The following is a 72089-nucleotide window of genomic DNA, read 5'->3' on the forward strand; positions in this document are numbered from 1 at the left end:
GCCGATTCCGAAGAATGCCTGGATTCCTCATACGATTTAGGAAATTCAAGGTGTTTAGTTAACCGTCCCCGTTTCATACGATAAATCCGAACTTCATATGAGAAAACGAGTTCTTGCAGTTTTAAAGTCGTAAAGTTCCAACGGTGCCTCCGATCGAAGTGAGACGAGAGCAAATTTGATCAAATTTCGGGGAAGAAGCTTTGCGGACGGGACAAGGACATCACGATCGTTCCTTCTAGGCCATCCGCCGAACTGGACTAGTCCAGCTCGACGGATGGCCGAGCTGGTCACTTGGTCCATCCAGCTCGGCGGATGGTCGAGCTGGTTGTGTGGTCGATCCAGCTCGGCCATCCGCCGAACTGGACTGGTCCAGCTTGGCGGATGGCCAAGCTGGTCGCGTGGTCGATCCAGCTCGGCCATCTGTTAAGCCGGATTGGATCAGTTCGTCGAACGGATGAGCTGGACTATTTGTTTTTAGTTTTGGGGCCCATCTTTCTTTGAAACTTATGCTCGGGAACTTTTGTTGAGAGTGTGTCGAGAAAGCCTCCGTGAGGAAAGGTGATTTTAGACGCTGATTTCGAGATAACCGTTTTTGACCCCAACATGGAATAACCTTTCTCGAAGACTTATCGTGTGAATCCTTTTCAGAGTTTTTACGAAACTCGATTTAGGTTTTTCTCGTTTCTCTTCTTCTTTGAATTTCATCTTTCTTTTTCAAAGAGGATATTTTCCGGGAGATTTCCGATATTGATTCCGTCGTGACCGACTTTGACCCCAACATCTATTTTAAAAATAATTAGCCTAATGAAACATAAAGTATGTAAAATTAGTCTAATGAAACATAGTTACCATTTTTTTGGTCTAAAAAACAATTTTCCCATTGTTTGTTTGTGCATCAATGTTATATGTACGACGAGTTTGGTCATGAATTTACTTCACCTCACTTTATATTTGAAAGAAACTAAATTTATGATTATTTATTTATTTAAAAGATATAAAAGTTATTGTTTATATTCGACCAGAAATATTTATTTCAGTTAATAGCTAGTAATAACACAAAATAATAAAAATAAAATATTATTTGGTTGCGTTAGTATAACTGCACTATCTTTTTTTTTTAACGCTGATTTATTATGATCTTACAATTATGATATAGGAAATATTACATAGACGATTCGACAACCGACAATACTACCTGCCTTATGAAGACCTACACCTAACTGCATCACCTGAGCCGTCCTATGAAGATCCACGCCTGGCCAGATTTACTTGCACCATGTTGAAGATCTCTTGCAAGCCTTTCTTTAGTCTGCATAATTGTTTAATAAACCGCTCTCTCCGAGACTTGAAACCTGGATTTCCTGTAATCTGCAATAAATTGCATAGTCTGGGATTTGAACCCCAGACCTGGGTGTAGAAGACTTTAAACCTTAACCAATAGGATACACTGCTTCCACAATATAACTGCACTATCTAAAATGCAAAAAACAATTGATAAATTTCTAAATAAGTATGTGTATTTTTTTTGATTAAATGTTTTATTTACCAAATATTGTCATTTTCAATTATCATTTATCATCAATTTACTTACTATAATGTAAAGTATATAAATAAGATTACTATTTACATTAATAACCATTTCTAATAATTTCATATAAATGAAAATTAATTAATATAAAATTTACAAATGTAGAAAACTTCTATAATTGATAATTTTACAATATTCAAATATAATTATTAGTTGAAAATTATTTATGACACCTAATATCAAAAATACATAAATTACTTTTTTTTTTGTCAAATATCAATAAATCGAAAAAACAATAGGCACGCGGATCCAAATCTATAATTCAAAGGTGAGGATTAAACCGGTACAAAACCATTTATGAGGTTCAGTGCTGGCAGTGAATTAAATTATTGAAACGTTGAGGGCTGATCTGAGGAAAAGGAAAAACCTAGAAAAAATCCAAATCGAGAGCCTAATTGATTACGCGGATTCGAGGAGATGTACCAATGGAGGAAATTCGAATTCTTCGAGGAGAAATACGGAGGCAAGATACCTGAAGACGTGACGGGGGAGATACAATGCTGTTCAAGTGGCCGTGGCAAAGTCGTCATCGGCTCCAGTGACGGATCCGTCAGCTTCCTCGATCGTGGTATCAAGTTCGATTCCGGTTTCCAAGCTCACTCTTCCTCCGTCCTCTTCCTTCAACATCTCAAGGTTTCGCTCCATCTTCGATCGATTCCGTAATTTTACATTTCTATTTTGCCTTTTAATGTTTTGTGATTATCATCATAGCAAAGGAACTTCCTGGTGACCGTGGGAGAAGATGAACAGATATCGACGCAGCAGTCAGGGATGTGCCTGAAGGTATTTGACCTCGACAAAGCGCAGGAGGAAAGCACGAGCTCCTCGGCTCCCGAATGCATTGGTATCTTAAGAATATTCACCAATCAGTTTCCTGAAGCGAAGGTGGTAGAAGATTAATCTTTCTTTTTAATGCGATAACATATATGATTTGATGTTGATACCATGTGCCATTGCAGATTACTTCTTTTCTTGTCCTGGAGGAAGTTCCACCAATCTTGCTCATAGCCATTGGCTTAGATAATGGCTGTGTTTATTGTGTCAAAGGAGACATTGCACGAGAGCGTATCACCAGGTTTAAGCTTCAAGTAGACGGAGTTTCAGACAAAAGACAAACCCCTATCACAGGCTTGGGCTTCAGGTTGGATGGTCTGTCGCTTCTGTTGTTTGCTGTAACTCCAGACTCGGTGAACTCGTTTGCTATGCAAGCGCAGCCTCCTAGACTGCAGACGTTGGATCATATTGGGAGCAGTGTCAATACTGTTACAATGAGTGACCGTTCGGTATACACTTCTACTTGAATTTTTCTTTTGTTATTTTCTTCTAGGAGTTTGATTTTCATGTTGTGTTCTGCAGGAACTGATTGTTGGTCGACCTGAAGCTGTTTATTTCTATGAAGTTGATGGACGTGGTCCTTGCTGGGCTTTTGAAGGAGAGAAGAAGTTCATGGGCTGGTTCCGTGGCTACCTTCTATGTGTTATAGCTGATCCTAAAACTGGGACGAACGTTTTCAATGTCTACGACCTCAGGAATCGGCTGATAGCGTATAGTCTGGTCGTCGATAAAGTCTCCAACATGCTCTGCGAGTGGGGAAATGTAATTCTTATAACGGCTGACAAATCATTGTTATGCGTTGCGGAGAAAGATATGGAAAGCAAGTTGGATATGCTGTTCAAGAAAAACCTCTACACTGTGGCGATCAATCTTGTCCAGAGTCAACATGCTGATGCTGCTGCTACTGCCAATGTGATGAGGAAGTATGGAGATCACTTATATGGCAAACAAGATTATGACGAAGCTATGTCTCAGTACATCAACACGATTGGCCATCTTGAACCATCGTTTGTGATACAGAAGTTTCTGGATGCACAGAGGATCTACAATCTTACTAATTACCTTGAGAAATTGCATGAGAAGGGTCTAGCATCAAAAGACCACACGACTCTTTTGCTAAACTGTTACACTAAACTGAAGGATGTAGAAAAGCTGAACACGTTCATTAGGAAGGAAGATGGAATCGGCGAGCTCAAGTTCGATGTGGAAACAGCCATCAGGGTCTGTCGCGCAGCTAACTACCACGAGCATGCGATGTATGTTGCGAAAAAGGCAGGAAAACATGAGTGGTATTTGAAAATTTTGCTTGAGGATCTTGGAAACTACGACGAAGCGTTGCAATATATTTCGAGTCTTGAACCAAGTCAAGCTGGAGTAACAATAAAAGAGTATGGTAAGATCCTTATAGAGCACAAGCCAAAGGAGGCGATTGATATACTAATGCGGCTTTGCACTGAGCAAGGAACTTCAAATGGTGTTTACCTGTCCATGTTGCCGTCACCTGTAGACTTCATCAATGTGTTTGTTCAGCATCCACATTCGCTGATGGATTTTCTCGAGAGATATGCTGAAATAGTCAAGGATTCACCTGCTCAAGCAGAAATCAACAACACGCTGTTGGAGTTATACTTGTCCAAGGACTTGAACTTTCCATCAATCTCTCTATCAGAAAATGGTGTAGATCAGAATTTCACAGATCAGTCAGTAGCAGCTGCGATGTCCAAAACTGGTTCTGGAAAGAAGGAAATTGCTGATTCAAATGATACAATAGAAAAGGATTGTGTGGAAAGACAGCAAAAGGGACTTGAGTTGCTTAAACTGGGTTGGCCATCAGACCAAGAGCAACCACTTTATGATGTTGACCTTGCAATAATTCTCTGTGAGATGAATTCGTTCAAAGAAGGACTTCTGTATCTGTACGAAAAGATGAAACTTTACAAGGAGGTTATTGCTTGCTACATGCAGAATCATGATCACGAAGGACTGATAGCTTGCTGCAAAAAGTTAGGTGATTCTGGCAAGGGTGGGGATCCGTCTCTTTGGGCAGATCTTCTCAAGTATTTTGGTGAAATCGGAGAGGACTGTACTAAAGAGGTGAAAGAGGTTCTTACTTACATTGAACGAGATGATATTTTACCTCCTATCATTGTTCTTCAGACCCTAGCGAAGAATCCATGCCTCACACTCTCTGTGGTCAAAGACTACATCGCACGGAAACTTGAACAAGAATCGAAGATAATTGAAGAGGATCGGCGAGCTGTTGAGAAGTATCAGGTTGGTAGTTTCATCATCAATACAGGTTTCTATTTGTTTCTACTAGAAAAATTGCAGACCCTAACTATTGCATTTGAATGGTGCAGGAAACGACAAAAAACATGAGAAAAGAGATTGAGGACCTTAGGACAAATGCCAGAATATTTCAACTAAGCAAGTGCACTGCTTGCACTTTCACATTGGATATCCCTGCAGTCCATTTTATGTGTATGCACTCATTCCATCAACGTTGCCTTGGTGACAACGAAACAGAATGTCCCGAGTGTGCTCCCGAGTACAGATCCGTGGTAGAAATAAAGAGAAGTTTGGAGCAGAACTCGAAAGACCAAGCTCTGTTCTTCCAGCAGGTAAAGAGCTCGAAAGACGGGTTTTCTGTAATTGCAGAGTATTTTGGGAAAGGAATCATCAGCAAAACTAGTGACTGAACAACTCATTCTCTTCGTGTCTGATGGTAACCACTCAACTCTATTACAGTTAATTTAGAAAATTCAATTACAAATCAACGATACTGGGCAGATATATATTTTCTTATTTATTGATGTCTTTTCAGGGAGGGCGGGTCAAGACATAAACCGTGTGACCTCTGTGTATTTCTTTTGTTTTGTTTGGACATCTGTGTTCCTGTGATTGTGAGGTATCCGTTGAAGCTCGAATCCTGTTACTTTTAAGGCTAAAATATAGTGTACAATGAGCAGGTAATGCCGATATGACTGTTCTTATTTTGCATTTCTGATTATCTGTGTAAGAGTGGGTTGCTTGGGATGTATCAACAGTTGAATAAATTTTTCTATGTTTTGAACTCCTAACATTTTGTTTGCTTTGCATTCGATCCAGTGGTTGAAGAAATTTGCGAGCTATTGCATGCTATCCACAAAAACTGTTGTCTTGTAATGAAAGATTTTCTATTATACTTCCTTTTGTTTTTGGGCAAATACTATGGATAACACCTAATTGATGACAAAAATAGCATGTAAGGAATTTTTCGGTCGAATTCATTGAACACCCGAGTATCGAACCACTAGTCATTGTCAACTTCATCAGGGATTAAGACGACGTTGTAGAGGAGGTCGAAGTACAGCCAGGAGAAAGATCGGAACAATCTGACTACGGCTGTGATACGCCATGGCTGGAAACGATTCGAGTCTACATCATCGACGGAAAATTACCTTCCGAAAAATGGACAGCCTGCAAAATCCGAACTCAGGCCGTGCGTTATGTAATAGTTGACGGAAAAATTTACAAATGGAAATTTTCCGGACCACTCATAACGTGTTTGGAAGGAGAAAAGACGAGAAAAGTCATGGAAGAAGTCCATTCTGGATCATGCGGAAACCATTCCGGTGGAAGGTCACTTGCAGTGAAAATCAAACGCCACCGATACTATTGGCCAACGATGATCGGAGATTGTGAGAAATTCGCACAAAATGCAAAAAATGCCAAAGGCATGCCACGACAATCCGACAACCAGCATAAGTTTTTTCTTCCATCATGTTACCATATCCTTTAATGCTCTGGGACATGGATATCGTTGGTCCCCTCCATAACTCGAAACAGAAGCGTTTCCTTTTCGTCCTCACCGACTTCTTCTCAAAATGGATAGAGACAGAATCGTACGCAAGTATAAAAGACGTCCAAGTTGAAAACTTTGTATGAAAAAACATCATCTGCAGAGACATGGGGTTCCCTACGAGATCGTAACAGGTAACGGATCTCAGTTCATATATACCCAGTTTGAAGAATTTTGCGAGAAATGGTAGATACGATTGAATAAATCGATCCTCCGATATCCGCAATGTAACGGCCAAGCCGAGACAATCAATATGACCGTCCTTGACAGGCTCAAGAAACGCCTAGATGCAAAAAAAGCCAGGTTGGCAGAGGAGCTCGAAGGAGTACTCTGGTCGCACCGCACGACCCCAAGACGGGCAACGGGGGAAACACCCTTCGCCCTAGTATATGGGACAAAGTGCATGATCCCCGCAGAAGTCGAGTTCCCGGGCGTAAGAAGAAAACTACTACCCGAACGGGAAGAACTCAACAACGCGATGCTGCTGGACGATCTCGACTTAATCAACGAATGCCGAGATCGAGCGCTTATCAGAATCTAAAACTACCAACACACGGCTGCAAAATACTATAATTCCAACGTGCAGAATCGTAGATTCAACGAAGGAGATTTAGTTCTGCGCAAAGTCTTCCAAAATACCGCTGAGCAAAACGCGGAAAAATTTGGAGCAAACTGGGAAGAACCCTACAAGATCATAAAAGTCGTTCGACCGGGTTCCTACGAGATATCCAACATGCAAGGCGTAAAAATTCCAAGAACTTGGAATGCAATGCATCTCAAAAAATACTATCACTAAACAGATCGCTTCACAACTACTGAACTACGAGACGACTTGATTTCCGAAAGGGGTATGCAGGCAGTTTGTCGAAAGACAAATTCAGTTGTCCCCCTGTAATACCCCTTTAAAAAAGGCTCAGAATAGTATCGACGGGAAGTGGAGTCATCAAAATTTGATTACAATTTAATGATATGGTGCAATGTCATTAAATGTAAGTTAATAGTTTACTTGGATAATTAAGCAGTTTTGTTAAGTGACCAATGAAGTTGAGGTTTTGGTCACCAAATTTTCATGCTTAAAAGAAAAGAGAAGACGAGAGATATTATATATTTCTTATGGTTTTGAGGCATTTAACGTGTCTCAAAGGAAGGAAGAGTAAATCATATACAGCCTGGCTTTGTCATCACCACGTGGTTAAAGAGGAGAAGAGAAGTGAGATACGTGGCTTATCAAGAAAGAAAAGAAATAAACAATGTGCTTACTCAGGTTTATGTTGATCACGTGGCCATTTTGGTGAGGAAGCAAATGACTTAGTCATTGCCTTGAAAACATGGTCAAAGATGGGAAGAAGAGTGTGATACTTGTCACCACCTTATACATCTTGGTTGACTATATATAAAGTGAAGCAAAGTCTCTCCACTTTCTCACAATCAGAAAGTCACCAAGAGAGAGAAGGAAACAAAGAAGGGGAGAGAAGAGAAATAAAAGAAAATAAGGAAAAGAAAAAGAGAAAAAGAAAATAAATAAATTTAGAGAATTGTTTGGAGAAGCAAGACGTATTAATTTACGAGATTTCGGGAATATCAGTACGGAATCAAGACGAAGGTTTGGAGTGGTTAAGAAAGGTTTGATCAACTTTCGGAATCAGAAAGTCAAGCCACATCGGTTAATCACTTTGAGTCACGGTTAATTGTTTGTTAACGAATTTTTAATGCAGGTTCCTGATATCGAAGACGGCTTCCGAGCTAGGATAGCCGGACCGGTCTAGGTGTCAGTTTGTGGATCCGAGGCTTAATACGATGTCTGGGCTAAGTGGATAGCAAGACAAGTATAAGCACCCGGATTATTGTGATTGTGTGATTATTATATGTTGTTATAGTGTGTACCTCGTGTTGGTACTGTTGTGTGAGAACCTCGTGGTGGTTCTAGTAGTAGTTTGCAGGTCATTGCTTCCTCAAATAGTACCACTAAGCCGGTCGTGGTCCGGAAAGTGGTGGGCTCGGTTTAACTTGGCTTGATCACCAAGGCCGAGTGTCACACATGGATGTGACAGCCCCCGGCGAGTCCGATAGAGGACCGGGGCACGGCGATTCCGATTGAGGACCGTGACCGGGCAATTCCCGAGCGTCTACGCCTGTGTGTTGTAATAATGAAGGGATTACCGGTGTCCCTTATGTGGAGGAAGAATGATTCTGTTCGGCCCTAGGAGTATATATATATATGGTTGATTGATGCGACACTCCTAAGGAGTGTTTTGATTTATTATGGTTTAATGGTTTATTGCTTAAATCGGTCATGCTTTATTATCTTGATTATTGATTGTTAAACTATCCGTCTTGCTTGTGTTTGAGGTTGGGTTTAGAATGACGGGTAGTTGTATATGCTAGATAGGGAACCCTGGCTCACTGAGTGAAACTAGTTCACTCATTCCTCACATCCTTTTGCAGGTGACCAGTAGAAAGGGCCGTAGCACTCGTGGAACTGTAGGAGCTGGTGTAGATTGGACATCTTTTGTTAAAGACTCGTTTTCAAGATATATGAATGTATGTTTTACTTTCGACTGCGTCCATGGACCCTATGTATAATATTTTGGGCTTGCAAACTTTATGTTTTATATATATATATGAAATAAAGTATGTTTTATATTTGTGACGTGTTGAATCTGATATTAGGTTAGTCCAACCTAACACAACTCTATGACTCGGTACGGGTTGCAAAGCCTCAAGCCGAAGATTAGAGGAAATGAGTTTTGAATGGATATTCTGGGTTACAGAATTATGTTTTGCGACTTGGAAAGTCTATTCTAAACTCGTTGTGACACTTCCGAACTTGGCAGAAGAAGGTCGTTCGGGCATGTTCTTGTTTGATTGTTGCCCGCTTGACTGACTGATGTCTAAAACGGTTCAGGGGTGTTACAGAGGTGGTATCAGAGCATGGTTTAGATCATGCGGTCAATCACGTACTTCCCCTGTTTTATCGAGTCAAATGTGTCGCAAAAGATGTATTAGGAAACCAGCAGAGTTTCGCTCTAATTAGTATTCTAAATAGGAATTCCCTGTTTGTGGATTGCAGACGGCCATGAGAGGAAGGAGTGATGGGAGACATGATTGGATGCTGGGTATAGACAGAGTCCCAAGAAGAAGGGGACTGGGATATGAATCCGAGGGGAGATTGCAAACACTGGTGCACACCAACTAAGGATCCAGTGAAGAAAATGTAGGAAGAAACGATAATCTGTTTGGATATGATCAAGATATACCACAAGAAAAAAACTTTCCAACAAACCGTACTATAAGAGAAAGACCAGAAACAGGTGATAGCGAGTCAAGTGTCCAAGAACCAAGACCAATAAGGCGGAACAGCCCGATTGAACCAGAAGTTCATGATCAACCACAACAAGGAGTAGGAATGGAGCACACTCTGAAGATGCTTCATGACGTGATAGCGAGGTCACTGCAACAACTTCAGGTGCAACCACAGCCACTTATGCCACCACAACCTACAGTGGCTACACCAATGTTACCATTGATAACTGCCATGAAGAATATGAAGACACCAGATTTTGAAGGAGGGACAGATCCATTTGACACCGACCAGTGGCTTCGAATTATGGAGAAAAACTTTGAGACCCTGATTTGTTCCGAAGAGTCTAAGAAGAAGATGGCAGTGTATTACTTAGACAAAGACGCAGCAGAATGGTGGGAGAGTAGAGATCGCCAAGTGGGAGATCAGGTCACCACTTGGGCAGCATTAAAAAAATAATTTGAACGCAAGTATTTCACCCCGAAGTCCAAGCGAAGGCTTCAACACCAGTTTGCAAACTTGGTACAAGGAGATAAGACGGTTAGAGAATATGAATCTGAGTTCATGCGGCTGCGACAACACGTTCTACGAAGACAAGATGATGAGGAGACCATGATATCCAACTTTCTGTTTGGTCTAAAACCAGAGTTAGAAAATATACTGGCAGTCGGAAACTACAGGAGTCTCACCGAGCTAGCGGAAAAGGCTATGAATGTGGATATCGGATTAGAAGCTGAGAAGGCGGCAAGTAAGAAATCCAAGCAGCATCAAGAAGGAAAGTATGGTGGAAGCCATAAATCATTTTAGGGTAAAGATAAGAAAAAGGAATCGGGAGGGCCAAGTCGACGATCTCTGTTCACAGGAAAATGCTTTTACTGTGGCAAGATAGGCCATAAGTCAAATGAATGCTTCGGAAAGAAACCTGGATCCTTTCAGTCAAACTCCTACAATCCTACATGTTTCACGTGTGGAAAGAAAGGGCACATCTCTACCCAGTGCAGCGTCAATCGTCCTATCCCAGCTACGTCAATCACTGTCCATCCTCCTCCAGCTCCACCTGCAATCGCACCAGCGCCAAAAAGGCAAGTTATAGGAGGTAGAGTTTACGCTTTAGAACTAGAGGATACTAAACCTCCAGGCTCATCTAAGAGTCCCATCTTAGGTATTTGGGTTCTTTAACCTTACTAGTTTGACTTTGTGTTGTGTGATTGCTTGTGATGGATTGGTTAATTTCTATTGGATAATTATTATATTGTTGATATATGTTGATGTTGTGGCAGGAACTTTACATGTTGCGGGGCGTCCCACACATGTATTGTTCGACTCCAGGGCAACTCATAGTTTTGTGACCCCTGAGGTAGCTGCCGAGTTTGTGGGTTCATTTGTGATTGACAGGATGGATGTGGCTGTAATGACTCCCGGAGATCAAACCCTCCAATCAAGAGAATGCATTAGAAGAGTTCCGTTAGTCATTTGCGAGAAGATGTTTTTGGCAGATTTGTTGGTGGTGCCCTTAAAGGAATATGAGGTTATTCTAGGCATGGATTGGTTATCAGGCTATCGGGCTCACTTAGATTGTGGAAAATGTCGTATTTTGTTCAAGGAGAACGGGCAACAACAAATAGTGTTTTACTGGATCAGTCCAAGCAAGTTTGTGTCTTTAGTAGCTGCCTTGAGAGTGGAAGATTTGCTTAAGGATGGAGAAGCGTATTTGGTAACAGTAACTGCTAGTGAAGGACCCGCTAGTAATGGAGTTGAAATTACGGATATTGCAGTAGTACAAGAATTTGAGGATGTGTTCTCAGTGTTGAAAGAGTTACCTCCACCTCGAAGTAACCCTTTCACAATTAACTTGGAACCTGGAGCTAAGCCGATAGCAAAGGCTCCTTACCGCATGGCACCCGCAGAGTTAGCAGAGTTGAAGAAACAACTTGAAAATTTAATGGAGAAAGGTTTCATAAGACCTAGCTCTTCACCATGGGGAGCTCCGGTCTTATTTGTCAAGAAGAAAGATTGTAGCATGCGACTTTGCATTGATTATCGAGGAATCAACAATATCACCATCAAAGATAAGTATCCTCTTCCGAGGATAGACGAGTTGTTGGATCAGCTAAGGGGAGCAAGTTGGTTTTCGAAGATCAACTTGGCGTCGGGCTATCAACAGATTCCAATTTCAAAAGGTGATGTCATGAAAACTGCGTTTAGAACTCGTTATGGACAATACGAATTCGTAGTAATGCCTTTTGGCCTTACTAACGCACCGGCGGCCTTCATGAGATTGATGAATGAAGTCTTTCACGATTATCTCGACAAGTTCGTGATAATCTTCATTGATGATATTTTAATATATTCCAAGACAGAGGTCGAGCACAAAGCACACTTGAAGCTAGTGTTGGAACGGTTAAGAAACCAGAAGCTGTATGCAAAGTTCAGCAAGTGCCCTTTCTGGAAAAGAGAGATCGGGTTCTTGGGGCACCGAGTGTCTGGAGAAGGAGTTTCCATAGATTCAGAAAAGGTGAAAGCCATCAAGGAATGGCAAACGCCATCAATGGTAACCGAGGTAAGAAGTTTTCTCGGGTTAGCCGGGTATTATCGAAAGTTCGTCAAGAACTTTTCTTCGATCGCTAAGCCCCTGACAAAGTTGACTAGAAAAGGAGTTCTGTTCATCTGGGGGAAAAGAATCGGAGGAAGCATTCAGAGACTGAAGGAAGCTTTGACCACAACACCGGTATTGGCATTACTTGAACAAGGTAAACCTTACACTGTGTACGCAGATGCTTCTAGGGTTGGGTTGGGTTGTGTGTTGATGCAGGAAGGGAAAGTAATTGCTTATGCATCAAGACAACTCAGGAAGCATGAAGAGAACTAGAAAAAGTTGACTAGAAAAGGAGTTCTGTTCATCTGGGGGAAAAGAATCGGAGGAAGCATTCAGAGACTGAAGGAAGCTTTGACCACAACACCGGTATTGGCATTACTTGAACAAGGTAAACCTTACACTGTGTACGCAGATGCTTCTAGGGTTGGGTTGGGTTGTGTGTTGATGCAGGAAGGGAAAGTAATTGCTTATGCATCAAGACAACTCAGGAAGCATGAAGAGAACTACCCAACACAAGATTTAGAAATGGCGGCAGTGGTGTTTGTGTTAAGGATTTGGAGATCTTACTTATATGGAGAAGTCGTGGAAGTATTCACAGATCATAAAAGTCTCAAGTATTTGTTCAAACAGCCTGATTTGAGCCTCCGACAAAGACGACGGATGGAGTTTGTGGCGGATTACGACCTGAAGACTCAATATCATCCGGGCAAAGCTAATGTTGTCGCAAATGCATTAAGTCGTAGAAAGTTGGCGTCCGATGTTGGAAAGGAAGTGGAAGCATTATCAAATGAACTTAAGTTGATGACAATATGGGCAATTGAAGGAGAACCAAGTGAGCCATTAGGCATGCATGTAGTAAACCAGGCGGGTTTACTCACACATATCAGATAGGAGCAACAACGTGATGAAAAGTTAAATAGAATTATTGAGGAAGTCAAAAGTCAAGAAGGTCCAAACCCAAGTGGCTATCATATGGCGCCAGATGGTACACTATTACTTAATGGGAGGATATCAGTACCACAAGGAGAAAGGCTACGAGATGAGATTTTGAAGTCGGCGCATCACTCGTTACTCAATATCCATCTCGGGAGTACGAAAATGTACCAAGATATCCAAAGGTATTATCATTGGCCAGGAATGAAGAAATCAGTGGCGCGATGGGTGGCCAGTACCTCAGTGGAAATGGGATTCCATATCCATGGACTTCATCACTGGGTTACCCCTGCCCGAGGAAGATTAAATAATGCAATAGGGGTGATTGTCGACAGACTGACGAAGGTGGCGCACTTGTTACCTATGAAGGAAACTGATAAGGTAGAAGTATTGGCAGAGATGTATGTGGACCAAATTGTGAGGTTGCATGGTGTGCCGACAGATATAGTCTCCGATTGAGATCCTAGATTCACCTCAAATTTTTGGAAGGCGTTACAAGAAGCAGTGGGAACTATGTTATTCATAAGCACCGCGTATTATCCAGAGACGGACGGCCAAACGAAAGAACCATTCGTACCATAGAGGATATGATGCGGATGTGTATATTGGATTGGGCGGGAAGCTGGGAAAAGCATTTACCATTAATTGAATTCTCCTACAACAACATCTTTCATTCTAGCATAGGTATGGCACCATATGAAGCGCTTTATGGGAGGCCATGCAAAACCCCTTTATGTTGTACCGAAGTTGGGGAAAGAAGAGAGTTTGGACCCAAAATTGTAGAAGAGACGATGAAAAAGTTGGAGATCATTCAAACCAATATGAAGAAAGCGCAGGATAGACAAAAGAAGTACGCTGATCAATCAAGGCGAGAAGTGGTGTTCAGTATTGGTGATTGGGTTTATCTAAAGGTGTCAGCTCAGAAAGGAAAAGATCGATTCGGGAAAGTCGGGAAACTAGCGGTAAGATTCATCGGGTCTTACCAGATTGAAGAACGAATCGGAGATGTTGCTTACCGTCTCAACCTGCATGAAGAGATGCGGATACATCTGATGTTTCACGTATCAATGCTACGGAAACATGTTCATGATCCCAAAGCTATTGAGATGGAGCAAATCGAAAACCTGTAAACAAATCTCACTTATCCAGAGGGACCAATCCGAATAGGTGAACGTCGAATACGAAAACTAAAGAATCGAGAGATTCCTCAAGTCCAAGTCTTCTGGAGTAAGCAAAACCATGTAATTGTGACCTGGGAGGATGAGTCAAGGTTTAAAGCATTCTATCCAGAGTTCTTTCATGAAGATATAGTGATGGAAGAAGGAGAATCATCGAAACCCTAAAGAATTTGGGGACAAATTTTTATAAGAGGAGGAGGATGTAATATCCCGTAAAAAAAAGGCTCGGAATAGTATCGACGGGAAGTGGAGTCATCGAAATTTGATTACAGTTTAATAATATGGTGCAATGTCATTAAATATAAGTCAATAGCTTACTTGGATAATTAAACAATTTTGTTAAATGACCAATGAAGTTTAGATTTTGATCATCAAATTTTCATGCTTAAAAAAAAAGAGAAGACGAGAGATATTATATATGTCTTATGGTTTTGAGGCATTTAACGTGTCTCAAAGGAAGGAGGAATGAATCATATACAGCCTGGATTTGTCATCACCACATGGTGAAAGAAGAGAAGAGAAGTGAGATATGTGGCTTATCAAGAAAGAAAGGAAATAAACAGTGTGCTTACTCAGGTTTATGTTGATCACGTGGCCAGTTTAGAGAGGAAGCAAATGACTTAGTCATTGCCTTGAAAATGTGGTCAAAGATGGGAAGAAAAGTGTGATACTTGTCACCACCTCATACATTGTGACTATATATAAAGTGAAGCAAAGTCTCTCCACTTTCTCACAATCAGAACGTCACCAAGAGAGAGAAGGAAACAAAGAAGAGGAGAGAAGAGAAATAAAAGAAAAGAAAAAGATAAAAAAAAGATAAAAAGAAAATAAATAAATTTAGAGAATTGTTTAGAGAAGCAAGACGTATTAAATTACGAGATTTCGGGAATATCAGTACGGAATCAAGATGAAGGTTTGGAGTGGTTAAGAAGGGTTTGGTCAATTTCCGGAATCAGAAAGTCAAGCCACATCGGTTAATCACTGTGAGTCACGATTAATTGTTTGTTAACAAATTTTTAATGCAGGTTCTTGACATCGAAAACGGCTTCCGAGCTAGGATAGCCGGACCGGTGTAGGTGTCAGTTTGTGGATCTCAGGCTTGAGACGATGTATGGGCTAAGTGGATAGCAAGACTAGTCTAAGCATCCGGATTATTGTGATTGTGTGATTATTATATGTTGTTATAGTGTGTACCTCGTGTTGGTACTGTTGTGTGAGAACCTCGTGGTGGTTCTAGTAGTAGTTTCCAGGTCATTGCTTCCTCAAATAGGAACTCTAAGCCGGTCGTGGTCCGGAAAGTGGAGGGCTCGGTTTAACTTGGCTTGATCACCAAGGCCGAGTGTCACACGTGGATGTTACAGCCCCCGGTGAGTCCGATAGAGGACCGGGGCACGGCAATTCCGATTGAGGATCGTGACCGGGCAATTCCCGAGCGCATACGCCTGTGTGTTGTAATAATGAAGGGATTGCCGGTGTCCCTTATGTGGAGGAAGAATGATTCTGTTCAGCCCTATGAGTATATATATTATATGGTTGATTGATGCGACACTCATAAAGAGTGTTTTGATTTATTATGGTTTAATGGTTTATTGCTTAAATTGGTCATGCTTTATTATCTTGATTATTGATTGTTTAACTATCCCTCTTGCTTGTGTTTGGGGTTGGGTTTAGAATGACAGGTAGTTGTATATGCTAGATAGGGAGCCTGGCTCACTGAGTGAAACTAATTCACTCACTCCTCACATCCTTTTGCAGGTGACCAGTAGAAAGGACCGTAGCACTCGCGGAACTGTAGGAGCTGGTGTAGATTGGACATCTTTTGCTAAAGACTCGTTTTCAAGATATATGAATGTATGTTTTACTTTCGACTGCGTCCATGGACCCTATGTATAATATTTTGGGCTTGCGAACTTTATATTTTATATATATGAAATAAAGTATGTTTTATATTCGTGACCTGTTGAATCTGATATTACGTTAGTCCAACCTAACAGAACTCTATGACTCGGTATGAGTTGCAAAGCCTCATGCCGAAGATTAGAGGAAACGAGTTTTTAATGGATATTCTGGGTTACAGAATTATGTTTTGCGACTTGGAAAGTCTATTCTAAACCCGTTGTGACACTTCCGGACTTGGCAGAGGAAGGTCGTTCGGGCGTGTTCTTATTTGATTGTTGCCTGGTTGACTGACTGATGTCTAAAACGGTTCGCGGGTGTTACACCCCCTCTCTAAAAAAAGGGGAAGCAGGTAAGTATACGTATACTCGTATACTCCCAAATTCAAAATATCTGACATAGCACTCAATATTTTTGAAACTTTTCCAACGCCACAATACAACAAAACCGCACGACCATTTTTGGTCCATAAATGATATGAGTCCTAAAAATCACAAAATTATCAGTCACTAGGGAAAAATGAACCTTTGGCATTGCGAGACGTCGCAAAAACGCCTAAGAAACCATTTCTCGCCAGACATCACATAGACTAAATCCTGGTCTCAAAAAAAAGGGAGCTATCATACGCATTAACATCTTCTTAAACATGTACTCTTCGCGAAGATCCAAACGGTAGTGTCTACCACCAAGTTCGTTGCTGATCACATCGAACTCCCAACGTCCTAAACAAACTAAGCCATCTTACAAAGATGACTCTCATACATCCGACACAAGGGTAATAGCGCTATAAAAGAAATCCGAAATTTTGGTCAGCACTTCCAGGATACTTAAAAATTGTCCTTGGAGAGATGCTTGATTCCAACCACACAAGTTATATAAGCCGAGAACCTATCGCGGACTTTAAATCGGTATGGAATCAAGTCGACACTGTAACGCGATATGTAAGTCGAATTAGTCATCGCACCTCCTAAAACCAGAAGTAAACATAAGTCTTGCCCTAAACCCATCACACTGGTCTTTAACATCTCAAGGTATGATATCAAAGATACGAGATCTTAAAGCATGCCTCTAAGCTTATATTCAACGTCCTCAGAAATCCCACGAAGTTAGGATTTTACCGAAAACTCTCGACGCGGATCACGAATCTAGCATCTCACCTCGGAGAAAGGTATGAGATGACAACTCATAATCTTCCTTCTACACCATCCAAATTACTCACATAAAAACGCAAACTGAATATCCATTCATAAAAGCCGCAATGCAGCGGGGATTCAAAGCCACAAGTGGCCAGTCCCAAAACATAAACATGGCCATACTTGGCCAGAAAAAAAAATACTAATCCATAACATAAAAAGGAAATCTCTCAAGGGAGATCGTAACCTTGATCGTCATCTGGAAACTAAACCTCCCCTTCACCCATCGCCTCGTCCAAGCTCGGGGCCGCACCGCCTCTGTTTTCCCTGACCACAGGATCTTGCCCCTCTGGGTCTTCTGAACACGTTGGAAGGAAACACTCGGACTTCAGGTCAGCCAAGATAAGGTCGAAACTCCCGTCCACGGCCCCCAGATCTCCCTTGCAAGCGGACAACGTGGCTTCCTCGATTTGTACGGACGAAGGGGTTTCACCCTGGAGTGCCTGAACCACAGCCATCCCACCATTGACAGTCGCCAGGGCCAAATCCATGCTGCGAATGCACTCGAGGGAGCCTAGAAAGTTGGAGATCTTCGCCAAACGGGTCTGCAACTCAACGCGGAGTGCATCCTTGGCCTCCTCAACCCCACGGTTCGTCGACCCTTCACCACTTTCAATCCGACGCTGAAGCCGACGTACCTTTGAGGACTTGGTCTTTCTGGCCTTTTTCTCCTTAAGAAAAGAACTCGCCGTCTTCCCGAGGTCCCTCTCGAGCTCCCCAATCTGAACCTCGAGCTTAGACACCTTTGTGGAATGAGAATCCTCGATAGCTTTCAGCATGAATTCAGACTCAGACAATTTGCCCTGCATCTCTGTCAGATCTCTCACAAGACGACTGACCTCGGAACTGCATTCGCTGATCATCCTATCAATCAGCAACACAAACTACGAGATGATGTAACAATTAATGTTGCAAAGAAAATCAAAGCTAAACAGAATCCAACACTCTAAGAATAAAACGCCAAAGTGAAGAACGAATATTTCCTCAAAATCCTGACGCCAGACTCAATCCTTCCTACAGCGAAGATTCCCCGTCATTGCCCCTGGTGCACCTCCTCTTCCGGTCCTTTGGTTTAACAACCGGAGTAGCACTAGGAGCACACAATATCAGGACAATCTCCTTTCTATCTGGAGGAGAAGACATCGACTCAGTGGCCTTTTCTTTGCCATCAACGAGAATCGGAGTCGTAGACGATCCAGATGGCTGAGTCGAAGCATCTGGCACGCACGAAACGCCCGTTTCGACTTGCGCTGCTGCGTCTTACAGAACCTGAACCTCGGGTTCATGAGTCGGAGTGACGACCAGAAGGGAAGAGGATGGAAGCTCAGTGTCAGCATGGACCGGTTCCTTCTCAGCTTTGCGGCGAGCTAGTTTCTCTCAGAAAGAAGGGAAGCCGGCGACACAAGCTGGTGCACTGTCGGAAGGAACCAGTCCTGGAACTTGGGAGGTGTCCTCACCCATCTCGGCATCGGAACCTCTCTTGTCACTTTGGGAGGAAGACATCTTGAAAGTTAAATTGAGGATATACGCTAGAGAAAATTTGGAAAGAGAGGAATGTGTGAAGGGAATGAAAGATAGGAGCTCACTACTTTTTGAAGTATGAGCTTAGGTTTTCGATTTATTATATATATATATTTCTTTGTCGATATTCTTCCGTGGAATTTTGAATGTAAACTCCGTCCAACTCACCTATCTTGCCTAATTGCCTAAACGCACGCTAGAATCTCAATGACAATCCACGATTTAAACGGGCTGGGGGCTAACTGTTGGGATCAAAAATGGAGACGATGAAGTTAACATCCAAATATCCGTAAAAATCAGCATGAACGCTTTTACGAAAAGTAATCTTCGTAAAGAAATCTTTACAAAGAACTTTGCGGAGAAATCTTGCACTAATCTCAATTGATTCATCGAAACTAAACACCCATAGTCCAAGAACACGTTCATAAAATGTCAGAAAAGGATCCAAACAAGGTTGCCACGTAGCGACTAGTCCGCGAACGAGCTGGTCGCTACGTAGCGACCAACCAAGCCATTCGGTCGGTCGCTACGTAGCGACCAACCAAGCCATTCGGTCGGTCGCTACGTAGCGACCAAGCCACTCGGTCGGTCGCTACGTAGCGACCGACCAAACCTTTCGTTCGGTCGCTACGTAACGACCAATCCAGCGCGGACCAGGTCGCTACGTAGCGACCAAACTGTCTCGGACATCGATCGATGGGTATGACTCAAATCTGTGCATTCTCGTCTATTCCTTAATGCTAGCTCCCATGTACCGTAGCCATATCACTTCTCACATCATTCCGATCAAAATTACCGTTGAAACTTTACGATAAAAACCGTGAGAACTTGTTTTTGTCGTAAAAAATTGTAACAAACATTTCATGTCGAAAGACGACCCAACGAGGTCTAAAATGCGACTACAAGCCCACTTACGATTCTTTAAGAATGAGATCGTAGATACTATGGCGGTTTATGTTTTATAAAAACAAATATAAATATAAGTTTCCGCAGAAAAAAATTTAAGTTTTCGCGGATAAACATGAAGATCGGAAAAAATAGAATATCTCCATTTTTCACTTTAGAAGGCTTAAGGGCAGGAAGGAAAAAGCTAAAACCGACCTTGGAGGAGTATATAAGGAGTCCTAGGTGAGAGGCACACGAAGAAAACTTTTTCAGAGCAAACTTAGCACTTAGAGCAATTTTAGGCAACTTTCCGTTTTTGTTATTCGAGCTGCGACTCAATTAGGTTTTGCAGTCTTAGGGTTTTAGAACTAGGAATCTTGTCGACAGCTCTCGTAGCCCAGGCTCTTACCTTGTTGTAACGCTCAAACGCGAATTCGGAATAAGATCTATTTTTCTCTCTTTTCGATTTCTTATTTTTCTCGTCTTTATTTCGTGTTCTGATTGCTTGGTGTGTGGTTTAGCAGGTATCTGGTACTCTGGAAAATTAGGGTTTTTCTAACTTTTCTTATTTAAACGGAAATCGACAGTGAGAATTTCGGTTCCTACAGGCTTCATGATGATCTCAAACGTGTGCTACATGTTCTAGAGAAAGAAACTTCGGGTTTTGATCTGAACAATTACTTGTCTTGCACAAATGATCCTGGTATTTTAATGTTTGTTTTGAGTGTCCAGGATAAACAGCATCAGTCTCCAAAAGGTGTCAAGAACAGAAGAAGAGATCATTCTTATCAGTTTGAGATTTGGAGATGCATGTACTCGAGGAAACCAACTTCAAAACTCCAAGGAAGTTTATGTCAAAAATCTTCCTTCATTGAATTTTACATGATTTTAAAATTATTTTTGTCTGATACATTTTCTTTTGTTTCAGGTAAAAAGGATTTGAGGTCAAATTATTTTGAAGAGGGAGGGAATGATGTGCCGCGGTCCGAGCACCGACCTGCCTGGATCATGGACACGCCCCAAGGTGGTGATCTTGTCAATCAGCTCGACCATACCGAGGTTTTACAATCAGATCGTGCTGAACTTACTGACCATGTCATCCCATCAGTTCATTCCGTCCATACCAACCATATGTTTCCATAGGATCGTGCTGATCAGACCGTCCGTACCATCCCATCCGATCACCCAGACCGTACCGCACGTGTTGTCCACCGTATCGACCCATGGACGTCCGTATTGGACCTCAGTATGAAACCACGACCTAGAGATGGAATTGATCGACCCATATCACTTCTTTGCCAACCAATTCAACATTCTAAGACTGATAGTCAAGCCAGATTCAACTTGGGACGAGACGAGTCCAAAGATGTTCACAGATTTCCTCTTAAGGCCCATTTTCGTGTGTACAGCGTGTTCTGAAAGCTGTACTGATGTCGTTGCTTCCATGTTCGATCCTTGAATGGGTTTCTCTCTTCCATGTTTCATTAAGGCATGGAAACTCAGCTGTCTGAAGACTTGTCTCACAGCAGTACACATCTTGGTCATGAAAATGAACCGGCGGGTCATGTGGAACGTCCGGCGTGTGTGTGGATCATCTCGCTTGTGTCCTTATCCTTCCCACCATGGACCAGCACGACCAGAGTGAATCTGGAGAGTAGGCGAATGGTTTCCTTGACCAGTCCACCTCAAAATCAGAGTCTTTGACTCCTTTATTACTTTCTAGTCAAATTTATCATTTTCTATGTCTTGTTTTCTTCATTTCTCTTTATTGTCTTTGACTACAAACTCTATAAGTATGTAATTTTTGTCTAGACAGATTGTTTTTCCCTTTGTTTTGAGTTGAAACTCTTTGTTCTTTGTAGAGGTTTTCTTTGTTTCTTGGTGAGTCATATCCAAGTAAACATTCCTCAAACTCGTTGGACTTGTGAGTCATATCAAGCAACGATTAGAGACCCTTCTTTTGGTGGACTTGTGAGTCATATCAAGCACCAACTGAAGTCAGGAATATTGGAGGCCTTCCGCAACCTTCGTGCAACCCTTCAATCCACCAGTTCTCCATCGGGGTTCATATCCAAACCGAACCAGAAGAGTGATCCGTTCCTAGGGTCCTTCAGCAAGGATTCTCCATCTTTCTGAAGACTTGGGTCACGTTTGGACCAGACTCGTTCGAGAAGAACACCCGGTCGTTCGCACCTACTGTTCCGCGTGCGTCCATCTCCTTACCGCCGTGCATACATCAAGCCCGGATGAACCTAGACAGTAGGCGAATGGTTTCCTTGACTAGTTCTCCTCAAAATCGCCAACTTTGACTCCTTTATGATTTTCTAGTCAAGTTTATCTTTTCTATGTCTTTTTTTTTCCACAATTCTCATTGTTGTCTTTGATTACAAAACTCTATAAGAATGTATCCCCTTCCATTTGAAATGATAATCAAGAAACTCTTTTTTTCTTTGTTTCTTGGTGAGTCATATCCAAGAAAACACTTTATCAAATCATTGGACTTGTGAGTCATATCAAGCAACGATGAGAGAACCTTCATTTGGATGTCTTGTGAGTCATATCAAGCACCATTGGAGTCGGAAATATCGGAGGCCTTCTGCAACCTTCGTGCGACCCTTCAATCCATCCAGTTCTCCATCCGGAGTTCATATACAATCCGTACTAGTAGAGTGATCCGTTCCTAGGGTCCTTCATGGTGTCACCTCATGCTGACACGGGCGGTGCCACCTCATGGCGACACGGGCGGTGCCGCCTCATGGCGACACGGGCGGTGCCGCCTCATGGCGACACGGGCGGTGCTGCCTCATGGCGACATGAGCGGTGGTGGTGGCGCCTCATGGCCACATGGAAGAGGAGTGGTCTTGCCTCATGGCGATACGGCCGGACGGTTGGTGGGTCATTCCCTTTGCTGATTGCTTCGTGTACTTTTGGAACCCGTTCATTTATTTTAACAGAGGTTTTCCGTAAACGTTTTCAGAAATTTGTTTTATGGAAAATTATCTCATAGATTATACTATGATGTTTTTCCGCGGAATCTATCCGAATTTTGTTGGCGTAAGGTTGTTTCATAAAATTTGTCATTTATCGCAAAATATTTCCATAAGAACGTTTTTTCAATATTTTCATGCTTGGATAGAAATTCCTTTTATTCCTTGTCCTAGATAAAATATATTAATTTCGTTCTTGTATCCGTATGCAAATTGGTTTGGCTTATGCCGTAATATTTCTTTGACATTTCCAGCTCATATTTGCTTAAGGCACAATTTCTCGGAGGATTTTAGCCATTGATTTTGCCATGACTGATTTTGACCCCAACAGTTAGCCCCCTGCTCGTAAGATTTTATGTGTAATTTCTTGAGAGGTAGTGATAGACGTGTTAGGTGGTTGGCTCACTCCTCTTTCCTCATAGGAATGGAATGTGATAAGAATGGGGCTGCACCTTATGAAGACTTCCTAAGTACCCTTGTTGAAGGGATCAAGCTTTCGTAGTTCCTCTTGGAGATAAAGTTTTTACGACCTTGTTTTCCAGTGAGACCTTTACGTATGTGTCGTGTGGATATTTTTGAGCATGTTGATTCCAATGGCATTTTATATTGGACCTTTGTCAGCCTCGATACTAGCCTTGTAGGCTGTTTGGATTTATGAAATCGTTGGTTATCTCCTTTTAAAAACGTACGGAGTAGCCATACGCGGAGATGAGAGAAAGAGTGTGAGTAGCATCTCATTTCTAACGCTCAGCGTATCATTTATACTTGTCGTTTTGTAAGATGAGAATACTTGTGGGAACCGAAATTCACACTGTCGATCTCCGTTTAAATTAGGAAAGTAGGAGAACCCTAGTTTCCCAGAGGTCCCGGATATCTGCTAATACCACACGCCAAGCAATCAGAACACGGGATAACAGCGATAAAGTATAAGGAATCGTAAAAAAAGAGCAAAGAGAAGTCTTATTCCGAATTTGCGTATAAGCGTTTACAACAAGGTATTAGCTTGGGCTCGAGAGCTGTTGGAGAGATTTCTAGTTCTAAAAACCCTAAGGCGGCTAAACCTAATTGAGTCGCATCTCGAAATAACTTAACGGAAAGTTGCCTAATTGCTCTAAGTGCTAAGTTTGCTGTGAAAAAAATTCTCTCCATGCCTCTCGCCTAGGACTCATTATACACTCGCTCCTAGGTCGGTTTATGATTTTCCCCTTCTTCCCTTAAGCCGTCATAGCCTAAAAATGGAGATATTCGATTTTCCCGATCTTCGTAATTATCTTCCAAAATTTCGTATTTATCCACGGAAACTTGACATTTATCTTTCCATGCAAACCAAGCGTAGACCGTCCTACGGTTTACGGGCTGTTGGTTAAGAAATCGTAAATTGGGCTTCGAGTCATGTCTTAGGTCCCTTTGGGCCGTCTATTGGCTCGAAGCGTTTATTACGGCTCCTTTCGATAAAAAACGAACTTACCGCAGTTTTTATCGTAAAGTTCGATTGATGATTTCAAATATTAAGAAACATGAAATGGGTTTGCTATGGTCTTCGGGAGATATCATCAAAGAGTAGACAAGAACGCATGGATTCGTGTCGTATTCGACGTTTCGGGAAAGCTCGATCGCTACGTAGCGATCGAGCGGGACGTGCGTTCGGTCGCTACGTAGCAACCGGGCAGTGTGCATGTTCGGTCGCTGCGTAGTGACCGAGCTTGGCTTGTCCATGTTCCGATCGTCACACTCGAGCTTTTTCTGTGGTTGTTTTAGATAATTTTCCGTTACCCTAGGACATCTTGTGTTTGATTTGACCGAGATTCGAACAAGGTTTTATCTCGAGATCCTTTGTCGTGACCTTCTCTAAGAGGCATAATTGTCGCAGAAAGACACTCACACTTGTTTTTGTGGAGGTTTGGAAACTAACTTCGTCGTAACCGTTTTCAACCCAACAGTTAGCCCCCCAGCCCGTTAGAATCATAGATTTCCGATGAGATTATAGCGTGCGGTATGGCGAGTTTGGACGAGATTGGCGTATTTGGGCAAAGTTCTTATCCAAAATTCCGCATGTAAATAGTAATTTTTCATGCCTATAAGAAGAGAGGTAACTTCTTCATAATTTTTTCACTTGCTTGTTTTCATAAGGAGTTTTTTTGAAAGAATTTCTACATCCTCTCCATCTTCTTCTTCTTGTTTTCTCTTGAACTTACAAAATGTCGAGTAAGAAAAAGACTTCGAAGAAAGGCACCTCCTCCGCAAATGTCCACGAAGAGCTCCTTGTGCCGAAGATCGAGTTTGTGCCTCATTCGGTAGACACACCTCCCAACGAAAAGTCGTTTCCAGTCATGAACCGTCGTTTGGTCGAAGAAGGTGCACCGAGTAGGAGCACTAGCGACTTTCTTCGGACCGTGTGGTCGTTCTACCGAATTCCAGATACGGTGGAATTTTGGGTTCCTCGTGAAGGAGAGAGTGCTAGTTGTCTACCGGAGGGTTACTTTACTTGTTACGAAGCATTCATAGTGCACTGCCACTTGTGGTTCCCGATTCCCGAAATCATCGTCCGCGTGTTGGATCGGTTGGAGGTGTCGATAAGTCAGCTGAACCCCCTCAGTATCCAACACCTTGTTGGCGTTTTGATCTTGAGCTACGAGCACGGTCTCTCCCTTACCGTCGACCACTTCGAAGCGCTTTTCATGTTGCAGATCGTTAGGAATACGGACAAGTACAGACTGGTCCCTCGGAACTTCATGTCGGTGGTCAAGGGGTTTCTTTCCAACTTCGACTCATGGAAGAAATTTTTCTTCTTTGTTCGTATAAACGCTGCGTCTGTCGAAGAGAGTTGCATCCCTTTGTTTCGGAGTCTGCCGAACGATCGTCCCTTCATAAATCCGATTGATCCATTTCCTGAAGATACGATCGCAATGAGGGATCTTCTCAGGAACGGTCCATTTTTCTGGACCTCCTTTACGCCGAAGAGAGTTCGAAAGGCGTTGAGGCTCGCGCATCCCGGCCCTGCTTTGGGCGCGGAAACAGACAGCGACTCCGAGCCTGCATGTGGACGAATTGGGAAGGTCAAGAGTCGTTGCGGAAGGATCTCGTATTATCAATGGGGTTAGTTTTCAAGAATTTTGCCGATAGTTCTATAAATTCATTTTCCCGCCTAAAACATGTTAATTGGTTTTGCAGGGTCTGAACTTGCTTGGCTCGGCCCTTGAGGCGAGCCATAGAGAGGCCATGGTATATCGCTTCAAAGCGGAGAAGGCAGGGAGGGATCTTGCTCGTATGCAAGGCGAGATTATGGAGCTAGACTCAAAACTTGCTCCTGATCACGCGAAGGCCGTTCGTAAGGCGGAACAGCAGGGTAAGAGTCGCGCCTCTCAGTTCCAGATCGAGTACGGGAACCTCAAGGATGCTTACACTTTGGTGGTTGATGACCGTGAGTGCCGCGGTTCAGTCGGGAGTCTTTGGAAGACGCAGGCGGAAGACTACTATTTCAAGAAGGAGATGAGGTTCATGAAAAATGGCATGAAAAAGCATGCCCATGTTGAGACGCTCATTCCCCCGATCAATGGGAAGATCCAGGGATTCTGGGATCCCGTCCCGGTTTCTCCCGATACTGTAGAGGTCACGACCGAGTTCGCTGGTGACGACGAGGAAGTGAACTATCCCGCGGATGCATTCAGAGCTTCCTTGTCCGGGAACTTTGATATGTGAGAGGTGAGCGTTTGACGGGAAGAATTTTTTTCCCTTATCTAGTATTTTGCGGCCGAGTGTGGATTTTGTTTGTCTATGTCCGGTCGAATGTGGCCTTTGAACTTTGTATTGGCCTGTTTTGGCCACTTTTATCTTTATTGGGACTGGCCGTTGCTGGCTTCGAATCCCTACCGCTATGCGGTTTATATATATATAACGGATGTTTGTTTGAGTTACTTTGTTTCGAGTGGGTTTGAAGTAAACATGAGTTTTCGTCTCATATTTAATTCCGTTGAGACGTTCAATCTGTCGGTTCGTTCGAGACATGAGTTTTCGTAAAAATTATTTATTCTTACGAACTTTCGAGAACGTTGAGACATGAACGGAGAGACATGGTTTAGGATCTCGTATCGTTTCTTTTGATATCATGTCTTGAGATGTTAGAGACCAATGCGATGGGTTTAGGGCAAGACCTAGGTTTACTCTCGATTTTAAGGTTTGGGCGGTGACTAGCCGGCTATCGATTTTCCTGTTGCGATTTCTACCTGATTCGTACCGATTTAAAATCCGCGATAGGTTCTCGGCTTATATGACTTGTGTGGCACAAATCGAGCATCTTTCCAGAGATAATTTTTAAGCCAACTGGAAGTGCTAGACCAAAATTTCGGATTTTTTGTGTAGCGCGCTTTTATCCTTGTGTTGGATGTTCGAGGATCAAAAGAGTGATCGGGTTGCGTTTGTTTAAGACGGGTGGTGTTTTCGTCGGGGCCAATCAACGAACGGGGTGTAAATATTTGTCGGATTTTTTGGTCGCGTTTGGACAATTGTTTGTAGAGTTTCGATTTTTAACTTGGCGACGTCTCGTAGTTGTTTCGAAGACTATACGTATATTTTGAGTGCTGAAGAATGACTGTTTTGTGATTTGAGCTGGATAAGGCCGTTGACAAGAGTCTAATAAAACGTGGAAGTATATGAGTATACGTACCCACTCCCCCCCCCCCTTGTTAGAGAGGGGGATAGCTGAACTCGTCTTTTGACGAGCTGCTTACGTACCTCTTTCGAGAATCAAGCCATCTCGTAGTTCTGTTTTATGCCGCGAATGTTCTTACTCGGCGGTTGTCGCCGTGCTAACCGCCTTGATCGTGGTGACCGTGGTAGGGTCAATGTTTTTATCCGGGTTTTCCGGTTGAGTCGTAGTGTCGACTTCAGAATCGTGTTGAGTTTCGATGTCCGAAGCGTTCGCGTCGGCAGACGATATCAAATCGTCTTTCTTTGAAGTGTTTTCGGCCGAAGGTTGAGATAACTTCGTGCGCTTGCAAGTTGCCGTTGCGGAAGTCACAATATGCCTAAACTTATGCTCCGCGAGGAAGCATAGCCGCGACTCTTTCTGACATCCCCACATGGATGCGACTCTGTTTTGGGTTGGGAATTTGACGCCGAGGTGGTATGTAGATGGAACTGCTTGCATGGCGTTGAGCCATGGGGTTCCCATGATCACATTGTAGTTGGCAGGATGATCGACCACCACGAAATCGACGTTTTCATGATTTCCTTGGCCTTGCCTGGCAGTTGGATCAATCCGAGAGTCATTGATACTTCGCCCAAATAACCCGTAAGTGGTTTTGCGTTGGAGTTACTTCTCCGAGTTTGATGTTTATCCGATTGAGAGTGTCGCAGAAGATAACATTGACCATTCTTCCCGTGTCAGTGAGGACTCTCCCGACGTTAATATCTCGTATCACAAGATTTTTGATGAGTGGATCGCAGTGAGGCTGATCGATCCCACCGGCTTCATCCTTTGTAAAGGTTATCGAGCTGCTTTGATCATCTCAGGGAGGGGACCATGCAGGCCAGTTTGCACTTGATTCGGCCTTCCGTTGGTTAGCCTTAATGGCCGAAACCGTATCATTGCAGTATTGCGATCCTCCGATGATCATGTTGACTTTGCGACGATTGTTGTCGTTTTCTTTGAGGAGACTTCTCCGCGGGCGGATTTCTGTCCGTCTTTGGGGGGCGATCGGTCTCGTGGATGAGATCTTTTACGCTGGTTACTTCCGAGAGCTCTCCAGCTAGTAGATTTGCGGCCAATCTCGCTCCTAAGACTTTGCAGTTGGTCGTGGAGTGTCTTCGGGACTGGTGGAACTTGCAGAAGGTGTTTTTGTCGTATCCTTGATTGCAAATCCACGTATTCCCCGTGGTTCAACCTTGATCTGAACTGATCGCGTAGTTATGCGCCCCTTGGAGTTCTTCCCCCTCGTGATGGATGTACTTTTCGTTACGAGAGTTTTTCTTCTTTGTTTTTGGGTCTACATCTTTCGAGGATGGTCTCGTCGACTTATGCTTTTGCGACAAGACTTTCGTTTCCTCTTCGATTATGATGTAGTCCGTTGCCTTGTGCAGGGCGTCTTGGATCATCGAGGGTTATCCATTTTCTGAATTTCGACTTGTACCAGAGCGTCTTTCTGAGCGCGTCAATGGCCACTTTGTCGCTTATCCCGCTGACCCAGGACATCACCAGCTTAAACCGGCTGATGAACTCGCAGAGGGGTTCAGCTTTCCTCTGCGACAGACTCCATAGATCGACATCGGACGTTTCTCTATCTATGAACCTAGAGTATTGCTTGAGAAATTCCGATGCGAGCTGTCGAAAACTTCCTATAGAGTTTCGCTTTAGGCGTGCGAACTACTCGAGTGCCGCTCCTTCCAGATTATCGACAAATAGACGGCAGTAGCCGGCGTACTTTTCGCCGTCCATCAGTCTGGCCCTTCCCATCGTGATGTGGAAAGCCTGAAGGTGCACTTTAGGATCGGTCGTACCCTCATACTTTGGTACGTTGATTTTTTCCGGATCAGATACCCTCATATCGGAGATGCGAGCGGTGAAGGACGTCTTCCGAGGCCCCTCCAGCAGTCTATCGATCTCGGGGGCAGCGCTGGTAGCGTGATGGATCTGGGATTTCACGGCCCTTACTTCTGCCGCAGTTGTGGTGATGTAATCGCGAAGATCGCGGATGTCCGACGTCTCGTCAGCAGATATCCGAGCTTGTCGGCGTTTACTACGAGTGATCTCAATTGCTTTTTAGCCAGCTCTTCTTGTTCGTTTCAATAGAGGATTTCCTCCTCTTCCATCATTGGCTTATCGAACGGAGAGCTTTCCCGAGCAGATCGGCTTCTGGTCCTTCTTGGATGTCTGTCGGCGTCCTCCTTGGTATCGTTGGAGACGTCGCTGGGATCCAAGTCGATGTCCACGACTTCATTAACCTCCGAGTACTTCGCGGGAGGTGGAGGACTCTCAAAGTTCCTTTTTTCGGCAGGGGATTTTTCGCTAGGGTTTTGGCCCGAGGGTCGTTCCCGCGTCGTTCCAGGCCTGTCGAGTGGGGTTGCAAAGTCGAGTCTCTTCCCGCGAACTTTCGTGGTTCCGCGGGGGCGGATTGCTCGAGTCCTTTCCGTTAAGGTTTCGACCTGTTTGGTCAAGGTGTTTACGAGTTTATCCTGTTCTTCTGACCTATTTCATAGGTGGCAAACATCTTTTTAAACTCCTCGAGCGTCGCGGCGTTGGCTGGTGCGTTGGCCGCGGATACGTCCGCTGCTGGAGTGTGGAGTCAGTGCCGCTTCCTCCGTTGAGAGGAGTTTGCACGTTATCCGTGTCGTCACTTGACATGTCTGGTTGAGCATGATGTGGTTGAGAGTTAGATTGATCCGTACCCCTCCCTCCCCCCCCCCCCTCTCCTTCTAGTGCGAAACTGTGGGAACCAAAATTCGCACGGTTGTGAAATCATTGGTTATCTCCTTTTAAAAACGTACGGAGTAGCCATACGCGGAGATGAAAGAAAGAATGTGAGTTGTCATCTCATTTCTAAAGTTCATCGGATCATTTATACTTGTCGTTGTGTAAGATGAGAATACTTGTGGGAACCGAAATTCATACTGTTGATTTCCGTTTAATAAGGAAAGTAGGAGAACCCTAGTTTCCTAGAGGTCCCAGATATATACTAATACCACACGCCAAGCAATCAGAACACGAGATAACAATGATAAAGTATAAGGAATCGTAAAAAGAGAGCAAAGAGAGAAGTCTTATTCTGAATTTGCGTACAAGCGTTTACAACAAGGTATTAGCCTGGGCTCGAGAGCTGTCGGCGAGATTCCTAGTTCTAAAAACTCTAAGGCGGCTAAACCTAATTGAGTCGCAGCTCGAAATAACAAAAACGGAAAGTTGCCTAATTGCTCTAAGTGCTAAGTTTGCTGTGAAAAAAGTTATCTCCATGCCTCTCGCCTAGGACTCCTTATATACTCGCTCCTAGGTTGGTTTACGCTTTTCCCCTTCTGCCCTTAAGCCGTCAAAGCCTAAAAATGGAGATATTCCATTTTCCCAATCTTCGTAATTATCTTCCAAAATTTCGTATTTATCCGCCGAAACTTGACATTTATCTTTCCTTGTTGGTTAAGAAATCGTAAAGTTGGCTTCGAGTCATGTCTTAGGTCCCTATGGGCCGTCTTTTGGCTCAAAGCGTTTATTACGGCTTCTTTCGGTAAAAAAATGAACTTTCCACGGTTTTTATCGTAAAGTTTGATTGATGATTTCAAATGTCGAGAAACATGAAACTGGTTTGCTACGGTCTTCGGGAGATAGCATCAAAGAGTGGATGAGAACGCATGGATTCATGTCGTATTCGACGATTTCGGAAAGCACGTAGTGACCAGGCAGTGTGCATGTTTGGTCGCTCCGTAGTGACCGAGCTTGGCATGTCCGTGTTCCGATTGTCACACTCGAGGTTTTTTTGTGGCTGTTTAGATACGTTTCCATTACCTTGGGACAGCTTGTGTTTGATCCGATCGAGATTTGAACAAGGTTTTATCTCGAGATCCTTCCTTCTCTACGAGGCATAACTATCACAGAAAGACACTCACACTTGTTTTTGTAGAGGTTTGAACATTAACTTCGTCGTAACCGTTTTCGGCCCCAACAATACTCGAAGGCTTTTGGTTCGCGGAGTCTCATAAACGTACAATTATAGGAGAAGGGACATATTTTGGTATCTCGTATCGATTTGATGATATTATGCCTTGAAATTTGTAAGACCAATGTGCTTGGTTTAGGGCGAGACCTAGTCTTACCATCGGTAAAGGGTTTGCGATGACCGTTTTGGCTTAAATCACCCATTGCGGTTTCGACCTGATTCCGTCTCAATATTGAAGTCTGTCAAAATTTCTCGGCTTATATGACTTGCATCGATCGGGAACCGTGCATCTCTCCAAAGATAAGTTCGAAGTCGTCTGGAAGTGCTGAAAAAAAATTTGGATATCTTTTATAGCTCGCTATTATCCTTGTGTCGGATGTCTGATACCTTGTCTCTATAGGAGGAGACGGCGAAATCTGTTTAGGATGTCAACGTTTGTTTGTTGTGATCAGTAACAAACGGAATGGTAAGTGTTATTGTTTGAGTTTGAGCCTTTGCGAAAGATGTGTGTTTGAGAAGATGTTAGTGCGTATGATGACTCTTTTTGAGTTTTCGAGAAAAAACTTTCATCTCGGAAGATATTTACATCGAAATTGGGTTCTTTGAGTGTCTGCTACGTCTCGCGGCACTAAAGACTGGATTTTTCTACCGAGTAAAATTTCATCCATTTTTATATATTTTAATAATTTGAATGTTAAAAGTCATAAAATTATGTGAACGAAATTTTTAGACAAAATTCGAGGGACATAATTTTGTGGATGATATTTGTATAAAAGAATTGTGGATGATGATTTGTAGGTGGATAAATTGTAGACAAATTGCGGACAAATAAATTATAAACATATAAAAACTGTAAATGGTTAAACTTGTTGAATGTGGATGTCTGAAGAACGAACGGATAATGAGTAAATGCTAAATTTATCTCCTTTTTATCAAACTTCGCAAGATAAAATAGTGTAGAGACTCTTCTGCACGTGTTCGTGTGGATGAGTAACGTGTGGATTGGCGAGTGAGCGTAATCCTCATAGAAAAGAGCAGTGGAAGTATTTGCTTAATCAATTGTTGAGGGTTTTGGTTTCAGTACGCTTCCTTATATTGGAGGCGCGATGCAACAATCTAGCCTCATTGGTCATGTCTTTACTGTCAAGGAATCACCTTCTTGTGAAAACATTCTTTTGTACACTTAAATTGTTTATGTATTTTAAAACATAGTTTTTTGTATAATCATCTCATAAGATTTGATTAAGTGGATATAAATTAAATATCTATGAATTTAGTTAAATGTTGAAAAAAAAAGAAAAAAAACTCGATGAAAGTCAAGAAATAGAAGGTTTTCATCTTCAAATGATTTATTTTTTAAGGAAAAGGTAATTTAGACACATTATTTAAAAAAGTTTTCCACAAATACAATGTGTCTTCTTATAATGTAACTGAAAAGATAAAATATGATTTTTCGTGTAAGTTTTTTTACGAGACAATATGTGCATTTAAAAAAAACTGATAATATAATTTATTGTCAAATAAATTTTAAATTATCGAAGCTAAACTAAGAATCTATGGTTTTTTTACATGTTATTTTCAAAACAATTTTCAGATGTTAATTTTATGTTTTTTGAAGAACTTTAAATTGCATTAAAGTTTGTTGATTTTAGATTTTGTTGACCTTAACTTTTGTTAATTTAAATATCATCTTAAGTTTTGTTTATTTTGAATACTGATACCACTCAAATTACCTTAAGGAGTGTTACTCTCATCAAAAGAGGTTCAGATGTAGTACTTAGGGATCGAATCCACAAAGAGCTAGGGAACAATTAAATCTAGTGTTTATTAATTCTAAAGGTTGTAAATGTTTAAATGGAATATCAATAGTAACAAGCGAGTAAATATAAATGTAACTTGGTTGGAAATGATATTAGATGCACGGCCACTATTCAGGTGTTGGAGATTATAATACCTATAGATGCCTAACTGTTGCATGCATGATATATTAGAGCTCATTCGCTTAACTCAGTGATCAGCTGTCGCATGTACCACTGGTTAACAGACTAGATCTCGTGTCTCACCGGTTAGTATGCAGACACAAGAGAGTGTCGATCGATAGTCTATTAAAACGTCGACCGATACACCTTTGCCAACATCGATCGATTGTCAGTTGAGGACATCGATCGACGGGTTCTAGCCAGGCCTATACGCGAGTATAAAATGCTCTACTAAGATTTTAAATTGACGGTTCGCCCTCTCTAACAATCCTAATATGATAGATAGATGTCATGATGGGATAACAAGGGTGCTTGAATATGCAATCCTATGATCAAGTTCTAGTTAGCTAGGCTAAAACAAGCAATGAATACAAATCTATCTTGAATATCACAACAAGGCAGATCTATAGTTTGGGGCTAATCCCACAAACCTATCTGAACCCTGGATCTAAAAGTTAAACTACTCAGACATAGTAAAGCAATTCAGATCAATAGATAAATAGAAACTCATTAATTAGATGAAAAGAAATAGAAACAAGGAGTTCCAATCATAACAAAACTAGGTCTAGAAAATGCTATGTTCTTTTTCTACCGTCAAAAACACTAGGCAGTATATATTCTACTAGGTTAAAAACTCGTCAGGGTATTTTGGTAATTTGGCTTGGCCTTGGTTTTTAAGTCTGCTGAATCCATCGATGGTACTTGTGTACATCGATTGATATTAATCTTCATATGTCGAGGCATTTCCTGATATCGATCATCAGCACTGTTGCGCATCGATCGATTATTCTTCCTCTCGTCGACCTCTAAGTGGTCAGCTCGGGTGAAATGTCCTTTAAGCTCCAAAATGCTCCAAAGTCATAGCTTTACTCCGAAATGCACCTGAACCTGAAAACATACCTAGAAGAGTAGAAAACATATATATATATATATATTGTAAAATACTTATATACCATGGATAAAAATAGGTCAAATCCAAGGTATATCAATTCCCCTAGACTTACTCTTTTTGCTTGTCCTCAAGCAAAACATACAGGCAGTCTCTCTGAAAGAGGTTTGAAAATATTTAAGGATTTAAGATTTTAAAACATAGAAATCTTTCCTCAACAATTTTGCAACCACATTTAAAAAGCCCTAATCACAAAAGCACATTATGCAATATCCTAGCTTAGCAACCATTTCTAACATAACACAACTCATCAATTCACGTCTGACATCCCCTCTACTGATTTCATTTCTTAGCATAAATATAAAGTGAATGCTTTACCTTGGGAGTATCGATCACAGGATGCAAGGATTTCAGACAGGTATCTGGAGCTGCAGGTAAAAGTTAATTCCTAGTTTCTCTCTCTCTAAATTTCTCTCTTGAGTCAAAGTCTGCTTCCATTGCAGGATCAGTGACCAAGATTGGACAGGGTTCCATGAATCAAAACTTAATGGTGGTTGCCACCAAGTTCTGTTAACTTCTTTTTGACATATATCCAAGAGTTCTTTGCGAAAGCGAGCCTTGAAGATTGCCGCCTCCAAGTCCCGTTTCGAACTCTTTTATTTGAGTCCTTATGAATCAAGCCTTAATGGTTTTAGCCACCAAGTCCTGTTCAGACTAATCCTAATTAAACAATAGATCTTATTTATATTTTTTTATTATTATTTTTTTTTAAATAGAAACTAACTAATCTAGGGTCGAAATTTAGAGAGAGAAAATGTGATAAATAATCTAAACCAGGCGTTACCTTCCAGACCTGTCTGAAGAATCTGATCCCATGTATACAAAGCCCCAAGACAAGCGGTTATGTCAGGTTTAGTGTTGGAAATCAGCTTTGGTTACTTCATACGGTTCAAGGTAAGTGTGTAGTTGATAGGTTGATCCGCTTTAGCATCTTTAGTGCTATCTGCAATCAGTAAAACTAAAATGGTGTTAAAGATTGGTTAGATATTCATGTTTAAATCAATATAGGATTATAGTCCATATTTTCAATAGCTAAGCATCATTTATTTGAAATTCCTTTTTACATAAGAATAAAATAAATTATATCAGTAAATCTCCCCCCAGACTTAAATTACACTGTCCTAGTGTAACTCAGTCGGAGTTATGATGAATAGTTTATGATGTACGAAATATAACAAGTATGGAAGATACATCTGACCGGATTAGTTATCGATCGATGTGTAAATGTTACATTGATCGTCGTGTGGTTGCCTATGTCGAACGATGTCGACGTCTCGTCATCGGTCGATATTCAGGTCCTCCTACTTGGGTCTCCTAAATCTGAAAGAAATAAAACGAAAGAAATTAAATGCTAGCTAATAAAACCAAAGTAAAATACCTAATAGTGGGTTGCCTCCCACTCAACGCTTGGTTATAGTCATTTAGCTTGACTGTGGTAGTGATTGGCTATTGTGTGGAGAAGCAGCTGCTTGTTGGAAAGCAAGCATCCACGTCATCTTTGCGCATTCTGGCCCAAAATGCAATGAAACTTCTTGTGGCCTCATCATTTCTTGTCCATTTGTCATCCATCTTCTCAAGTACTTTGGAGATGTTCTGTAGCCTTTCTTGAATGTTTTCAATGCAAACCTGGTGCCAGCCTATGTTGTCATAGGCGTATGCTGAAAGTTCTGTCAGTTCCTTTTGCATTGACTCTACCGTCTTGTGTATCAGCTGCTCGCCGATTGGTGTAGACTCGGCATCGATCGATGCGATTATCTGTTTGTTGGTCGATCTCGGCGAGTTTCCATCGATCGATTTCGCTAGCGTCATGTCGATCGATGCTGATATCTGATGTTGAGCTGCGAGTTGCCTCTGAATGGCTTTGACTTATTTCTATAGCCATTCTGCGTGGTTGTCTAGTCCACTGATTTTGTTGTCGAATGGAAAGTAGATATCATCGCAGCGTTTGTCAAGTCGTTCCTCCATGGTGTCTAGAGCAGTGTAGATCTTGGATGTGATCTTGTCAACCTCTGCTGCTGTGTAAGGAAGTAACTCCACAGGTTTCTTGCCATCGATCCAAGACCCTCATAGCCTGTCGATCGATGCTGATTTTGCCTGCAAAAAACTTTGATTAGTAATGTTCTCAATATCCTTTTGGGCATGAAGTAATTGACTAGACAATTTGTTTAAATATATCATGACTGGTGATATAAAACGGTCATGCATATCCTCGTAAGTCCTCAGCCTCTCATTCATGGTTGAGACTTTGGCGTCCAGCGATGTGAAGTTACACATGTCGATCGATGTGGCTGGTTGTTGGTCCTTCTTGCGAATGGTGTCCAGATCTTGCTTTAGTAGCTCGATTTTAGTGCTTAACCAGTCCACGTTGTTGTTGAGAGGGCAATAAACGTCGTTTATCCTTGTGTCGATGTATGAGACTTCCCATTCATCCCTATGTTGTGTTGAACATTGCGGTTCTGTAGGGATCTGAGCTGTAGGAAGACTGACATTGATCGATGGTTCACGTGGTGCGTCGATCAATGCTAAGGTCGTAGCTTCCTTCTCAAGTTGCTGACGTAAACTCTCAATTTCTGTCCTCATTTCTGCCATACATCTGAAAAGCTCATTGTAGCCTCTATCCAAAGGCTGATGTGTATCTTTTACCAATGTTTTGAGCTCATCTCCCAGTTTCTCCTGAGCTCCACAAATACCAAACACCATTTCATCGATTTCATCTTTGGTGTAGAGTTCTGGTGCCAGTCTTGTGAGTGTGAAGGAAGTGGCATGTTCTGGAAGACAGATGTGGCTCTTTTCAAAAAGAGATGCTCTTTCCAGTATTTTCCTGATGTTGTCCTTTGTGACAGGTATCATCTCACCAGCTACGCCTCGTGCGTGTCCACGCTCATCTCTGTAGACTCCATACTCGTCCCTTTGTTCCCAAGTGAACTTTCTGGCTCTGTACATGTCGAAAGCGCGGTTTCCACATTCATACCGTCTGTCGATCGACGTTGGTGTTACCCTGTCGATCGATGTCTCCGTTGTACCGTCGATCGATGCTTTCCCTTTTGGTTGGCGTGATAGATCTGGGTTGGTCTCTGTTGTGGCGACTCCTGCGTGGTTGTTAGGATCTGTTTGAATGACGTCTGGAGTGCCACGTTGCTGTAAGAATAGGTTTTCAGGTCCATTGGCTACTTGAAGGATGTCTGCTATGTCCTCTCTGGACACTTGTAAAATCCTTCCATCCATTGCACGTGCGTTGCCATCTGGGTCCCTGAAAATACCAAATTCATCAGGTGTTAGAAAACCGTAATCAATGTTTGCATAATCATTTAATTTAGAAATAGAAAGATTAGGGTTTAGAGTAGTATTGATCGATGTAGATACAGTTACATCGATCGATGGCAGTGTAATTTCTGCAGAACTTTTGTTTTTAGATGGTTGCTCTTCATGGATTTTTCTGTTGATGTAGAAGGAAGAGTGTTCATCTTTTTTGCTTGTGTGTTTGCTCTGATGTGTGTAGGTGGTTTCAGAGGTGCAAAACGATTTATATAGGTATCTATAAACCTAGTTGGGGAGGGAATATTCTCCTGCTCCTGGATTTTCGCTGCGGCGCGAATATCGATCGATGTTCCTTTCGGGGTGTCGATCGATGTGAGCGGTTGTTTTGCTGGACGAGGGTGGGTATCGACCGATGTGGAGTGCAGAGCGTCGAACGATGTTGGAAACGTGTTGGTGAACTTATGTGTTTCAAGTCTTTCATCCTGCAAAGACATTTCTATTGCACGTTCTTTCTAGTAATCCTCATCGTATTCCTCGGTATGTTCCTCATTAGGTGAAGTAATTACAGTGTCAACTGCAAAACTTTCATGGAAACCGCTGTCTGCCCAACTGCCTATGGAATAATCATCATGTCCTCTCTCGCTTGGAGGTTGGAAGGCAAAATGTTGGTAACAATGTTTTGGTGAAGCAAAATTGTCAACTGGGTGCATTACGTCGAGTGACGTGTTGTTGCGGTCATCGGTCACCGTTGACACATTGAAATCGATCGATGGAAAGGTTGGGGTGTCGATCGATTCCGAGTACTCTGTTTCGTACTCCGATTCATACTCTGCTCCACAATGGCATGCGCCAAAGAAGCCGAGTTCTTTCCCATAATCCACAGAATTAATGACCTTTCTCTTAGGTCGGATGGGGTCGTAGTGGATGTTTGGGTCTATGAGCGTTAGACACAATTTGTTCTTGTTCATGTAACATACGGCTCTTACTGTAGCTAGGAAAGATCTTCCAAGCAGAAGTGAAGAGTTCCAGTTAAGCTCGATGTCTAGGACATGAAAGTCTACAAGGACAAGGGCATTACCAATCTGTACCTCCAGATCTCTTATGATACCTCCTGATCGTTTTTCTGAAAGATCCACGAAGGTGAAGGATTATGTTGAGGGTTCGATGGTCAAACCAAGCTGGTCTGCCATGATCCTAGGGAGGATACTAACTGATGCTCCTGTGTCACACATTGAATGGGGAAATTCAACACCTTTGACTACGCATGGTATTGCAAACTTCCCAGGATCACTCTTCTTCGTCAATGTGATCTTGTTTTTCATCTTCTCTCTGACTTGATGAAACATTCTCCTAATGTCCTCCTCGATTACCTTTGTTTCTCTGAAGAACATCCACAACCGGTGTGTGAAGTAAGCTTCATCAAAAGGTTTTTCGATTGAGATTTTGAGGACTCGTTTAGTGAAACCATCCATCTCCTTATCGTTAGCTTCCCTCTTAAGGTTTTTACGAATCTTCTCCTTTCTCTTCCTTAACCTTCTTCCTTCAGATTCTTGTTCTTCTTGAACAGATTCTGGCGAATTATTTAAAGGGTTGGGTTTTGGTTCGGGTGAGTTTGCCAATGGTTTAGGTGGTGCTCTGAGTGCGTTGATGTAATCATTATCGATTGAGGGTAACCGCACTCGGTATGTCAGAGGTGCCTGTCGATCGATGGGAGGTTTGTTGTGACGATCAACGTCGGACTCACTCTGTCGATCGATGGTTGGCTCAACCGACCGATCGATTTTATCATAGAAAGGGGAGGGTGGGTGAGGATGCTTAGCTGCGAATTCTTCATGAGTTAGAATTCGAACCGCATTGCATTCAGTCAAATTGGCAGACGACGTCGATCGATGACTGGAGTAATCCGTCCATCGATCTTCATCATGGTCTGTCGATCGATGCGAGTTCATTGACATCGGTCGACACCATTGGGATCCACCGAGACTCATGGAGCTTTCGATTTCGAAATCTCCTTCCTCAAGCTTTTCATTTCTCACCACTTGCCAGAAATCATCATCTATGATGGCATTTACGTGGTGTTTTCCTTTGTCGGCTCCTGCCTCTCTAGCGAAATCTTCTTGCCTCTTTATAGTCTCACCCGTCTGAATTACTTGGGTTTCAAGTTTTCTCACCTGAGTCCCTAAGGTCTCGATTTTGGTGTTCAGATTGTTGTAGGCAGAGTCTATCTTACCGTTGAAATCCACGGTGATTTGTTGTTGTCCCAACAGTACTCGATCAAGCATCTCTTCGATCTTGCTTTCCTGAGTCTGGGGTGGTGGATTTTGGTAGTAAGAGTTCGAGTAGCTCTTGCTGTTGTTGAAGGGTTTTTGAAATTGTGAATTTTGGTTACTTCTTTGGCCATTTCCAAAGAAGTTTCTGTTTCCGCCCTGGTTTCCAAATTTCTGGAATCCGGTACCTCCGATGTAGTTCACATTTTCTTCTCCTTCCGTATCTGCTACTTCTCCTTCAGCTGAACAGACTTGCTTCCTAAGAAGCTCGTGCACCACATCTAACTTAGCTCTTACTTCGTCCATCTGTTCCTTCCCGATAGAGGCTACAGACTTCTTCCGTTCAGAGTCAGTGTTTTTGGTGCTGCTGCTGTTAGCAAGGTTTTCGATAAGTCTCACAGCTTCCAACGGATTCCGAGTAGTGAAGTTTCCTTCACTCGCCGTATCAAGGGCCATTTGATACTGTAAGGCGAGACCTCGGAAGAAAGTGCTTAGCAGCTGCACTTCGTTAAATCCGTGGTGTGGACAGTCTCGCTGGAAGAACCTAAATCTAATCCACGCATCTTTGAAGGACTCTCCAGCCTTCTGCGAGAATGTGGAAATTTTGTTCCGAAGTTCTTCAGCGCGCGCCTCATCGAAGAAGTTTCGTAAGAAAGCATTCTTGATGTCGCTCCAGGATGTTAAAGATCCTGTGGGTTGCTGCCTAAGCCAGTGCATCGCTTCTCCATTCAGCGTGTATCTGAAGAGCTTGCACAGCAGGTAATCTTCGGGGACTCCTTCCATCCGAATAGCAGCGATTAGATCCTCGAACCGTTCCAAATGGTCCATAGGATGCTCGTGCGGTAACCCAGAGTAGGGTATCTGCGACACGAGAGTGTAGTATTGAGGCTTCAGCTCGAAATTCTGCTTCTGGATCTCCGGAAGTCGAATAGCTGATCTGTTGGAATAGTACTCATCTGGGCGATTGTAGTCGGCCAGTGGTTTCGATCGAGCGTCCTCATCTACAGGTTGAGCAGCTCCTATAGCATCAGCATCAGGGATTACAGTTCCCTGAGCATCTATTTTCTGACCTGTTGCATTACGCAGATGACCGGCCTGGTCATACAGGTTTCCGTTCTCGTCCTGAGTTAGAATAATAATGTTTACCATTTTTGACGACACGGTATCGATCGACGTACGCGGTGTAGTATCGATCGTTGTCGAACAATTGGGATCGATCGACGATGATGGTCTGGTGTCGGTCGACGGTTGGTTGTGCGTATCGATCGACGACGAAGTGGTTGTGTCGAGCGATGTGGAACATTGACCTCTACGGATGGTGCGTTCCAAATGAGCAGGATCGTCTGAGAACAGCAAGTCTTTCTCCTTGTTGCTTCTGGTACCGCTGGGCATGCACCTGAAAAGACAAGAAAAAGATTATTAGAAAGGGGGTAAAGAAAAGAAAAAGAATTAATAAAACTAAATCTAATGGCGATCAAAGCTCTCCGGCAACGGCGCCAAATTTGATACCACTCAAATTTGCCTAAGGATTGTTACTCTCATCAAAAGAGGTTCAGATGTAGTACTTAGGGATCGAATCCACAAGGAGCTAGGGAACAATTAAATCTAGTGTTTATTAATTCTAAAGGTTGTAAATGTTTAAATGAAATAGCAATAGTAACAACCGAGTAAATATAAATGTAACTTGGTTTGGAACGATATTAGATGCAGGACCACTATTCAGGTGTTGGAGATTATAATACCTATAGATGCCTAACTGTTGCATGCATGATATATTAGAGCTCATTCGCTTAACTGAGTGATCAGCTGTCGCATGTACCACAGGTTAACAGACTAGATCTCGTGTCTTACCGGTTAGAATGCAGACACAAGAGAGTGTCGATTGATATTCTATTAAGATGTCGACCGATACACCTTTGCCAACATCGATCGATTGTCAGTTGAGGACATCGATCGACGGGTTCTAGCCATGCCTATGCGCGAGTATGAAATGCTCTACTAAGATTTTAAATTGGCGGTTAGCCCTCTCTAGCAATCCTAATATGATAGATAGATGTCAGGATGGGATAACAAGGGTGCTTGAATATGCAATCCTATGATCAAGTTCTAGTTAGCTAGGCTAAAACAAGCAATGAATACAAATCTATCATGAATATCACAACAAGGCAAATCTATAGTTTGGGGCTAATCCCACAAACCTATCTGAACCTTGGATCTAACAGTTGAACTACTCAGACATAGCAAAGCAATTCATATCAATAGATAAATAGAAACTCATAGAATAGATGAAAAGAAATAGAAACAAGGAGTTCCAATCATAACAAAACCAGGTCTAGAAAAAGCTATGTTCTTTTTCTGCCGTCAAAAACACTAGGCAGTATATATTCTACTAGGTTAAAACTCGTCAGGCCATTTTGGTAATTTGGCTTTGCCTTGGTTTTTAAGTCTGCTGAATCCAAAATGTCGCGTCTGGTGTCTCGACATCGATCGACGGTACTTGTGTACATCGATCGATATTAATCTTCATCTGTCGAAGCATTTCTCGATATCGATCGTCAGCACTGATGCGCATGGATCGATTATTCTTCCTCTCATCGACCTCTAAGTGGTCAGCTCGGGTGAAATGTCCTTTAAGCTCCAAAATGCTCCAAAGTCATAGCTTTACTCCGAAATGCACCTGAACCTGAAAACATACCTAGAAGAGTAGAAAACATAGATATATATATAGTAAAATACTTATATACCATGGATAAAAATGGGTCAAATCTAAGGTATATCAAATACCATGATAAATCAGACTTTTCAAACATGAAATCTTAAAAGTTGTTGACTTATAATATTTAAATGACTCCATTTGATTCTATCAATTTTCTTTTTAGTTAAAAAATTATTCTTATTAGGGAACATACATGTATTATGCTCAAAAAATCTCAAATTATAATTTTGTACTAGAGCTTGACCCGTGCGACCGCACAGGTGTTTATGCCATGATTTATGTATATCATATATTTTGTTACTGTATCATGTTATTTATATATATATAAATATATATATATATATATATATATATATTAAATGTGTTGGAGCAATTATGTAACTAAATAAAAAGATTGGATGTGTATATATATATTAATATACTATGTTGGATCAAATTTATATTGACATTTCTTTCATATTTAATTGTATGATTGAAATGTATTATTAGTATATTATGTGTTTGGGTTAAATTAAAAATGAGTTACAATTATTCTAAAAATCCAATTGGACGAGATATAAATTGACCTGCCTATTTTAACTAAAATAAAGGGAATAAAGTTAAATTTATATTCAAAATATGAAGCTGATATTGCTGGAATATTTTTTTTTATTAAAAAAATGACGATAATATTCTAAAAAGTTTATAATAAGGAAGGCTAAAACATAAGTGAATCACGTCTAATATATATGCAACATATTTTATTGATAAGTTATAGTAATAAGCATTAATTTTTTTTATATATATGGTAATGTATACGTATTATAAGACCAAAAACGTGGAAGCAAACTTTTAAATTGTTTTTGTTAATATTTGTTTCTATAGTTTGTTAATATATATGTATTTTAAAGTTGATTTAATTACATTTAACTCAAATTTATTGAAGGAAAACACATTAATCTAACTGAAAAATACAAGCATTAAAATATAAAATTCAATTTAATTCTCAGTAGCATGGAAGTGTAATTAACTTTAAAAGGTAAGGGGTATTTTTAATGAGTACTTCTCTTTTAATAATATAGATTTATATATGGTAATGTATACGTATTATAAGACCAAAAACGTGGAAGCTAACTTTTAAATTGTTTTTGTTAATATTTTTTTTATAGTTTGTTAATATATATGTATTTTAAAGTTGATTTAATTATATTTAACTCAAATTTATTTAAGGAAACACATTAATCTAACTGAAAAACAAACATTAAAATAGGGAATTCAGTTTAATTCTCAGTGGCATGGAAGTGTAATTAACTTTAAAAGCTAAGAGGTATTTTTAATGAGTATTTCTCTTTTAATAATTTAGATTTATATATGGTAATGTATACGTATTATAAGACCAAAAACGTGGAAACTAACTTTTAAATTGTTTTTTTTTATATTTGTTTCTATAGTTTGTTGATACAAATGTATTTTAAAGTTGATTTAATTATATTTAACTCAAATTTATTTAAGGAGAAAACATTAATCTAACTCTAAAAGACAACCATTAAAATAGAAAATTCAATTTAATTCTCAGTGGTATGAAAGTGTAATTAACTTTAAAAGCTAAGGGGTATTTTTAATAAGTACTTCTCTTTTAATAATATAGATGGTATCAGAAAGTTTTAAGTTTTACTAAGATTTTAATGATTTTGAAACTTCATCTATATATACAACGATCATTCTTAGATTATTAGCTACACAAAAAATAAACTCAAAAGTACATTATCTTGTTGAACCTTTTATCATAGGATGAAGTCTTCAAAATTGCACTTTCTTGTTCTTCTCATCATCATTTCTTTCATTCTTAATATTCAATCTACGCGTAAGTATTCGTATATTTATATACAACAAAATGTTTTGTTTTCCTTATATATGTATATATAACTGTGTATATATACCAAAAATCTGGTTATAGTTATCATTATTTTATAATATAATTACTAAGATATTATGGAAATCATATTAACCAGGAATTATCGATAATTCATCAAGCGATTGTGATTTCAAAGGACCTTGTCAAAAGAAAACAGATTGTTACGAGAGATGTGGAGTAGGCAAACCACCCTTCAAAATTGCTTTGTGTGAACCTTATGGAAGTTCACGTGTATGTTGTTGTATCTAATTATTAATAGCCTCATTTGATAGAAGTTATGTCTTTTAGTTTTATCTGAAAGAAAATATATATAGCAATATGATATGCTTACACATAACTACATTTTTACTTACACTTCAGATTATTTCAACATATATCAAATTACATCTTATCAATATATGGAGGGTTCTAGATAAAACAAATTTTGGATGATTCATCAAGCGATTGATAATTAACAATAAAAAATAATAGATAATCACATTTTAATAATTTATTTTATTGGCTGGTGGGGTGATTTAGAAAATTTTTTAATCATATTTAGTATAAAATATTAAGCATTTATTATAAAATGCTTAAATTTTGACTAGTCAAATTTATTTATTTATTTAAATTTGTGTTCTAACAACAATAACACATCAGCTGACAAAACATTTTGCTAATGATTTAATTTAAATCTATAAGTATAGGATTAACTGTAAATTGAAGGCTCGATAAATAGGCGTCTGAGTTTGGCAGACCGATTTTTCCTTCTATCAACAGTGATCCTTGGGATTATAGGTTTTTGGACTTTGGCCAACGCTTTATGTTTCTCCTTTCGTTGGTGAAATTTTAATGGTGCGAATGGTGAAAAAGTATAATTGGAATATTGATCTTATCCTCACAATGAAGTTGATTTATGTATTAGATCAATTATGAGTTCTACGGAAACACATGGTATAAAAAGTTGATATGAATGCTACTTTTAGAGGCGGTTCCATCTTGGTGGCGTGTGATCGAAGAGGTATCCTACTATTGGAAATTTTTGGTCCTTAAAAAAAAAATTTGTACTTACTCGTGGATGTTTCACTTACTTCTGAAGTTGCGTAGAAAAGCTATTCATTTTAACCTTTAATGGAAGTTGGAAATGGCTATCAATTTTTTTGGTGGAATCCTTGGACGCTATTGTTCTCTGTAATAGATTTCATAGGTTTTTCGAGTGCTGCCTCTATGGGGATTTCATTGCCCTCTCTTGTAAATGAGATCTCGTCTGGCGTAGGTGGAACTAGCATGGAGTAAGATGATATGCTCAAATTAACTTTTAAGCTACTCTCTGAAATAAGAGGTTCATTGTAGTATTTTAGGATTGTATCCAGAGAGACTCGATATTTCACACAATAGACTTTAGCATCAGACTATTCTAGGTCAAATTATATAAATCAGTAAAAATAACAGAACAGGGTGAATAACGTAGTTGTTCTATTGATTAATGAGTTGTTTGATGGAAGGATGGTTGCTAGACTTAGGGTTTCAATCAGGTTATCATGACTCTATCGTTAGATGCTAAGGGTTGATCCTAGAACTCAAATTCATATAAGCCAGTAAATCAGCTCTCGCATGTGCTTACTAATCAGATGCTTGGAACCATGTGATTCCAGCTCTTGCATGCAAACTTATGAATGAGCGTCGATCGATACTATAGAGTGAGTTTCGATTGACACTTGTTCCAAACAAGCGTTAAGAACCAATTCGATTTGTTCACCAAGTTATCTAAACCAGCTTTTGCGTGCGCATAGAAACCTAGCTCAGCAAGATTCAATTCAGGTAATAGACTAGCTCTCGCGTGCGCCTAACTATCCTATGATCATGTATCTAGTTAATTAATTTTGAAACAAGCAGTAAGAAAAATCATATTGAAGAATCTATTTAAACACCCTAGCGTATCTATATTTCAGAAGAACATCAAAACCATAGAAAACCTAGATCTTGCATGTGGATCTACTCAGACATGATAGTTGTCATAGAAAATCATAAACTGAATAGATATAAAATAGATAAAACCAAATAAGAAACAAAAGGGGTACCAAGAGGACTCTGAATGAGTTCATTTCTTCTCTCCTAACCTAGAACAATGAATAAAAGAAAGTGTAGCCGTCAAAATGGCTTAGAAAACACATAAATAAGATTCTGAGTCGTCCAGGGGTATTCTAGTAACTTGTGGTAACTTCTGGGCATAAATCGGCCATGAAATAGGCTCAGCCCGTCTTGTAGGATCACCGTCAAGAGGCAGCAAGGCTGTGTCGTCGATCGACATTCTTTCATCTCCTCAGCAGCTTCATCTCGCGAGGCAGACAGACCACTCTTCAGTAAAACGGTCATAACTTATGCTATAGGATGTTGATTGACCTCAAACCAGTGGAATTGGAAAGCTAACTCAAAGACCTATCTTTTTTAAAGATGATGGGCTCAATCTCACAGTGTTAGGTCTCCTCCCATAGCAAAACATCTGACGCGTCAGTGCAGTTTTGCACCTCAAAAGGCTCCAAAATCACCAAAGTTTTCCAAAACGTACCTGAACCTGAAACACTCTAAAACATACTCCAACCCCATATAATATATTCTAAAACATTGATATACCATGGCTAAAAATGGGTAAAATCCATGGTATATCATTAGATTACATCGGCATTATCAACGGCTCGCATTCCTCTCTGAGCAATCTTTAACAGCAATTATGGACTATCTGGTCTACTTATTTTGGAAAAAAATTTGAGTGCTTTCTAATAAGCGACTGCTAGAAATTTAATTGCCGCTAAGTGCACCCTCTCGCAGCAGCCTGTGTAAAGACCGTGAGAACTGTCACTTGTGAAATTCTTCTTCGTGACATCTCAACCTCTTCATTTTGTCTCTAGCACCCAGCAAAAATATAAAATACACTAGAAAAAAAATAGCTCAGATAAAATGTGTACAAGAGTACCATGGGATTGCCTCCCAAGATAACTTGCTTTAAGTCATATTGAATTTCTTTTCGATTTCAAGCAGGGGAAGTTCCTTCCTCTTCAAATGTTGTTGTCATTTAGAGATTTTTAGCCTTTGGCCATTCACTGTGAATTCACCATCACAATTGTTCCATAGCACAATTGCTCCATATGTTCTAACTTTTTTTTATCTTAAATGGACCGGACAATCTTGATTTGAGCTTCCCGGGAAGCAGCTTTAACCAAGAATTATACAACAACACTTGATATCCAACAGTATATCAACTCCCAAGGTTTATCCTTCGCTTTTCCTCAAGCAAAGCATCAGAAATAATCTGTGAAAGAGGTTTGAAAACCGGAGAGACTCTTCTTTTCTTTAAAACTACTGCCATTATTACCTCTACAGTGTTACAAGCCACATCAGATCAGTTTCAACTTCAGAGGAACTCCCATGTACGTAGTCTTAGCTTAGCAACCTGACCATCCAGCCCACATCTTACTTGATACCGCCTAACATACCCCTCTATTGACCTCATTTTTACAATAAATGTATAGGCTTTATCTTGGGAATATTGATCACTAAACACATGGACTCTTGCCCCAACAAGTATTTGAACACACATGTAGTATTTTCTGATCCTTTTCCTCTCTCTTCTATTTTCTATGAATTTCATTTTTTTTTCTATTTTTTTTATTTTTTTTTCTTTTTCAGCTCTGCAAAGTGTAGGTGAATAATGGGGTTATAGAAAATTTTCCTATCCCTCGCTTCCAACAATTTCAACCCCTCTACATCTAACGGAATCATGTCAATCTTTCCTTTACTTTTCTTACTTTATAGATGCCGAAGAGAGGAGAGAGGAGAACCAGAAACACACAGAATTTTACCTTCCATACTTGCATGAGCAAATCTGATCCAATGTATACCAAGCCCCAAAACAAGTGATTGATGTAGATTAAGATTGGAAGTTAGATTTGGCTCCTTCAGACATTCTCAGCAAGCGTGTATGTTACTGGCAGGTTGATCAATTTTGGTGTTTCCAATTCAATACACCCTACAATCAGTAAATCAGGGAATGGTGCTTGAGAGTAGTTAGGGAGTTAGGAAAATTGAAAAAGTTCATCATCCCTTTTTTTACTATAAAATTAGCCAGCTAACACTCAAAACAAAACATAATGTCAGTACCCACATCCCCCCTCGACTTAAACAAAATTGTCTCCAATGTTATACAGTCTCAGATTGAGTTTGAGATTGGTGAAGGAAATAAATAAAAGCTGAAAATTTATCAAGGAAAGTCGAGTCTTACCAATTGTCTGATAGTAGTGTCGATCAACACAGTGATGTGGTGATGTAGTGTCGACTGACACCGGGCGATTTGTCGTTCGGTGCTCTTTCAGAACTAGTCTTCCTCAAAACTTTTTGTTTTTCCATTTTTTTAATATTTTTAGTAAATAAAAAAGTTAAAATGTCTAATAATAGGTTGCCTCTCACTCAAAGATTTTTATAGTCTTTATTTTGAAGTTTTGAATTTTTTGGGTTAGTTTCAAGGTAAATGAGAACTTGTTGAAAAACAAGTCTCAACATCTTCATCACTCATCTCGAACCAGATGCCCACAAAGCTGTTATGGTTTTTCCTCCTTTGGTTCTTTGTTCTTCTTGCTTCTTGATAGTAGCACTAATCTGATCCACTCGCAGCTCTAGACTCTCATATCAGTTGCTACCCTAACTAATCATGTTGTTGATTATTTTACATTATTTGTCTTTTAGTGAAAAGGTAATTTGGACACATTATTTTAAAAAAATTCCCACAAATACAATGTGTCTTATAATGTACCTCAAAGACAAAATATGATTTTTGGTGCATTTTTTTTCACAAGACAATATGTTCATTTTTTTCTAAGAACTAATTATATAATTTATCGTCAAACAAATTTTAAATTATCGAAGGTAAACTAAGAATCTATGGTTTTTTGACACGTTATTTTCAAAAAAAAAATTCAGATGTTAATTTCATGTTTTTTTAAAAACTTTAAATTTCATTAAAGTCTGTAGATTTAAGATTTTGTTGACCTTAACTTTTGTTAAATTAAATACCGTTTTAAGTTTTGTTGATTTTGAATACCATGACAAACCAGACTTTTCAAACATGAAATCTTAGAAGTTGTTGACTTATAAGATTTAAATGACTCCATTTGATTCTATCAGTTTTCTTTTTAGTTAATAAATTATTCTTACAAGGGAATATACATGTATTATGCTCAAAAAAATCTTAAATTATAATTTTGTATGGTATCAGAAGTTTTTAAGTTTTACTAAGATTTTATTGATTTTGAAAAATTCATCTATATAAACAACGATCATTCTTAGATTATTAGCTATACAAAAAATAAACTCAAAAGTAAAACCTTTTACCATAAGATGAAGTCTTCAAAATTGCATTTTGTTGTTCTTCTCATCATCATTTCTTTCATTCTTAATATTCAATCTGCTAGTAAGTATTCTTATGTTTATATACAACAAAATGTTTTGTTTTCCTCATATATGTATATATATCTGTGTGTATATACCAAAAATCTGTTTATAGTTATCATTATTTTATAATATAATTACTAAGATATTATGGCAATCATATTAACCAGGAATTTTCGATGATTCATCAAGCGATTGTGAATTCAAAGGACCTTGTCAAAAGAAGACAGATTGTTACGAGAGATGTGGAGTAGGAAAACCACCCTTCAAAATTGCTTTGTGTGAACCTTATGGAAATTCACGTGTATGTTGTTGTATCTAATTATTAATAGCCTCATTTGATAGAAGTTATGTCTTTTAGTTTTATCTGAAAGAAAATATATATAGCAATATGATATGCTTACACATAACTACATTTTTACTTACACTTTGGATGTATTTCAACATATATCAAATTACATATCTTCAATATATGGAGGGTTATAGATAAATCAAATTATGGATGATTCATCAAGCAATTGATAATTAACTATCAAAAATAATAGATAATCACATTTTAATAATTTATTTTATTGGCTGGTGGGGTGATTTAGAAATTTTTTTTATCAGATTTAGTATAAAATATTAAGCATTTATTATAAAATGCTTAAATTTTGACTAGTCAAATTTATTTATTTATTTAAATTTGTGTTCTAACAACAATAACACATCAGCTTACAACACATTTTGCTAATGATTTAATTTAAATCTATAAGAATAGGATTAAATGTAAATTGAAGGCTCGATAAATAGGCGTCTGAGTTTGGCAGACCGATTTTTCCTTCTATCAACAGTGATCCTTGGGATTATAGGTTTTTGGACTTTGGCCAACTCTTTATGTTTCTCCTTTCGTTGGTGAAATTTTAATGGTGCGAATGGTGAAAAAGTATAATTGGAATATTGATCTTATCCTCACAATGAAGTTGATTTATGTATTAGATCAATTATGAGTTCTACGGAAACACATGGTATAAAAAGTTGATATGAATGCTACTTTTAGAGGCGGTTCCATCTGCGTGGCGTGTGATCGAAGAGGTATCGTACTATTGGAAATTTTTGGTCCTTAAAAAAAAAATTTGTACTTACTCGTGGATGTTTCACTTACTTCTGAAGTTGCGTAGAAAAGCTATTCATTTTAACCTTTAATGGAAGTTGGAAATGGCTCTCAATTTTTTTGGTGGAATCCTTGGACGCTATTGTTCTCTGTAATAGATTTCATAGGTTTTTCGAGTGCTGCCTCTATGGGGATTTCATTGCCCTCTCTTGTAAATGAGATCTCGTCTGGCGTAGGTGGAACTAGCATGGAGTTAGATGATATGCTCAAATTAACTTTTAAGCTACTCTCTCAAATAAGAGGTTCATTGTAGTATTTTAGGATTGTATCCAGAGAGACTCGATATTTCACACAATAGACTTTAGCATCAGACTATTCTAGGTCAAATTATATAAATCAGTAAAAATAACAGAACTGGGTGAATAACGTAGTTGTTCGATTGATTGATGAGTTGTTTGATGGAAGTATGGTTGCTAGACTTAGGGTTTCAATCAGGTTATCATGACTCTATCGTTAGATGCTAAGGGTTGATCGTAGAACTCAAATTCATTTAAGCCGGTAAATCAGCTCTCGCATGTGCTTACTAATCAGATGCTTGGAACCATGTGATTCCAGCTCTTGCATGCGAACTTATGAATGAGCGTCGATCGATACTATAGAGTGAGTTTTGATTGACACTTGTTCCAAACAAGCGTTAAGAACCAATTCGATTTGTTCACCAAGTTATTTAAACCAGCTTTCGCGTGCGCATAGAAACCTAGCTCAGCAAGATTCAATTCAGGTAATAGACTAGCTCTCGCGTGCGCCTAACTATCCTATGATCATGTATCTAGTTAATTAATTTTGAAACAAGCAGTAAGAACAATCATATTGAAGAATCTATTTAAACACCCTAGCGTATCTATATTTCAGAAGAACATCAAAACCATAAAAAACCTAGATCTTGCATGTGGATCTACTCAGACATGATAGTTGTCATAGAAAATCATAAACTGAATAGATATAAAATAGATAAAACCAAATAAGAAACAAAAGGGGTACCAAGACGACTCTGAATGAGTTCATTTCTTCTCTCCTAACCTAGAACAATGAATAAAAGAAAGTGTAGCCGTCAAAAATGGCTTAGAAAACACATAAATAAGATTCTGAGTCGTCCAGGGGTATTCTAGTAACTTGTGGTAACTTCTGGGCATAAATCGGCCATGAAATAGGCTCAGCCCGTCTTGTAGGATCACCGTCAAGAGACAGCAAGGCTGTGTCGTCGATCGACATTCTTTCATCTCCTCGGCAGCTTCATCTCGCGAGGCAGACAGACCACTCTTCAGTAAAACGGTCATAACTTATGCTATAGGATGTTGATTGACCTCAAACCAGTGGAATTGGAAAGCTAACTCAAAGACCTATCTTTTTTAAAGATTATGGGCTCAATCTCACAGTGTTAGGTCTCCTCCCATAGCAAAACATCTGACGCGTCAGTGCAGTTTTGCACCTCAAAAGGCTCCAAAATCACCAAAGTTTTCCAAAACGTACCTGAACCTGAAACACTCTAAAACATACTCCAACCCCATATAATATATTCTAAAACATTGATATACCATGGCTAAAAATGGGTAAAATCCATGGTATATCATTAGATTACATCGGCATTATCAACGGCTCGCATTCCTCTCTGAGCAATCTTTAACAGCAATTATGGATTATCTGGTCTTCTTATTTTGGCAAAATAATTGAGTGCTTTCTAATAAGCGACTGCTAAATATTTAATCGCCGCTAAGTGCACCCTCTCGCAGCGGCCTGTGTAAAGACCGTGAGAACTGTCACTTGTGAAATTCTTCTTCGTGACATCTCAACCTCTTCGTTTTGTCTCTAGCACCCAGCAAAAATATAAAATACACTAGAAAAAAATAGCTCAGATAAAATGTGTACAAGATTACCATGGGATTGCCTCCCAAGATAACTTGCTTTAAGTTATATTGAATTTCTTTTCGATTTCAAGCAGGGGAAGTTCCTTCCTCTTCAAATGTTGTTGTCATTTAGAGATTTTTAGCCTTTGGCCATTCACTGTGAATTCACCATCACAATTGTTCCATAGCACAATTGCTCCATATGTTCTAACTTTTTTTTATCTTAAATGGACCGGACAATCTTGATTTGAGCTTCCCGGGAAGCAGCTTTAACCAAGAATTATACAACAACACTTGATATCCAACAGTATATCAACTCCCAAGGTTTATCCTTCGCTTTCCCTCAAGCAAAGCATCAGAAATAATCTGTGAAAGAGGTTTGAAAACCGGAGAGACTCTTCTTTTCTTTAAAACTACTGCCATTATTACCTCTACAGTGTTGCAAGCCACATCAGATCAGTTTCAACTTCAGAGGAACTCCCATGTACTTAGTCTTAGCTTAGCAACCTGACCATCCAGCCCACATCTTACTTGATACCGCCTGACATACCCCTCTATTGACCTCATTTTTACAATAAATGTATAGGCTTTATCTTGGGAATATTGATCACTAAACACATGGACTCTTACCCCAACAAGTATTTGAACACACATGTAGTATTTTCTGATCCTTTTCCTCTCTCTTCTATTTTCTATGAATTTAATTTTTTTTTCTATTTTTTTATTTTTTTTTTCTTTTTCAGCTCTCCAAAGTGTAGGTGAATAATGGGGTCATAGAAAATTTTCCTATCCCTCGCTTCCAACAATTTCAACCCCTCTACATCTAACGGAATCATGTCAATCTTTCCTTTACTTTTCTTACTTTATAGATGCCGAAGAGAGGAGAGAGGAGAACCAGAAACACACAGAATTTTACCTTCCATACTTGCATGAGCAAATCTGATCCAATGTATACCAAGCCCCAAAACAAGTGATTGATGTAGATTAAGATTGGAAGTTAGATTTGGCTCCTTCAGACATTCTCAGCAAGCGTGTATGTTACTGGCAGGTTGATCAATTTTGGTGTTTCCAATTCAATACACCCTACAATCAGTAAATCAAGGAATGGTGCTTGAGAGTAGTTAGGGAGTTAGGAAAATTGAAAAAGTTCATCACCCCTTTTTTTACTATAAAATTAGCCAGCTAACACTCAAAACAAAACATAATGTCAGTACCAACATCCCCCCTCGACTTAAACAAAATTGTCTCCAATGTTATACAGTCTCAGATTGAGTTTGAGATTGGTGAAGGAAATAAATAAAAGCTGAAAATTTATCAAGGAAAGTCGAGTCTTACCTATCGTCTGATAGTAGTGTCGATCAACACAGTGATGTGGTGATGTAGTGTCGACTGACACCGGGCGATTTGTCGTTCGGTGCTCTTTCAGAACTAGTCTTCCTCAAAACTTTTTGTTTTTCCTTTTTTTAATATTTTTAATAAATAAAAAAATTAAAATGTCTAATAATAGGTTGCCTCTCACTCAAAGATTTTTATAGTCTTTATTTTGAAGTTTTGAATTTCTTGGGTTAGTTTCAAGGTAAATGAGAACTTGTTGAAAAACAAGTCTCAACATCTTCATCACTCATCTCGAACCAGATGCCCACAAAGCTGTTATGGTTTTTCCTCCTTTGGTTCTTTGTTTTTCTTGCTTCTTGATAGTAGCACTAATCTGATCCACTCGCAGCTCTAGACTCTCATGTCAGTTGCTACCTTAACTAATCATGTTGTTGATTATTTTACATTATTTGTCTTTTAGTGAAAAGGTAATTTGGACACATTATTTTAAAAAAATTCCCACAAATACAATGTGTCTTATAATGTACCTCAAAGACAAAATATGATTTTTGGTGCATTTTTTTTCACAAGACAATATGTTCATTTTTTCTAAGAACTGATTATATAATTTATCGTCAAACAAATTTTAAATTATCGAAGGTAAACTAAGAATCTATGGTTTTTTGACACGTTATTTTCAAAACAATTTTCAGATGTTAATTTCATGTTTTTTAAGAACTTTAAATTTCATTAAAGTCTGTAGATTTAAGATTTTGTTGACCTTAACTTTTGTTAAATTAAATACCATTTTAAGTTTTGTTGATTTTGAATACCATGACAAACCAGACTTTTCAAACATGAAATCTTAGAAGTTGTTGACTTATAAGATTTAAATGACTCCATTTGATTCTATCAGTTTTCTTTTTAGTTAATAAATTATTCTTACAAGGGAATATACATGTATTATGCTCAAAAAATCTTAAATTATAATTTTGTATGGTATCAGAAGTTTTTAAGTTTTACTAAGATTTTATTGATTTTGAAAAATTCATCTATATAAACAACGATCATTCTTAGATTATTAGCTATACAAAAAAATAAACTCAAAAGTAAAACCTTTTATCATAAGATGAAGTCTTCAAAATTGCATTTTGTTGTTGTTCTCATCATCATTTCTTTCATTCTTAATATTCAATCTGCTAGTAAGTATTCTTATGTTTATATACAACAAAATGTTTTGTTTTCCTCCTATATGTATATATAACTGTGTGTATATACCAAAAATCTGTTTATAGTTATCATTATTTTATAATATAATTACTAAGATATTATGGCAATCATATTAACCAGGAATTCTCGATGATTCATCAAGCGATTGTGAATTCAAAGGACCTTGTCAAAAGAAGACAGATTGTTACGAGAGATGTGGAGTAGGAAAACCACCCTTCAAAATTGCTTTGTGTGAACCTTATGGAAATTCACGTGTATGTTGTTGTATCTAATTATTCATAGCCTCATTTGATAGAAGTTATGTCTTTTAGTTTTATCTGAAAGAAAATATATATAGCAATATGATATGCTTACACATAACTACATTTTTACTTACACTTTGGATGTATTTCAACATATATCAAATTACATATCTTCAATATATGGAGGGTTATAGATAAATCAAATTATGGATGATTCATCAAGCAATTGATAATTAACTATCAAAAATAATAGATAATCAAATATTAATAATTTATTTTATTGGCTGGTGGGGTGATTTCGAAAAAAATTATTATATTTAGTATACAATATTAAGCATTTATTATAAAATAGTTAACTTTTGACTAGTCAAATCTATTTATTTATTTAATTTTTTGTTCTAACAACAATAACACATCAGACGAAAACACATTTTGCTAACGATTTAACTTAAATCTATGTAAATATAATATAAATAAACTTGATAAGTATAAGATTAAATGTAAATTGAAGGCTCGATAAATATGCGTCTGAGTTTGGCAGACAAATTTTTCCTTCTATCAACGGTGATCCTTCTATGTCGACGAAAATTTTCAATCCAGTATGGCTCTGTGAAACTTGAAAACCAAATCTGAAAATATTTCAGAAATCAGGATGATTTTCTATCAACTTATAGAATGAATAACTAATGGAGTTTAACTCGTAATTGAATGTTATTGGTGGATATAGAAAGCTGGAAATGACAGCTTTCAGATCCCAACGTGAAAGTGACTTAAGTCCTTCTTTATCAACTGGAAATCACTTCACAATATGGCTCTGTGAAGCAGAAAAAAAAAATCTTATAAATGCAATCTATGGGGTAAATGGATTAAATGCAATCTGCTAAAGGAGAAAAGTTTCTGGGTGTTAATAGGAAAGCTACGATAGAGGAAGCAGTTCTAAATTTTTGGAGAAGAAGAAGACATCGTATTGGGTTATTAAATGATATTGAATCAGAGTTGAATATTTTTAAAGGGAATCTGAGCTCAAAGTTGGATGATGTTAGCTTATGGAGAAGGAAGTCGGGATTTAAGCATAAATTCTCGACCCATGAGACTTGGATGTTATTGAGGGAGATTAAGACACAATGCACTTGTTCCCATGGTATTTGGTTCTCCCAAGCTACGCCAAAGTTTTCTTTTATGTCTTGGCTGTCGATTCTGGATATAATGTCCACATTGGACAGAGTCTCTCGTTGGAATCATGGGGTAGATACAACGTGTGTTCTGTGCAAGAATGCCCATGAATCAAGGAATCACCTTTTCTTTGAATGTTTCTATTCCTCTCAATTTTGGGAGCATATCACTAAAGGGATTTTCCGAAACTCCTATAGTAATGTCAGGTCCGAGATTCTGATGCTAATTACAGATGAGACTATGGAAAAGAAGAGCATGTTCTGTATTAGATATGCGTTTCAGGCGGTCTTGTACTCGCCGTTGAAGGAACAAAATAAGAGTAAGCATGGTGATAAGTTGATGCCGATGCCAGTTTTGAAGAAGTTAATTGATAAGGGGATTGGAAATCTATTATATAATAGGAGAGTTTCTCTCCCCCTGATGCGACACGTCAGCGGTCTGTGGGTCCCACTTTTTAAAAGTGTGAAAAAATGTCAAATATATGGCTCGAACCCAGGTTATTGAAATATAAACATCCACAATTATACCACTGCACTAAAGGATACTTTGTACATTGATGGCCGAAACTAATATATATTATGAAGGTCGGAAACTAATATAACATTATGGACCCCACCTTTTTTTTTAAATTGATGGGTAACGAATGGACTTCGACAAAATGGGCTTTGGGCTTATTGATTTTCTGTTTATTAGGCTTTGTATCTGCCCAAAGTGGTGATACAGACAAAGCTAAGAAGATTAGGGAAGCCGCCATCTTCACCATCTCCTTCGTCGCTTGCGATTCCCCTTCTGGCAATCAGTTATTATGGTCGATCTTTACGGCTCTACGCACGTTTTGCGCCTACCAAACGCTTAGTTTCTGCTCTAACGCCTTCAGAGCTCTCATATATATAGAATCCCTCGAGGTATAAGCTCCATCTTGTCTCAAACTTTTCTTTCTCAGTTTTCCGTTCGCTTTACTTTCTCACATCCGTCGCGAAAATGACTTATCCAGCTGCTCCAGCCGCTTCAGCCACCATTGCCGCCGTTCCCTTCTCCACCTTCAACTCTCTTCGCCTTGGAAGGTCCACTCAATCCATTGTTGGTCGGCTCATCCGATTCTAGGATTCCAGAAACATTAACAAGAATGGAGAGTTTATGGGCATCACCATTCTCCTCCTTGATGAACTGGTGATGATTGTTTCTAACTTATTTTTTATAACTTTAACTCTGCTTTGCTTATTCTTTGTTTATATATGAAACGTGTCTTCATGTTTTTTTTTGGTTTTGTCTATGGATTTTTTATGAACAACTAATGATTTTTCTCTGTTTTTCTTACAGGATTCTGTGATCCACGGTTTCATCCCTGCAATCTCCAAACAAAACATGAAAACTGAAAGAATTATGTTTTTAGCAACCGAATCTAAAAGAAATAAAAGACATCTTACTTAATAAATTAAAACCTTTTCTTTTGCAGATTCCAACGACGATGAAGCACCCGAGGACCAACGACAATGGAATGATGCGGACGAAGCCTAACTGATGTAAGTAAACTCCTCTTCAATAACGCATCACACTATTATCGCTCCCCAATCTCACAAACTTAAGCTCTAATCATGCCAGGGATCCCACAGGTGATGCTGTCCCGACAACGGAGAAAAAAAAAGAAAGATAACCTAACGTTTTTTTTATTTTCAGTTTTTAAGTTCAAATCATGTTTTAGACATAGAACCCAACATAATTTGAGCCCAAACATTTTAAACCCACAATTACTTTTTCATAATGTAAAAACGTCAACCTTCGTTTATGTTTTGTTAAACTATTTTAATCTTTATGTTTTGTTAAACTATTTCACACAGGGGGCAGATCTCCTTAGAAGGGGAGCCACTCGCCACGATGCTTCCAGTTTCACCATTCTTGAAACTCTTATGAACCACAAAGCCAATATAAGAGCTCTGTTTCAATCTAACGGCTGGATTTTGTCACAGACCACCGCTAAGCCTGAAGAGAGAAGAGAAGTGAAGTGCTGCGTTTTGGAAGATGGTTACTTGGAGTTTACAATATGAAGATGGAACCCGTGACGAGGAAGACGAGGAGAAGTGTTACTTGGAATATCCTAACGTTGAGGATGTAGACAATGTGTGATCTTAGCGATGAAGATTAGTGTAGCTTTAATATATGCTACTACGGTCCTTGAGCTCCCTAACAAGTACTAGCAAACAATGTGTATTTTGAAAAAATAAAATAATTTTGTAATGCAAGTAGTTTGAAACTTTGAGTATTTATTCAAACAACGGATATATACAGAGTTGATAACTTGATATGGACCCCCAAATAAGTTGGTGCTGCGCTGTCACAATATCTGTCTTTTTAATTTCATATACCTGACGTAAGCTTCTTCATTTTCTTCTCTTTCCCTTTCCGTTGTTCCACGCTCTCTGTTTCATGTTTAGGCCCTTTTCACATTCTCTATATTTTACCTTAATTATACTTTTTGAATTTTCCTTCCGTTTTGGGAAATGTCTCTAACTTGAGTTAAACCTCAAAAGCTAGGATCAATTTTGTTGTCTTATTTCCGATAAATTTTATTCTTTAATTTGCATAAATCTTAAATAACACTAACATTCCGTAAATCATACCACCCCATCGATATCCAAAGTAACCAGCCCCGCGCTTGCGCGGGGTCTCAGCACCTAGTAAGATAAGTTTGATGAGAATGAAGGGTGTGAAAGGGATGGAAGGGCTCATGCAATTTTGGTTTGGAACAAGAGTGTGAAGTGTTTATACCTTTTCAAGTATAAGTAGTAGAAGAGATGAAGAGTTGTAGTTCTTTAGATTAAGGTTGCAATAGTTGTACGAAGGCTTTTTTGATGAATACAATTTAATACTCATTCAAAAAAAAACAGACCTAAATAGATTTTAAAAACATATTGGTTTTCTCTCAACTTTTAGATTGAATAACTAACTGAGTTTACCTTGTAATTGAGATCGTAAAGGTGGTGTGTTTGCCTTGCCACGAGATCTATCAATCTCAGTTAATTTCCTTGCTTATATCCTTTTGTATCTGATCCAAATCATCTTTCAAACACCACCAACTTGTCACTGATTTATCTTGGAAACACAAGGTAGTTGACGGTAATTTTAGCAGAGCTTTGCTTTTTAATTTATCTTTCTTTTTTTTTCTTTTTTCTTGTCACTGATTTTAATTTATCTTTCTATATTCTATAAGTCGTGGCTCCTTTATATAAGAGAAGGAGCTTAGGGTTTAAATGTTATGATCTAAACTCGGAACACCAGAAGACGATTACAACTGAGATCTCAAGCAATCGATCACGACGACTTGATCCCTCAGCAAGATCTCACAGAGATCGCCATTGGAGAGCACAGCCCAAAAACCGAATGTTTACAACAGGAAACGCATAAAGAAACATTGACGACAATATTCTCTTTTTATCATTCTAAGAAACTCTTCTTAAACCCTCTGAATCACCCAGTGTTCTCCATGTAAGTCACTTTTGTGCACCTTTCTCCTGTACTTGTTGACTTGGCCTTCTATGCTTCCTTCTCCTTGATCCCATAATAAGTTTATGGGTCATATCTTTAGATCATCCAAACTTACTTAAATACTCTTATTTAGTGTTTTAAAGTTTGTTGTGTTTTGCTTGTGACATTAGAGATATGTTCAAATCTCCTCGGGAAAAGATAAGATCATATGTGTATATATACGGTTGTAAGGTTGCACATATTCAACAAGATAGTCTATATGTGCAACCCTGTTCGTTTGTACATCTGGAAGATGCATCCAGATGGTCCATCTAGATGTCTTACCCAGATGCTCCATGTGGGTGTTGTTCGTTTCTCCATTTCGTCTATGCATCCAGATGAATCATCTGAATGCAACTATGTTCGTTTGCTTTTCATTTTTTAACTTCCATCTGCATCCATATGGATTTGTTAATAAAATGACTAAAATATAATTTTTTACGTTTCGGCGGAAAAATAACATTTTTGCGGTTTTTGAGGAAATATATGTTTTTCGCGACAAAAGTGCATTTTTATGGTTTTGGCGGAAAATAAGTTTTATGGGTTTGGCAGAAAAAATACGTTTTTGCGGTTTGGATGGAAAAAGTGTGTTTTGAAGTTTTGGCGAGAAAAATGTTTTTGACGAGAAAAATGTTTTTCACGATTTTGGCGAGAAAATTTTTTTTCACGATTTTGGCGAGAAAAGTTTTTTTTTGCGATTTTGGCGGGAAAAGCATTTTTGCGGTTTTGGCGGGAAAATACATTTTTCTGGTTTTGGCGGGAAAATGCGTTTTCTTGGTTTTGGCGGGAAAATGCGTTTTCCGGTTTTGGCGGGAAAATATATTTTTCCGGTTTTTGCGGGAAAATACATTTTTCCGGTTTTGGCGGGAAAATACATTTTTTCCGGTCTTGGCCGGAAAATACAGTTTTTCAGTTTTGGCGGGAAAATGCGCTTTTCTGGTTTTGGCGGGAAAATGCGTTTTCTGGTTTTGGCGGGAAAATACATTTTTCCCGTTTTGGCGGGAAAATGCGTTTTTCTATTTTTGGCGGGAAAATGTGTTATTTCCGGTTTTGGCGGGAAAATATGTTTTCCGGTTTTGGCGGGAAAATACATTTTTCCGATTTTAGCGTGAAAATACATTTTTCCGGTTTTGGCCAGAAAATACAGTTTTTTGGTTTTGGCGGGAAAATGCGCTTTTCTGGTTTTGGCGGGAAAATACGTTTTTCCGGTTTTGGCGGGAAAATACATTTTTCCGGTTTTGGCGGGAAAATACGTTTTTTCCGGTTTTGGGTGAGAATTTAAGATGAGTTTTTAAAAATTCAGCTGGGTGATCCATCTGGATGTAGCATTATAATGCACAAAACGAACATCAATTTGCATCTTCACCCAGATGGATCACCTGGGTGAGCAAACGAACAGGCCTTAATCAAAAGAGTTCTCATCTTTATCGAATTGGACATTTACAGTGAAGGATGATGATGGAAAAGTGTTAGCTCAACTTGATCATGATTGGAGGGGTTTTCGCTTTGAGGTTTGTGTTCTTTGAGTTCGGAACTAGGCGAAGAACATAAAGAGGTTTTATTATAGACTTAAAAACATCCGATTGAAGAATCTGGAAAACTGATAACATAGTTTAGTTATTGTGAGCAATTAGCCTTGAACAACAGGAAATGTTTCTGGTTCAGTCCATGTAGAATATAAGTATGTGATACGTATAATAACAGATGCTGGGCAGTATGTAATCCGATTTGGATAATCTGATGCTGCATTGAAAAGTGCCTTGCCAAATGGTAATCCTTTACCCATCTCGACTGGTATGTTTTGATTTTGTTTGTTTACTTTGACAATAGACATCTGAGGAGCTTTGATTATGAAACTCATGACAGATAGAAAGGCTGTATGTAAAATGACCACGGACTCTGAATAATCTGATATATAAATGTTTATTATATATAATGAATGATAATTTTGGAAGACGATCCAATGGGTTCGAATAGTAAAATATGATACATGTCTCTGAACAAAGAAGTAAATCCAATCACCAGAAGTCATTGCATGAACAATATCCGGCTCTGAAGTGATGGAATCTACTATTGTCTCTCACAATGATATCTCGTTGATAGATACGAGATAGCAACTTAGTTACAGAATGACAATCATTACATACCGTTAGGTTTTTCAGAACCCTTATTGGACTGTTGCTGTTGTTGATTAGAGCGTAAGCTATAGCCAATCTCTCACTATGCAACTCCAGTTCAACCTCTTTCTCTTTCTCGTCTTCTATCCGCAACAGGACCTGTCTAGTATCCGCGATGTGTCCCGCCGCTTTCAGCTTCTCCCTCATCTCCTTTAACTTTGCATATATTTCCTCTGTTTGTGGATGCGATTTGTCTCTTACAAAAAATCTGTGAATCACACCTTTTCGCTCAATCAAACTCCATCCTGCTTCCTTCTTGATTCCTTTCTTCTTCATAGTCTCTCTGACTTCCGAAACTTTCTCCCATTTTCCCGCAGCTGCATACATATTCGACAGAGGAACATGGGACTCTGGAGCTAAATCTATCAACTGAAGCGCTGCGTACTCGCCCATCTCTATATCTACATAGTTCCTGGCCCCGCGTAAAAGGCTCATCCAGATTACTTTGTTTGGTCTCATTGGCATTTTTTGAATAATAGTTTTTGCATCTTGGAGATTCCCAGTCCTGCATAACGCATCAACTAGGCAACCGTAATGCTCAATTTTATGCTCAACTTTATACTCTTTTACCATCAAATCAAAGTAGAAACGAGCTTCATCTACATATCCAACGTGACTACAAGCGTTCAACAACCCTACAAAGGTCACTGCGTTGGGCTTGATGCCACTTTCTTGCATCTGTTTGAATAGATCCAATGCTTCATCCGCCATCCCGTGCAACCCTAGTCCTACAATAACCGAGTTCCAATGACCCAACTTCTGTCTATGTATTGATCTGAATGTAGTTAAAGCACTCTCGAGGCATCCACACTTGGAGTACATTTCGATCAGTAAAGTTCCCATCACACCATCGGATCCAATCCCATTCTTGACCATGTAAGAATGAACCCATTTTGCTGTGCTAAGAATAGCGGATGCAGCCACCGCAGAGATCAGACTTGTATATGTTGCATTGTTAGGCTTCAGATCATCTTCCTCTTCTAACATTCTGACGAACATACTCAAAGCTTCTTGAAACCGACCATTTACCTCGTATCCGGCAATAACTGTGTTCCACGTGATCAAATTCCTCTCAGGCATGATCTTAAACAGGTCACGAGCTGATTCAAAATCCCCTGACCTCATATACCCGTTGATCATCGCGTTCCAAGACACCAAGTTCTTTGCTGGCATCTTATCAAACACATCTCTAGCAGCCTCGACTTTCCCTGATTTCGAGAACCCGTGAAGCAAGGCAGTCCAGGAATACGAATCTCTGTCGGGAATTTCATCGAACAGCTTCATTGCAATTTCAACATGGCCGCTACGAGCATAACCATCAATCAAAGAGTTCCAGGTGACCAAATCTCTCTCACCCATTTTGTCAAACACCTTGCGTGCACAATCAAGCATTCCGCATTTGGAGTAGAGACTCACTAAACTGCTCTGAACGAACTTATCCAAGGTGAGACCAAGCTTCACCGAAACTCCATGAATTTGCTTTCCTTCTTCGACCGCACACAAACGAGAACAGCCCTTTAAAACGCAAGGCAGTGTAAAGTTATCCGGCGAGAATTCACTGAGGAGATGAGAGAATAAACAGATTGCTTCGTGGGAGCGATGGTTTTCGACATAGCATTTGAGCATCATGTTCCATAAGGGTAGAGAAGGGCTCTGGATCCTATCGAAAACTGAGCGAGCGTAGATTAGGTCGTTGATAGGTCGGGCAGTGTAGAGCGAGAGTAGGCGGGAGGAGACGGGAGGGTGATCGAAACTTCCGGTTTTAAGAGATAAACAGTGAAGCTTCTTAGCTTCTTCTATTGTTTCTGAGGATCTGAAGAGGGATAACAGGTGGACGGAGGATGGCGGCACCACTGCTGCTGCATTCTGCATTTTGAAGATAACTGGTTGGTTCGGGTTCGGAGAGACGAAGCCGATCGATAACTCTTTAGTTTTCTGTTGATGCCTTTATTGTTTTAACACACAACATTATTTAAAATAATTCCTGGTTTTGACAAATCCAATCTGACAGAAAAAAAAAAAACTTTGAAAACTAGATTATGATTAAACTTAAATAAACAGATTTTTGGTGAATTTTCAGGTTTACCAAAACAAAACACTATTATACTTTTGCTCTCTATATATATGATGTATTTAGCAATTTTGACGGGAAAATGTATTTTCTAGTTTTGCGCAAAAATATGTTTTACGGTTTTTTTGCCGGAAAAAACGTATTTGTGCAGAAAAATATGTTATGTGGTTTTGCCGAAAAATGCGTTTTTGTGGTTTTGGCAGAGAAATAGGTTTTGCGGTTTTATCGTAAATGTATTTTTTCAGTTTTGACAGAAAAATGTATTTAGGAAAATGCATTTTCGGTTTTGACAAAATTTTGTTTTTTGCAGTTTTGGCGGGAAATTAAATTTTTGCGGTTTTTACAAAAAAATGTATTTTTAGTGTTTTTGCAAAAAATAAGTCTAAACTTGAATATAAATATTTATTAAAATAAAGATAAATTTATCATTTGTTATTTGGATACGTTCATCTCCTTCCAGATGCACCAATTAAACTGATCTCAATGAGCCATCTAGATGAGTGTTATTTTAAGCTAAAATTTTAAAACTCATTATGAGATATCATTCATATGATTTGTAAAAGTTTAAACAGAGGAAAATTACCAAAAATACCACATTAATAGTACAATTTTTCATGTTTACACTAACCAATTTTACTCCCACTTTTAGAAAAGAAAAAAGACATTTATAATCTTATGGTTAACTAATCAAGACTTAGGGTTTAGACATATTTTTTGCAAAAACACAAAAAAATGAATTTTTTGCAATTTAGGATTTTAATAAATATATTAATAAATACTTTAAAAATGTGAAATTTAGAATTCTAATAAATATATTATTAAATACTTTAAAAATTAAAAATTTTAAAAAATAGTTTCAAAAATAATTTTTGATTTTCAAAATGAAATTTTGAAAAAAAGTTGGAAAAAAAATTCAAAACAAATTATAAAAAAGTTTGAATTTGGAAAAGTATAATTCGAAAACATAAAAAAAAATATTTTTTTATTTATTTAAATAATTATTTATTATATATATAGATAACAATAGTATAAAAGTATTTTGCCTCTTAGTGAAAAATGTATTTTTGAAAATATCTTTTTAGTATATGAATAATGGTACCAAAAAAATGGTAAACATGAAAATTCTCCTTAAACAAACAACAATCTCATCTCCATCGAGATGGATTATCTAGATGGTGAAACGAACAAGCTCTTAAGAGCTATGGTACCTAGATAAAATTAACTGTTTGAAATCTGTATTTAATATCCTACATAATTATGATACGAATTTAGATTTTCAATTAAAATAAATTGTGAAACTTCTAGCTGAATTTGGAGAATTTTAAAATATACTCATAAATTCATGTTAAATTCCAATTTATACATTTTCTTCAATCAAATTAAAAAATTAATGCAAAATGCTACGGAAATTAAAATTACTTTTTGTGACCAAAATAATAAAAATAAAAAATTAATTTTACGATTATAACTTCAACAAGTTTGAACATAATAATAGAGTCTATTCAACATACTTTATTTGAAGTGTAGAGCGAGAGTAGGCGGGAGGAGACGGAAGGGTGATCCAAACTTCCGGTTTTAAGAGATAAACAGTGAAGCTTCTTAGCTTCTTCTATTGTTTCTGAGGATCTGAAGAGGGATAACAGGTGGTGGTGGTGGTAGTCGTGGACGGAGGATGGCGGCACCACTGCTGCTGCATTCTGCATTTTGAAGATAACTGGTTGGTTCGGGTTCGGAGAGACGAAGCCGATCGATAACTCTTTAGTTTTCTGTTGATGCCTTTATTGTTTTAACACACAACATTATTTAAAATAATTCTTGGTTTTGACAAATCCAATCTGACAGAAAAAAAAAAACTTTGAAAACTAGATTATGATTAAACTTAAATAAACAGATTTTTGGTGAATTTTCAGGTTTACCAATATACATTCTTCGTTAAGAAACAAAACACTATTATACTTTTGCTCTCTATATATGATTTATTTAACAATTTTGACGGGAAAATATATTTTCTGATTTTGCGCAAAAATGTGTTTTACGGTTTTTTGCCGGAATAACGTATTTTGGGCGGAAAAATATGTTATGTGGTTTTGCCGAAAATGCGTTTTTGTGGTTTTGGCAAAGAAATAGGTTTTGCGGCTTTATCGTAAATGTATTTTTCAGTTTTGACAGAAAAATGTATTTAGGAAAATGCATTTTCGGTTTGACAGAATTTTGTTTTTTGCAGTTTTGGCGGGAAACTAAATTTTTGTAGTTTTTGGCGGGAAATTGAAACTGTAATTTTTGCGTTTTTTTGTAGAAAAAATGTACTTTTTAGTGTTTTTGCGAAAAATAATTCTAAACTTGAATATAAATATTTATTAAAATAAGGATAAATTTATCATTTGTTATTTGGATACGTTCATTTCCTTCCAGATGCACCAATTAAACCGATCTCAATGAGACATCTAGATGAGTGTTATTTTAAGCTAAAATTTTAAAACTCATTATGATATATCATTCATATGATTTTGTAAAGGTTTAAACAAAGGAAAATTACCAAAAATATCACATTCATAATACCACTTTTCATGTTTACACTAATCACTTTTAAAGAAAAAGAAAGACGTTTATAATCCTATGGTTAACTAATCAAGACTTAGGGTTTAGACATATTTTTTGCAAAAACACAAAAAATACATTTTTTTGCAATTTAGGATTCTAATAAATATATAAATAAATAATTTAAGAAATTAAAAATTTTAAAAAATAGTTTCAAAAATAATTTTCGATTTTCAAAAAGAAATTTTGAAAAATCAAATTGGAAAAAAATTCAAAACAAATTATAAAAAGTTCGAATTTGGAAAAGTATAATTCGAAAACATAAAAAAAAATATTTTTTTATTTATTTAAATAATTATTTATTATATATATAGATAACAATAGTATAAAAGTATTTTGCCTCTTAATGAAAAATGTATTTTTGAAAATATCTTTTTAGTATATGAATAATGGTACCAAAAAAATGGTAAACATGAAAATTCTCCTTAAACAAACAACAATCTCATCTCCATCGAGATGGATTATCTAGATGGTGAAACGAACAAGCTCTTAAGATCTATGGTACCTAGATAAAATTAACTGTTTGAAATCTGTATTTAATATTCTACATAATTATGATACGAATTTAGATTTTCAATTAAAATAAATTGTGAAACTTCTAGCTGAATTTGGAGAATTTTAAAATATACTCATAAATTCATGTTAAATTCCAATTTATACATTTTCTTCAATCAAATTAAAAAATTAATGCAAAATGCTACGGAAATTAAAATTACTTTTTGTGACCAAAATAATAAAAATAAAAAATTAATTTTACGATTATAACTTTAACAAGTTTGAACATAATAATAGAGTCTATTCAACATACTTTATTTGAAATCTGTTTATCATACTTCATTTGAAATTTACTCCATCATTTAATTTTACAATTAATAGTTTAAAATTCAGAAAATTTATTTAAATAAAATTTATTTTAAAATATATAAGTGTAAGAAATTCAACATTATGTAACTCAAATTTTAATACAACTAGTGAATTTTTTTTATAAATTATAAAATATTTGCTTTATAGTTTATATTTAGGGCATTCATATAAAGTTTGCCTATAATTTATGGGGTAGAAAATATCTAAAATAGTGAAATCTTTTGATCTTTTTTTTTTTAACACTGAAGGATTTCATTGATTATAAACTTAGACAAAGACTTACAAGTTATGATCATATGCTAGAAAGTTATAAAAACTTCTAGAAACTAAGCCAACATGAATAACATTCCTTTGGAGTCATAGGCCGGCATATGCGAACTAAATCTCCGGAGACAAGAGAGATAAACCAAAAGATCAAGTACACATAATACATGAATCTAGATCAAATGAGCAAAAACACCCATGCAAGAGGAAGGACCAAAGGAAGAAGGATAAGATAGAACACATCCACAGTCGAACTTTATTTGGGTAGAACCGCACCTCATTATATTGCTTTGAAGATTACTTCACAAGCCACCGAGGATGAAGCAGTAGACATAACCCAAGAAGATGATGAGCACAGCTTTTAACAAGCCAGATAATCACATCTGAGATTCCTTGCGTAGAGGCGACAAGATACAAAGATTAAACCATAATCATACCGTTTCAAGCGAGATCGAGGACATGCAACCTTCAGTCCATGGTAGAACCTCTACAACAAGTGAAACATGAAAAGCACAGCCAGATCGGGGAGACGGGAGAACAACGAGAGGATCTAACGGATCCTTGAAACGCAGAAGTCGAAACAAGGCCAAAAGACCATCTGAAGAAACCCGAAGAGAAGAGGAAACGCCGGAACAGAGGAACAACAGCATGAAGCACGCCACCGACTGATCCATCACCGACATACCTCGAACCTCAAAAGAATCTGGAATTCAAGATCTAGATCCAACTATTGGAGACTTAAAACCTTAAGAAAACATGCAAGCAAAGAGAATGGAAGACAAGACCGGACCGACGGTGGCTGAGGAAGCCCACACCGTCGGCCGGTAACACGCAAACAGATCGGAAAAAGAGAAAGCTTAGAGAGAAGGGGGAGCAAATAACTTTTAGATAGAGCAAATCTTTTGATCTATCTAACCTTTTTTGTATCGTTATCTACATAAAATTTACGCAAACTCTCTTTTTCTCTCATGGGATTATAATAAAGTCTAATGTTTCTCTTCCTAAAACATACTAATCTCCTTTTTTCTTTGAACTTAAGAACACTAAATATTATATCAAATTTGCATTTATGTCTATTATTTTTCACAAATTTTGATATTATTTCCTGCAGATTTTTCTTTCTTTGTTTTTAATCTTACTCTTATAAAAAAATATAAAGTATAGATCTATAAATATTAGATGTGTATTTTATCTGTTAGATCTTAATATATTTATAAATTAAACTCAATTTAATTTTTGTTATTATTTAAACTTAAATTTTATATTTTTTTTATCATCCCTCATTTTAAGGTATTTTTAACATTTAGGGTATGCAAATTTTAGATATGAATTCGATACAACAAATTTTAACCAGAGTTGATTCTGGTTCGATGTGGTTCTTAATCTTAACCAAATATTTGTCTTTAACTTACTAGCAGTTTTATCTTCTTTCGCTGATCAGTATATTTTGTATATAACTTTTCAAAAGATTTTGCCTCAAAATGTAAGTTCTAAATCAAATACCCCTTTACCAGATTTCATCTGAGCAATCAAGATTAAAGATAATCAACTAGGAAAATTTATGAAAGTGAAATTTTGGTTTTCTTGAATAATTTTTAAACCTAATATTCCTTTTGATTATGTTTCATTGTATTATATTGTTAGTTTTGTAAGATGTCAAATTAAACATTATCATTGCATACTTATTTAGGTTGGTACTTTTCTTAGCTCTAAGTTTTCACGGAGTTTTAAAAACTCTCTCTCTCACAAGCAACGAGAGGTGATTTCAATTGCGATTTTGCCAGTAATTCCATCTTTTGGGATTAGTCTTCGCTTCCTAAGAAGTTCTCTCTTTTGGGGTTAGTCTTTTAGTCTTCTCTTCCTAAGAAATTTTCTCTTTTCTTAAGGTTGAGCTTCATCTGGATTCTCCTAGTCCCATAGATTCTCTTTCAGTTCTCAGTTCGTGTTTTAATATTTCTCTGTAAATCGAAGATCAAAGTCAAAAAGCACTTTTTCTCAAAATCGGAGATTTTTGTTCATTTGGTGCATCATGTCTGCATAAATGGATAAATGTATGCTTGTGTTGTCTCTACATGCAGATGATGATGAGCCCTTTGTCATGCCGAATCTTCGTGAATAATGTTCAATTGAGAATAATGTTATTTGTATGACTGGAAGTCTACTATATCTGGATAATCAGAAGATCTCAAGTCTTATTTGTAACATTCCCAAAAAGTTGCAGAGATATAAAAAGTGTGTGGTCTAGCGCTTGTTGGAGATAATTAATTCAGGAAGTAGTTTATATTGCTTAGAGCAGCACGCCGACCTTATCCTTTTGTTTAAACGACTTTTGGTCTGCGGGTTGTGTTTTCCTCTTGTCTCTGGGTAAAATTGAAAACTTCTACTAAAATTATATCTTTTAATTTTTATTGTTAGGTTAGCGGCACCGGTAAGTACGAGTCATGTCGAGTCTGGAAATTAGTTGAAAGACCATGGGCAGCTGAGCAAAAGGGAGCATAAATCTATGTAGATGAGTATTCACATAGGGACCATATGGTGTAAAGTGTCAGCATGAGCCAATGGCCCAGGATCGGATAGGTCCTAGAAGGTCTATTTTTTGTTGTTTGTTGCATTCTAGAAGATACTAGCTTATGATTTGTGCTTGTTGTGTTATGTGGTTTGAGATTAGTTTGAGTAATTCAAATTACTCACCCTTCCTTTTGAAGGTTTGTTTGAGGAGCTGTTGGAGTATAAGTCTTTGGGTTGATATCACACCGTTGGGGATAAAAGATCATGGAATTTTTGGGACTATTGGCGAGACATAGTGAATTATCTTGTCATGTGTCTCTAACCCCGCGCTCTGGGTTGTTGTGGGAGGCGGATGCTACAGAAAGCGTTGGATCTTATCAATGTTCTCATTCATTTTTATGTTTAACTGTTTTTTCTTGTGTTCGTTAGATTGTAAATAGAAAAATTGACCAGCATGTAGAAATATGTTATCGGTTGTCCTATTTTTTTTATTCATATAACTGAAAGTACATATAACATGAATGATCATTTAGTAAGATCCACACTGGAAATGGGAGAACCAACATTAGATCGAAGATTACCTTGGCAGCAACATTCAAGACTACCATAATCGTTTTTTAGACATATCCCTTTTTCGTATCCTTCGTGTATGCATGTTGCATTGCATTCCGGTGTGCTATAACATTTCATCCCACAGAATTTGATTTCTCCTATTTGATTCATTAAAAAATACTAAAAATCTTGTAAGCATATAATAGTGGCCAAATTAACATTTTAGGATATGTGTTGAAATGTCAACACATTTTTGTCTATTGAATTTGACTCAGTTGTAAAGGCATCTGGATCTTTGTAATTATTTTGCAATAATTTATGAATTCTAGTCCTAACCGAATAAATACATTACCTGAAATTGTGGGGATGCAGATCAGAGCAAACACCATCAATGACGATAGTAGAAGAGAAAAGGAATTCTTGATTGCCATTGGTTATATTTCTAGAAGATGCAATATTCTTTGTCTAAATATCTTTAGATACCACTAAAGAACTAAAACCAAAAAAGAAGAAGTTAAAATCAGTTTTAGATTTTAGTAAATCACAAGAAGAATTAAAAAAAAAAAATTCCACAAAATTTAAAATATGTGTAACATATTTACCTTTTTCTTAGGAATTTAGCATACTGGAGACGGGTTGTTTTTCTCTTCTGTGTGTTTATATAGATAATACATATACGTGCCACCACTTATTTAGAACTA

The 72089-nt window shown here is 38.5% G+C and overlaps 4 protein-coding genes and 1 non-coding gene across 5 annotated transcripts; 4 read left to right on the top strand and 1 right to left on the bottom strand.

The window, feature by feature from the left end:
• The first annotated feature begins 1881 nt into the window (after positions 1 to 1881).
• Positions 1882 to 5604, top strand: LOC103828521 (vacuolar protein-sorting-associated protein 11 homolog). The gene is made up of 6 exons (XM_009104124.2): positions 1882 to 2221; positions 2300 to 2473; positions 2548 to 2871; positions 2945 to 4696; positions 4783 to 5147; positions 5247 to 5604. The coding sequence occupies exons 1-5, from the start codon at positions 2006 to 2008 to the stop codon at positions 5119 to 5121; spliced, it is 2805 nt and encodes a 934-aa protein (XP_009102372.1). The 5' UTR covers positions 1882 to 2005; the 3' UTR covers positions 5122 to 5147; positions 5247 to 5604.
• A 34752-nt stretch (positions 5605 to 40356) lies between these two features.
• LOC117126963 lies at positions 40357 to 40462 on the top strand. The gene has a single exon (XR_004449724.1). It is a non-coding gene; the product is annotated as a small nucleolar RNA R71 (small nucleolar RNA).
• Positions 40463 to 49804: 9342 nt separating this feature from the next.
• LOC103828524 (putative defensin-like protein 270) lies at positions 49805 to 59043 on the top strand. Its single transcript, XM_018653099.2, has 3 exons — positions 49805 to 49898; positions 50047 to 58002; positions 58153 to 59043. The coding sequence occupies exons 1-2, from the start codon at positions 49826 to 49828 to the stop codon at positions 50196 to 50198; spliced, it is 225 nt and encodes a 74-aa protein (XP_018508615.1). The 5' UTR covers positions 49805 to 49825; the 3' UTR covers positions 50199 to 58002; positions 58153 to 59043.
• On the top strand, positions 55296 to 59085 carry LOC117126715 (putative defensin-like protein 270). Its single transcript, XM_033275616.1, has 3 exons — positions 55296 to 55389; positions 55538 to 58002; positions 58153 to 59085. The coding sequence occupies exons 1-2, from the start codon at positions 55317 to 55319 to the stop codon at positions 55687 to 55689; spliced, it is 225 nt and encodes a 74-aa protein (XP_033131507.1). The 5' UTR covers positions 55296 to 55316; the 3' UTR covers positions 55690 to 58002; positions 58153 to 59085.
• Positions 59086 to 62254: 3169 nt separating this feature from the next.
• LOC103828526 (pentatricopeptide repeat-containing protein At2g29760, chloroplastic-like) lies at positions 62255 to 65363 on the bottom strand. Its single transcript, XM_009104125.3, has one exon. It carries the CDS (start codon positions 64401 to 64403, stop codon positions 62373 to 62375), a length of 2031 nt encoding a protein of 676 aa, XP_009102373.2. The 5' UTR covers positions 64404 to 65363; the 3' UTR covers positions 62255 to 62372.
• Positions 65364 to 72089: the final 6726 nt, after the last annotated feature.

This window comes from Brassica rapa, chromosome A07 (assembly GCF_000309985.2).
Source record: "Brassica rapa cultivar Chiifu-401-42 chromosome A07, CAAS_Brap_v3.01, whole genome shotgun sequence".
Classification (NCBI taxonomy): Eukaryota; Viridiplantae; Streptophyta; class Magnoliopsida; order Brassicales; family Brassicaceae; genus Brassica; species Brassica rapa.

What these genes read in the sequence shown, in the direction of transcription:
- LOC103828521 (XM_009104124.2), top strand. Translation starts at nt 2,006, where the DNA reads ATGTACCAATGGAGGAAATTCGAATTCTTCGAGGAGAAATACGGAGGC. An exon ending in TCTTCCTTCAACATCTCAAG is followed by an intron (nt 2,222 to 2,299) that starts GTTTCGCTCCAT and finishes TTATCATCATAG; the next exon opens with CAAAGGAACTTCCTGGTGAC. An exon ending in GAGCTGTTGAGAAGTATCAG is followed by an intron (nt 4,697 to 4,782) that starts GTTGGTAGTTTC and finishes TGAATGGTGCAG; the next exon opens with GAAACGACAAAAAACATGAG.
- LOC103828524 (XM_018653099.2), top strand. Translation starts at nt 49,826, where the DNA reads ATGAAGTCTTCAAAATTGCATTTTGTTGTTCTTCTCATCATCATTTCT. An exon ending in TCTTAATATTCAATCTGCTA is followed by an intron (nt 49,899 to 50,046) that starts GTAAGTATTCTT and finishes CATATTAACCAG; the next exon opens with GAATTTTCGATGATTCATCA.
- LOC117126715 (XM_033275616.1), top strand. Translation starts at nt 55,317, where the DNA reads ATGAAGTCTTCAAAATTGCATTTTGTTGTTGTTCTCATCATCATTTCT. An exon ending in TCTTAATATTCAATCTGCTA is followed by an intron (nt 55,390 to 55,537) that starts GTAAGTATTCTT and finishes CATATTAACCAG; the next exon opens with GAATTCTCGATGATTCATCA.
- LOC103828526 (XM_009104125.3), bottom strand. Translation starts at nt 64,403, where the DNA reads ATGCAGAATGCAGCAGCAGTGGTGCCGCCATCCTCCGTCCACCTGTTA.